The 72,089-nt window shown below is 46.1% G+C and overlaps 1 protein-coding gene across 3 annotated transcripts; it reads right to left on the bottom strand.

Annotated features, from left to right (window-relative positions):
- Nucleotides 1-59,917: 59,917 nt before the first annotated feature.
- Nucleotides 59,918-67,606, bottom strand: LOC123127493 (zinc finger transcription factor YY1). Of its 3 annotated transcripts, none has more exons than XM_044547220.1 (6): nt 67,262-67,606; nt 67,114-67,172; nt 63,105-63,304; nt 62,912-62,941; nt 60,688-60,831; nt 59,918-60,620 (listed from the first exon to the last, which is right to left on the bottom strand). In XM_044547220.1, the coding sequence occupies exons 1-6, from the start codon at nt 67,300-67,302 to the stop codon at nt 60,120-60,122; spliced, it is 975 nt and encodes a 324-aa protein (XP_044403155.1). In that variant the 5' UTR covers nt 67,303-67,606; the 3' UTR covers nt 59,918-60,119. The 3 variants fall into 3 exon arrangements, with proteins under 3 accessions (XP_044403155.1, XP_044403153.1, XP_044403154.1); XM_044547218.1 differs by having other exon boundaries at nt 62,901-62,990; nt 67,262-67,603; XM_044547219.1 differs by having other exon boundaries at nt 59,918-60,608; nt 62,901-62,990; nt 67,262-67,601.
- Between the last annotated feature and the right edge of the window lie 4,483 nt (nt 67,607-72,089).

Raw genomic sequence — 72,089 nt, 5'->3', positions numbered from 1 at the left:
TTTCCAAACCATGCATGTATGACACGAATTGAAAAATACTCCTTCTGTTCCTAAATATTTATCTTTTAGAGATTTAAACAAGTGACTACATACGGAGCAAAATGAGTGAATCTACACTCTAAAATATGTCTATATACATCCGTATGTGGTAGTCCATTTGAAATCTCTAAAAATACTAATGTTTAGGAATGAAGGGAGTAAAATGTAAGACATGCATGGTCCTCAATTCAATATTAAAAATGAACAGGAAACTAAAACATGAACATTAAGTCTAGTACTACATACATGCAAATGTTGTGTTTAGGCGGAGCTATGTAGATTGTCGGGGGTTAACCCCTCGACCTTAGATAAAATTGTGAAGCTCTATTTAGGATTGTTTAGATTGTATTATTTGAACATTATACTTCTTCCCACCCTCCCAAACACCGATTGGTTGTGCACCCCCCCCACCCCTCCCCGAGATAATATCATGTGCCGCCACTGAGGGAGTCCTGGATTAGGGGGTCCTCGGACAGCCAGACTATATACTTTGGCCAGACTATTGGACTAAGAAGATACAAGATTGAAGACTTCGTCCCGTGTCCGGGTGGGACTCTCCTTTGCGTGGAAGGCAAGCTTGGCAATTCGGATATGTAGATCTCCTCCCTTGTAACCGGCTCTGTGTAACCCTATCCCCCTCCGATGTCTATATAAACCGAAGGGTTTAGTCCGTAGGACAACAACAATCGTAACCATAGGCTAGCTTCTAGGGTTTAGCCTCTACGATCTCGTGGTAGATCAACTCTTGTAATACTCATATCATCAAGATCAATCAAGCAGGAAGTAGGGTATTACCTCCATCGAGAGGGCCCGAACCTGGGTACATTGTGTCCCCCGCCTCCTGTTACCATCAGCCTTAGACGCACAGTTTGGGACCCCTACCCGAGATCCGCCGGTTTTGACACCGACACCCACACCATAGATGCTATATGCTGATATGAGTTGCTTGGAGCTTGTAGATCTGAGATTGTCGGTGCAACAGACCCTGGGTCTGTCGCCCAGAATGTGCACAAGCATGGGAACAAGAATGAAACACCAGCCCAAAGTCAAATATTGAGAAACTAAGAGATTTGAAGAACCAACATACAGCTCAGAGGGACCAAGATCGAGCCAGAGGAGCAAGATATCGGCAAGAGAAGGGCCTCCCTTGCTGGGCAGGCGAGCCCGGCAAGGGGCGAGGCCACCACCATAAGCAGGCAACCCAGGCACCCCGGCAAGGTCTGCCGGGGCTCGTGGGGACAGAACCAACCCACCAACCACTCCAACATGACCCATGTCATCAATTAGTGCGGTGTCAAGCCGCAAGTTGTTTAAGTGGCAGCCATTCACCACATGGTAGCAATTTCCTACAGAAGAAACCCATAGATGACACATGTCCTGTGACGTGTCAAGAGAACAGGCGTGGAGCAGGCAAGATAGCCCGGCAAGCCTTGCCGGGCAACCAGTGATGTGACACTAAGTGGTGCATTTAATGCACCCTGTCAGCCCGCAGAGTTAGGTATGATAGCACTGTTTGCTATCATATCAGTGGATAATGAGTACTTTGCCATTGTGGCGACCCCTTAATCTATAAAAGGAGGCCCATGGCACCCTTAGGAGAGGTTAGAAGGTTAGAGGGTTGGAAAGCTGACAAACCCACACCATCACGCGTGCGTAGTCACTATGGCCCTACGGAAAACCCTGTCGTGCAAGTGTACTACGTTCCACCATCCTCATTCCACCATCAATCCACCAAAGATGGAGTAGGGTCTTATGCCTCGCGGTGGCCCGAAACTGCGTAAATTGCGTGTGTGCTCTCTCTCGTGTTGTCGTGCGCTGGTCTGCTCTTTGTGCAACACGACGCCCCCCTGCTGAACCAGCAAGGGGCCTCCTGGTCCCATAGGTGGCCGTGGATATCCCGTGACAGAGATATAGCAGCTCACAGGATATCTTAATATTTTTACAGGAAACCTTAATGAGTTTGAGAATTGCACACAATTTGTACAAAAACTACTCGAATGCCCTTGGATCCCATATCCAATGAACTCGAAGCTCGTATCACCGTAGCATCTAAGATGAGGGAGGACCTCATATTCTCCTATTTGTAAGAATATCATGTGCTACCACACCTTAGATGCTTTGGTGATACAAGCTCTTCGAAGCCGTTGGATTTGTGATCCAACAACTCCTCGGTGGTTCGAATGTTTTTTGCAGAAAAGCTCCCAAAGAGTTTGGCCACTACTTACAAGCACAAAGACTGCTCAGATGCCATTGGATCTCAGATCGAACGGCCTCGAAGCTCGTATCACCGTACCATCCAAGTTGCTGGAGCATCTGATGTTTTCTCGCACGGGGGAATATGAGGTGCTCTCGCACCATAGATTCTGTGGTGATACGAGTTCTCGGAGATCTAACGGCTCACATTAGGAGGTTTGAATGTTTTTGCAATATACGCCTGAGAGAGTTGAAAGTACAAGTACTACGCATGTGGCATCTGATCACAGATCATACGACCTAGATGCTCGTATCACCGTAGCGGCTAATTAAGCTACGGGGAGCACCTAATATGAGCAATGGGGAGCAGTTGGATCCAAGATGCAGCGGCACACACGAGGCCTGAATGTTTTGTTTGCAAAAAACCTTGGAGAGTTTGAAAATTGCGCATAATTACAAAGACTACTCCCAAGCCATTGGATCTCAGTTCCAACGACGTAAAAACTCATATCACCATAGCATCTAAGCTGCGGGGTGGATGTGATATTCTATGTTGCTGCCATTTTTGTTCCTAAACTTGCAAAATACGTGTAACTCATGTCGTTACTTGTCTAACCGTGCAAAGTGTTTGTTCAAAAAAACCATCCTACACAGAAATATCGGAACAACACACAGGGGTCCCACTTGTCATTCATCAAATTTGGACCTAAAACTAACAAATCTAAAAGAAGAGATTCGAACTGGCAACCTAGACTACAAAGCATAAGTCGATAGCCTGAAACAACAATGGTTGTTGGCTTTGTCCCATAACTTGATTTTATACAGTATTATGTTGAGTAGAGTAGAGGGAGTGGCTCGTCAACACGTGCATGACCGTTGACTCACTTACTGGTGGGTCATGGGTGTGCGATCTCTCTCTCCTCTCCATCGCCTAACCTTTAGATGCACGGGCACACACAAAGAGCGGCACTAGCTTACGTGGTGTTATTATAACTAAAAAAGCTTGGAAAATAGAAGAATCACCTAGAACAAGAGACGTTGTGGCTGGTCGAGACGGAGCTAACCACACCTATCGTCTATGCCACGTTAGCATGATGAAGTTGTGTGGCTAGTGGGGTGTTTTCGACCGACTGGCTGGGTCCCAAGGTCGAACCATAGGTAGTACGTCTGATACAGCATATTTTTACACACATATTTTTCCTCTGTTCCAAGACGTGGCACACCCTACCGCGCGGTTTCAGGGTCCTCCCGGGTGGTGCACGCATATATTCTTCCTTGCCGAGACATATGATGCCCTACTGCGCGTTTTCTGGGTCCTCCTCAGTCATAGCGCCGAAGCAAGTAAATGAGTCATCAAATCACGAAAGACCACCTTTCTCACCAAGTACATCAGTGAAGCACGGTGGCTAGCTAGTTGGGCTAGTGCGACCGATTAGCTAGGTCGCCGCCACATTTGATTTTTCACCCCTTTTTTATCTCCTTGCCGGTAGGTAAATTTAAATATCCACCGCCGCGTTGCTCTGGTCTTTGGGTGTGGCAGGTGTGGCGGGATTTTTAATTTTTTGATTGATGGGAGCAGGTGCAGTAGCTATTAGTCACGATAACTACGCATGTAAAACCTACTGCTCCCTGATGTGAAAAGTCGCCGACTGGTGTTTTCCCATTGTAACGACCTGACCTTAAACGGCCAAGTCTCTGTGCTTCAGTGTCATCCCTGGATTGGTAATGCTGACACACACAGTACTCGAGGATTTATAACAGAGTAGCAATCACACACTTATTACATTGAAGTCTCAAAAGAGAACTTATTACAGTAAATATGGCTTAAGGCCATCTAATACGATAACAGCGGAAGGCTTGGAAGATAAAGTGAGTTCATCAACTCCAACGGCATAGCTGAGCTGCACGGCAATGACCTAACGAACATTACTCCTCGTCTTAAAAGTCTGCAACATAATACGTTGCAGCCCAAAAACGGGTCAAGACATGGAATATGCTGGCAAGATAACACAGTTGAGCAAGAACAGAATAATGCTATCACTACATGCATATTTGGCTGGTGGTCATAGTTTTTGCGAAAAGCCAATTTTTTCCTACAACAAAGGAATAGATTTTATTTAACTATCATGGTAGTTGAAACATCATTGAGAAGGTTCCTCCAACTCAATCCCAATTAAAGTAATTAACAACCCAACAATATTAGGTTAGAGTGATGAGATACTTAGGATACTACAAGTACTAGATACTCAAGATGTCCATAACCGGGGACACGGCTAACCATGATTAGTTTATACACTCTGCAGAGGTTTGCGCACTTTTCCCCACAATACCTAATCTCCTCCGTTGGATTTCTCGCACTACAAGGTGTTTGAGAAACGGATGACCGAGACACAGTCTTTCAGAAGCATTAACTCCTTACTCCGGGCAGATCATACCAAACCTACATCCCACTACCTGCTGATCCACCTCTTCGGGAGCTTCATGCAACTTACTCAACTATGCTAGAGCCCATAATAGCTTGTGGCTGCACACGGAAGTTTCTAGCATGAAAATATCTTAGTTCCCTTTGAGCCTGGGTGGCGGACCATAGGATTATCACACGGGTACTCCGGGATATCCTAGGACAACACTGGATTCTCCAGGTGCCCAACAAACAATCCACCCAGATGTCTATTCAAGTTGCCACGTTAAGTTGAACCATTAATTAACAATCTCACATCTGTAATGGATTTGAGTCACCCAAACCACGTCTACGAGCATAGCATAGCAATATAAGCAATACATAGAAGTAACTCCCGAGGGTTTGAATATAACAGAGCAATAGGTTCGACCTCATCAACTACTTCCCAACCCACATATTAATCACATCCTAACCATGCAATGTTTCAGGATTGGAGCTAATGCATAAAAACTGGGTGATAAAGGGGTATGATCAAAGTGTTACTTGCCTTGCTGATGATCCGCAAAACCTAGGGACTCGTAGCAGCACGCTTCGCACTCCGGGTGTTCTATCACAAACAAACAAAAGCATACATAAGAAATCAAGCAAAGAAACACGGGTAAATCTCAAATAATAAGATCTAACCAGAAATTTCAACTTAAGAACTCCGGTTTGCGAAAAGAATCAAATCAAACGGAGCAACGAAACTCAAACGGTGAAAGAAACAAGATCCATTTACTAATCTGGACTAAGGTCAAATTTTACAGTAGCAAAAGCTCGTTCAAGTTGGTTAAACGGAAAGAGGGTCTCGAGACAAAGATCTAGGCGCTTGAATTGCCTGATTCCGATAAATGAGCGAAAAGATAAACTAAAATGAAAATCGGATCAGAAATCGTGATTGAAATAAATCGCGGAAAATCCGAGAAAAAGAAAACTGACGAACAGGCTAACGAATGAGCGTTCGTTATCTATTACTAACGAGTAAACTCCGTTCGCTAATACGAACGTACGGATGAACGTCCGCAAAGTAACTAAACCGAGAAACCGGTGAACCGATCTAAAAAATGAACTAGGGTTTCTAAAAAAACCGGATTGGTTTTAAAAAAAACGGCGGCGGCAACTCCGGCGAGGCAGGGCTACGGCGGCGGGGCCACGGCGGCGCGGCGCGGCGAGGGGCGGCGGCGGCGGCGCTGCAGCGGTGGCGGCGCGGCGCGGCGAGGGAGGCAGCGGCGGCTGCGGTCGGGCGGCGGGGTTGGTGGTGGTGGCAGGGGTCTCCGGGGTATTTAAAGAGGGGAGGGGCGGCTTGGAGGAGGGGGCAAGGCGGCGCGGTGGAGGAGTCCGGCTCGGACTCCGGTCCGAGTCGGCGGCGGCGCGCGGTCTCCATGAGGGAGACGGCGGCGCGGGGAAGGTGGGCCGGCAGCTGGGCTTCGGCCCAGCTAGCCACTGCGCGTTTTTTTTAAATTCCACCGAAACTAAAAAAAATCTTGGAAAATAAAATAAAATTCTAAAAATACCAAAACAAATTTTCACTCTCTAAATAAAATATTTAGAACAAGGTGAACATTTTCTTGGCCCTAAAATGCAATTTTGAAAAACGTGCAATTTTTCTAATTCGGATAAAATAGCAATAAACTCCGGATAGAAATCAAATATTTGATTTTAATATTTTTCCTCCAATATTTTCTTTATTTTGGAGAAGTCATATTATCTCCTCTCATGTATTTTGATGTGAAATATTTTCGGAGAGAAAAAATAATTAAAACCAAAATCCTCGTTTCAATATTTGATAAAACTCAAATATGAAAAGTGGGAAATCCCCAACTCTCTTCGAGGGTCCTTGAGTTGCTTACGATTTCAAGGATCACAAAACAAAATGCAATAAAATATGATATGCATGAATGATCTATGTATAACATTCCAAATTGAAAATTTGGGATGTTACAAACCTACCCCCCTTAAGATGAATCTCACCCTCGAGATTCGGGTTGGCTAGAGAATAGGTGTGGGTGGTCTTTGCGAAGATCATCCTCTCATTCCCAGGTTGCTTCTTCCTAGGTATGGTGGCTCCACTGAACTTTGCAAAACTTGATAACCTTGCTGCGGGTGACTTGGCTGGCAAATTCGAGAATCCTGACTGGCTTCTCCTCATATGTCAAATCACTATCCAACTGAATCGCATCCAAGGGTACTGTATCTCTTAACGGTATATCAGCCATCTCAGCATGACACTTCTTCAGCTATGAAACATGAAATACATCATAAACTCCTGACAGTCCTTCAGGTAACTCCAACTTGTAGGCAACTTCTGCCATTCGTTACAAAATTCGATATGGCCCTACAAATCTCGGGGCTAACTTTCCCTTAACTCCAAAACGTTTCACTCCTCGCAGGGGTGACACTCGCAGATATGCTCTGTCTCCAATTTCATAGGTTATTTCCTTGCATTTCGAATCTGCATAACTCTTCTGCCTGTCGGTCTCCGACTTCATCCCACATCAATGGTGTTCTGCACCTTCGTCCGTACAGGGCTTCGAACGGTGCCATATTCAAACTGGCTTGGTAGCTGTTGTTGTATGAGAACTCCGCGTAGGGCAAATTGGCATCCCAACTAGATCCATAATCTAGCACACAGGCTCTCAACATATCCTCCAGAATCTGGTTGACTCTCTCGGTCTGTCCATCTGTCTGCGGGTGAAAGCTGTACTGAATTCCAGCCTTGTTCCCAAAGTTTGGTGCAACTGATGCCAAAACTTTGAAGTAAACTGTGTTCCTCTATCTGATACAATTGTCCTCGGAACTCCATGCAGACATACGATCCTGGTCATGTATATCTTGGCTAACTTCGCACTTGTATAGGTGGTTTTCACTGGGATAAAGTGAGCTACTTTGGTCAAGCGATCAACTACTACCCATATAGAATCATATCCTGATTTCGTCCTGGGTAATCCAGTGATAAAATCCATGCCAAGTTTATCCCACTTCCATTTGGGTATCGGCATAGGCTGTAACAATCCTGCTGGCTTTTGATGCTCAGCCTTCACTCTCTGACATACATCACATACGGCTACATACTCGGCAATATACTTTTTCATACTAGTCCACCAGAAACGTTCCTTCAAATCCAAATACATCTTGGTGTTTCCGGGGTTTATCGAGTATGGTGAGTCATGAGCCTCCTGAAGTATTAACTTCCTAATCTCTGTGTTATTGGGCACATAAACACGGTCCTCAAACCATAAGGTCTCGTGCTCATCCTCACGAAAACCTTTGGCCTTTCCTTTGCCCATTCTCTCCTTTATCTCAGCAATCTCTTTTTCATCCTTCTGAGCTTCTTGAATCTTTCCTAACAATGTCGACTAAAATTCCATTGTTGCAACAAAACATCTAGGAACAATCTCCAATCGAAGTTCCCTGAGATCATCTGCTAACTCTTTCGGCAATCCCGTGCTTACTAGGGTATTAGCATAACTCTTCCGACTCAAAGCGTCGGCTACGTCGTTGGCCTTGCCTGGATGATAGTGAAGCTTCATGTCATAATCCTTTATAAACCCCAACCATCTCCTCTGCCTAAGGTTCAGCTCTTTCTGTGTAAAAATGTACTTCAAACTCTTATGATCCGTGTACACATCACAAAGATTTCCAATAAGGTAGTGCCTCCAGGTCTTTAAGGCATGCACTACGGCAGCCAACTCCAAATCATGCATGGCATAATTCAACTTGTGTGGTTTCAGCTGTCGCGAGGCATACGAAACAACTCTTCCGTCCTGCATAAGCACACTTCCAAGTCCTAGGCGAGAGGCATCGCAATATACTTGGAACTCCTTACATATATCCGACAGAATCAGCAGTGGGGATGTAGTCAAACGTTTCTTTAACTCCTAAAAACTTGCTTCACGTTCTTCCGTCCATTTAAATTTGGTATCCTTCTTCAATAACTCCGTCATTGGCTTCGCAATTTTGGAAAAATTCTCAATGAATCTCCGATAGTATCCTGCGAGTCCAAGAAAACTGCGGATCTCGCTAACTGAAGTGGGTGCCAACCATTCAGTGACTGACTGAACCTTGGTAGGATCTACTGCTACACCTTCTCCTGATATAACATGTCCAAGGAATCCAACTTCCTTCAGCCAAAACTCGCATTTGCTGAACTTGGCATACAACTGATGTTCCCTGAGTTTCTCGAGAACTAAGCGCAAATGCTCTTCGTGCTCCTCCTCGTTCTTCGAGTATACCATTATATCATCAATGAACACCACAACAAACTTATCCAAATATTCCATGAATACTTTGTTCATTATGCTCATGAAGTAGGCAGGGGCTTTAGTCAGTCCAAACGACATGACCGTATATTCATACAACCCGTACCGTGTGGTGAATGCTGTCTTTGATATGTCCTTCTCTCGTATCTTCGGCTGGTGATATCCAGATCGCAGGTCGATCTTTGAAAACATCTTAGCTCCTTGCAGCTGGTCGAACAAATCATTGATCATCGGTAGTGGGTATTTGTTCTTGATCGTCACCTCATTTAACGCGCGATAATCAACAACCATTCTTAGAGACTTATCCTTCTTCTCGACCAAAAGCACTGGGGCTCCCCATGGTGATGAGCTCCGTTGAATGTATCCTTTCTCCGATAACTCCTTGATCTGTTTCTTAATCTCCTCCAGATCATTTGCGGGCATCCGGTATGGTCGCTTCGATATAGGTCTGGTGCCTGGCAATAGCTCTATCAAAAACTCAATGTCTCGATCCGGTGGCATGCCTGGTAACTCTTCTGGAAAAACATCCGGGTAATCATTCACTACAGGCACTTCCTCCCGAACAACTCCTGTGAGGGTATTCACTTGGCTACTTCTTGGCGCATGCCTAGATACATACTTGATCCTTTTTCCCTCAGGGGTGGTGAGACAAATTGACTTACTAACACAGTCAATGCTTCCTCCATACTTTGACATCCAGTCCATGCCTAATATCACATCCAATCCTTGTGACTCCAAGATTATTAGGTCGGACGGAAAAACATGGCTACCAATGGTTAGGGGTATCTGGTCACACCATCGACTAGCCATATACTCTGTTCCAGGTGAACTTACTAACAGATGGGTCCAAAGGGTTTGGGTCGATAGTTTAAACTTATCCATGAATTCCCTTGATATGTATGAATGTGATGCACCAGTATCAAAAAGAACAAGGGCGGTAAAGGACTTAACGAAAGACTTACCAATAACCGCGTCTGGCTGCTCTTCAACCTCCTCCACATTGATGCAGTTCACTTGTCCTTTGTTGAATGGATTGGGCTTCTTTCCAGTGCTCCCATTGTCGTTTCCATTCTTCGCTTCAGGGCACTCCGTGGCATAGTGTCCAGTCTTCCCGCACTTGAAACAAGTAACGTGGCTTAGATCTCTCTTAGCGGGTGTGGCTGGATTGGAACGGTTCTGATTTTTGCTTGCTCCATTCCCATTCCCATACCTTGGGCCTGTAAGATTATGGTTACTTCCTCCATTGTGGGTGTGGCCTCCATGGTTATGAACAAGTCCTCCCGAGTTCGGGGTTAGGCGAGGCTTCTGCTGAGTTCCTGAATTGTACCTTCCATGTCCATACTTCCTCTTACGGTCTCAATCTGTTGCTGCTTCCCTTCAATCATAAGAGCCTTATCTACCAACTCCTGGTAGTTGTTGAATGTTGCCACCATCAACTGCATGCTCATCTCATCATTCAGCCCTTCCATAAACTTCTCCTGCTTTGCGGCATCTGTGGCCACATCATCAGGGGCATAGCGATATAACTTGCTAAACTCATCTGTGTACTGAGCCACGGTACGGTTCCCCTGGCGTAAGTTGCGAAACTCACGCTTCTTCATACTCATAGCTCAAGTTGAGACATGGGCTGTACGGAAAGCTTGCTGAAACTGATCCCATGTCACCGTGGCTATAGGGTAGGTGACAATGTAATTCTCCCACCATGAGGCTGCTGGTCCATCCAACTGATATGCGGCAAAACGCACCTTCTTAGCATCAGTACATCCTACAGTGATTACCTCCCTTCCAATCCTGCAGAGCCAATCATCTGCTACTATGGGCTCGGTGCTACTGGAAAACACCGGCGGTTGCAACCTTCGAAAGCGGGCTAAATTATCAACTGGTGGTGGTGGCGGCGGATTGTTGTTGTTGTTATTGTTGTTGCCTTGGTTCTGAACTAACAACTGCATCAGGGTATTCTACTACTGGATTAACTGAGTGAGCTCCGGTGGGAAGGTAAATCCGGGGTCACGTCTTGGAGGCATCTGATGGGTTTAGAGGGGAGAGATTAGAATAGAATGAGGTCTAATGAGAAAAACACTACCCATATGCACATGAGACAAACACAAACATTTCACTCAATCAATCAAGCAAGGGCATACAATCGATCTAACTATCGTTACAAAAGTGCTCGGACTATACTATTTACATGGTGGAATACTACTACTGATGTGGTGGTCTACTAAAAATATTCTTTGGTTGAAGAGTCCATGATGTCTGCTCCAGCTTCATCTTCATAGTCATCATCGCTATTGTCGGGGTCTGAGTCGGTGTCATCGATGATAATGTAGTCCTCCGGGCAAATCTCCTTGGGTTCTTCGTCTTCTCCTCCTGGTGCGGGGTCTCCCAGGAATACTCCTAGCTTCCTTTCTAGATCATCATTCTTCTCCACTAGTATGACGATTTCCTCCTCATAATCTTCACGAGTAGCCTTGAGTTCTTCCTCCAGTTCCGTGATCCTAGTCATTGCCTTCTTCGGATCTATCATTCATGCGCACATCTGGTTCTCCTGGCGACGAATATGTTGGTTTAACTCCTGGATGAAAGCTGCAATTGATCTATCCTTCTTGGTGCTGATCATCTCCCATTGCTCATCTCGGTGCCCACAAATCTGATAGATAGTATCCTTAAGCTCCTTATGATAAACTTCTCCAATGTGTCCCATGGTGATGTGAGCTGCCATACTCTTTCCTAGACTCCAGGTTGGTGCATCGAAGGAAAACTCTATGGGCTTAGTGACTGGCGTGAATGACCTTCCTGGAACTTGATTTTGAATCATCCATCGCTCCTCTTCTGGTAATGTGACGTTGTAAGTCCCGGTGAAGCTTGGTATTCCAATGTTCAGGTACCTAGTGACTTCCTTCAAGTGTCGTCCAAAAGGTGCGTCTTCATCCGGTTGTGCAAACTTGTTCCTTGCGTCCGCCATCCTAAAGAGTAGAAAATGGAGAGGAGTCGGAAATGAGAAGAGAACAGTGATCTAGGGCTTTAGCTTAGTGGTCATGTCCTACACTCAGTGTGTGCTCTGATACCATCTTGTAGCGACCCGACCTCAAACGGCCAAGTCTCTATGCTTCAGTGTCATCCCTGGATCGGTAATGCTGACACACACAGTACTCGAGTATTTATAACAGAGTAGCAATCACACACTTATTACAACGAATGTCTCAAAAGAGAAGTTATTACAGTAAATATGGCTTAAGGCCATCTAATATGATAACAACGGAAGGCTTGGAAGATAAAGTGAGTCCATCAACTCCAATGGCATAGCTGAGTTGCACGGCAATGACCTAATGAACCTTACTCTTCGTCTGAAAAGTCTGCAACATAATACGTTGCAACCCAAAAACGGGTCAGCACATGGAATACGCTTGCAAGATAACACAGTTGAGCAAGAACAGAATAATGCTATCACTACATGCATATTTGGCTGGCGGAAAGCTCTATGGTTATAGTTTTTGCAAAAAGCCAATTTTTCCCTACAACAAAGGAATAGATTTTACTTAACTATCATGGTAGTTGAAACATCATTGAGAAGGTTCCTCCAACTCAATCCCAATTAAAGTAATTAACAACCCAACAATATTAGTTTAGAGTGATGAGATACTTAGGATACTCCAAGTACTAGATACTCAAGATGTCCATAACCGGGGACACGGCTAACCATGATTAGTTTATACACTCTGCAGAGGTTTGCGCACTTTTCCCCACAAGACCCGATCTCCTCCGTTGGATTTCTCGCACTACAGGTGTTTGAGAAACGGATGACCGAGACACAGTCTTTCAGAAGCATTAACGCCTTACTCCGGGCAGACCATACCAAACCTGCATCCCACTACCTGCTGATCCACCTCTTCGGGAGCTTCATGCAACTTACTCAACTATGCTAGAGCCCATAATAGCTCATGGCTGCACACGGAAGTTTCTAGCATGAAAATATCTTAGTTCCCTTTGAGCCTGGGTGGCGGACCATAGGATTATCACACGGGTACTCCAGGATATCCTAGGACAACATTGGATTCTCCAGGTGCCCAACAAACAATCCACCCAGATGTGTATTCAAGTTGCCACCTTAAGTTGAACCATTAATTAACAATCTCACATCTGTAATGGATTTCACTCACCCAAACCACGTCTACGAGCATAGCATAGCAATATAAGCAATACGTAGAAGTAACTCCCGAGGGTTTGAATATAACAGGGCAATAGGTTCTACCTCATCAACTACTTCCCAACCCACATATTAATCACATCCTAACCATGCAATGTTTGAGGATTGGAGCTAATGCATAAAAACTGGGTGATAAAGGGGTGTGATCAAAGTGTTACTTGCCTTGCTGATGATCCGCAAAACCTAGGGACTCGTAGTAGAACGCTTCGCACTCCGGGTGTTCTATCGCAAACAAACAAAAGCATACATAAGCAATCAAGCAAAGAAACATGGGTAAATCTCAAATAAGAAGATCTAACCAGAAAGTTCAACTTAAGAACTCCGGTTTGCAAAAAGAATCAAATCAAACGGAGCAAAGAAACTCAAACGGAGAAAGAAACAAGTTCCGTTTACTAATCTGGACTAAGGTCAAATTTTAAAGTAGCAAAAGTTCGTTCAAGTTGGTTAAACGGAAAGAGGGTCTCGAGACGAAGATCTAGGCGCTTGAATCACCTGATTCTGATAAACAAGCGAAAAGATAAACTAAAACGAAAATCGGATCAGAAATCGCGATGGAAAATAATCGCGGAAAATCCGAGAAAAAGAAAACTGACGAACAGGCTAACGACCGAGCGTTCGTTGTCTGTTACTAACGAGTAAACTCCATTCGCTAAAACGAACGTACGGACGAACGTCCGCAAAGTAACTAAACCGAGAAAAACCGGTGAACCGATCTAAAAAATGAACTAGGGTTTCTAAAAAAACGGCGGCGGCAATGGCGGCGTTACCTCCGGCGAGGCGGGGCTGCGGCGGCGGGGCGACGGCGGGCCGCGGTGGTGGGGCAACGGCGGCGCGACACGGCGAGGGGCGGCGGCGCGGCGCTGCGAGGGAGGCGGCGGCGGCTGCGGTCGAGCGGCGGGGTTGGTGGTGGTGGCGGGGGGTCCGGGGTATTTAAAAAGGGGAGTGGCGGCTTGGAGGAGGGGGCAAGGCGGCGGGGTGGAGGAGTCCGGCTCGGACTCCGGTCGGAGTCGGCGGCGGTGCGCGGTATCCATGAGGGAGACGGTGGCGCGGGGAAGGTGGGCCGGCGGCTGGGCTTCGGCCCAGCTAGCCACTGCGCATTTTTTTAATAATTCTGCCGAAACTAAAAAAGAAATCCTAGAAAATAAAATAAAATTCTAAAAATACCAAAACAAATTTTCACCGTCTAAATAAAATATTTAGAACAAGGTGAACATTTTCTTGGCCCTAAAATGCAATTTTGAAAAACCTGCAATTTTTCTAATTTGAATAAAATAGCAATAAACTCCGGATAAAAATCAAATATTTGATTTTAATCCTTTTCCTCCAATATTTCCTTTATTTTCGAGAAGTCATATTATCTCCTCTCATCTATTTTAGTGTGAAATATTTTCGGAGAGAAAAAATAATTAAAACCAAAATCCTCGTTTCAATATTTGATAAAACTCAAATATGAAAACTGGGAAATCCCCAACTCTCCCCGAGGGTCCTTGAGTTGCTTAGGATTTCGAGGATCGCAAAACAAAATGCAATAAAATATGATATGCATGAATGATCTATGTATAACATTCCAAATTGAAAATTTGGGATGTTACACCCATGGTGAAAACCAAAAGATTCACCCCGCTCCTCGGCTGGCTCCCTCCGCCTTCCCGTAGATTGCATTGCCTTTCAGCCATTTTTCTCCCTTTGCTTCCTCTCCCCATTGCTTCTACCTGGTTCCATGTCGGCACAAGAGATCACGGAGTCTGAGGTGAGGCGCCTGACACAGGAGATCCAGGCCAAGGATGCGGAGCTCACGGCCAAGGACGCGGAGCTCCGTGAGCTCAAGGAGGAGAGAAGTGCCATGCTCCTCCTTTATGTGTGGGAGTTCACGGAGCTTCAAAAGTGGCAGGCGTCCACCACAAAGATGCTCGAGGCCTCGGCGGCATTGCTGCAGAAAGCGGGAGATACGATAGGCCATCACGCGAGTCGGCTGGAGCGTGAGCGAGCCGATCGTGACGAGGTCTATGATCGCCTCAGCCACTTGGTGGACCATGTTGCCACGTACATGTTGCGGCTGCGCGATGCTTACCATCATGCCAGCGCGACCATGTGGGGTGTCGGGCTAAACCCGTTCGGCCATCCCGTCGACTTCAACAAGCTGCAGCTTCCTGACCTGGTCTCCTTCACCTATATCTCTGAGGAGCTGAGCCGTCTCCGCGCGATGGTAGGGGCAGAGCCGGACAAAGAGGGGTTGCGGGCTGACGTCACCGTTGTCAGGTGAATCCTCTCGGTGCTCCGTCACCGGAATCCATTCGTGCCATTGGACACCGTCTTTGACGAGCTGGCTCCCGTCGACCGAGAGCGGGCTCTGCGGGTGGTGGCACCCTACATCACCAACGTCGTGCACCTCGAGAAGCAGAGGGACTTCGGTGGTCTTTAGGCGTCCTCTGCATGGGCATGTCCAAGCCTCGGTGCAACATGACCGTTGGATCAAACTCAGAGTGCAGATCAATCACTGTAGCACAAAGCGTGCGGGTGTGTTTGGTTGCATTCTCATCTCAATATAGGTGTTCCCTCTTCGTTCATGCTCATCTCAGCACCCCTCTTCATGCATGCTTCTAGTGTATTTGTGTTAACCTACTAGTGTGGACTCATGCACTCTGCCAAACACCCAAAAGTGGGTCGAGAAGGAAACTTTTGCTCCCATCCCATGCACCCTTCATACACCCTACCTAACACTGATTTGTGCTTCATATGGTTCATGTTTCATGGAGTACTATAGCACCGTACTCTCCATGTGCTATAGACCTAGTTCTATTAACATTGATCTCATCGTTCATTCTCGACCAGATAGTCAAAAAAGGGGTATTATGTTACATTATTGTTCATATAGTTGACATGCGCACAACATCATTTGTTATCATCATATCTTACTACACTAGCAACAAGATTATGTAGTACTTACATATGAACCACTGCACATGCCTAGTAGTAGGAGCACTGTGTAAGTTCAAGTGGCTGCCGTGTTTCGCACTCCTCCGTCGTAAGAGTGGAAACGCTTGCTGTAATCATTTTTTTCTTCAGAAAAATAGTGGACACGCTCTACCGTGTGGATCCTCCTCGATGGTCGTCGGGAACCTTGCTACTCACTTTCGCCGACGTGTGGGACAGCCAGCATCGGGGTCCACTAGACATGCACTAAATTACTCCATACTAGAATGCCCAACTGCACGGTAGATGTAGGATCGAAGGTATGTATAGGGGGTGATTAGACTACTTGACCAAATAAAAATCTAGCCTTTCCCAATTTTAAGTCTTGGTAGATTTTACCAACTTAGCACAAGTCAAGCAATCAACCTACACATGCAAGTCTAAGAGTATAGCAGCGGAATGTAAAACATTTGCATATGAAGGTAAAGGGAGGAGTTTGGAGGGAGCAAACGCAATGTAGACACGGAGATTTTTGGTGTGGTTCCGATAGGTGGTGCTATCATACATCCACGTTGATGGAGACTTCAACCCACGAAGGGTAACGGTTGCGCGAGTCCATGAAGGGTCCACAAAGAAGTAACCTTGTCTATCCCACCATGGCCATCGCCCACGAAGGACTTGCCTCACTAGGATAGATCTTCACGAATTAGGCGATCTCCTTGCCCGTACAAACTCCTTGGTTCAACTCCACAATATTGTCGGAGGCTCCCAAGCGCACACATCGCCGGCCCACTGTCTCCTAAATCGTTAACGCCGACGTTCGAGGCCTCGCCGACGTCCTCCGCGTGCTTTGGTGCGCTCGCCATGGCGCCGCACTCTTGCATTGTAAACATGGTCGACAAACAATAGGAATCGGGAGAGGACTGTACGTGGAGAGGATGACAGTAGGGGCCCACCATGTCCATGGCCGTACGTAAGGAAGTTCCTCGTTTTTTATATATACTCCATTGTCAGCGTATAGAGAAAGAAAATGCTTCCTCCTAGTGGTTTCCTGACATCTGGGCCCATGACATTGTCAGCGTATATAGTCAATAGACAAGAGAACAGCATAAGATCGGCTGACACCTCGGACGTAGCTCTTCGAGCAGTTTTTTTATTGTCGAGGTGGAGCAGGGTTTCAACTGGGTTGTGGCCCATCTAGCCCAAGCTTATTTTTTACGTTCACCACATGACCAGTCCAGCTATTTTTTCTTTGTGAAAATGAGCCCAATTTATTTTTTTCTGAAGAATACCCAATCCAGGCCTACTTATTTTCAAAGCACTTTAAATCAGGCTCGACATTTCGGTATTAAAAATAGTTTGAAACCCACAGAAATATGCAAAATTTCGTTTAAATTTTTAACCCTGACCCTGGCCAACAAAAAAATGAACTGCAATAGATTGCATAAGAAGTTGCAATGAGCTGTAAATTATTTAAAAAATAGAGAATCGTCTTACTTGTGGGTCTATTAAGTTGACGCGTATGCAAGAATTTTTTACTTGTTATATATGTCAACAAACGGTTCTAGTAGATGTAACCATTGGATGTCAATCCAACGTCCATTGTGCTTCTTCAATCTCTAATCTTCTTGCTCCAGCCGCCAAATCCAGCGCCGGCGGGACCGTCTGCTCCCGCCTCTCGTGGTCGACTGTGCTGCCGCGCAGGCCTCATCGCCCCCTACTACTCCCACCATTGGTCAGGCCATCCCTCTACTCACCCACATCCCTCCACTATTGTGGCTTCGCCGCCTCAGGGTCATTCCCTTCTTGGGTCTCGCCGTCGTCCATCGCGCTGGTGTTCTTGGCACGGCGTGGTCAATGTTGTCAACAAACGACAACATCGGAAGAGGGATGTACATGAAGGGGCTGACAGTTGGGACCCACGTGGTCCATGGCCGCACGCAAGAAAGTACCTCCTTATTACGCCAAAAAGAATGAATACTCCCAATGACAGCTTGGACCCACCCTCTATATCTTCGCACGCAAGGTAGTGCCTCCTTATTTCGCACAAAAAATGAATACTCCCCCTACTAGCTAGGACCCACCATAGTGAGAGGCTGACTTGTGGGCCTACTAAGTTGACACAGACGGATGGCTTTGTCTACTTAGTCAACAAACGATTCTATCACAAGTGACTATTGGATTGTTAACATCCAACGGTTGTCCTGCTTCTTCCACATCTGATTTTCTTGCTCCAGCCATTCAAACCACCGCGTGCTCCTGCCTCCTGTGGCCGACTATGCTGCCGCAGAGGCCTCACTACCCCCTACTACTCCCACCGCTGGCCAGGCCATCCCTCTACTTACCTACACCCCATGTTATTCTGCGGCGACGGTAGCCTCACACCGCTGCCGAACCAGTCAACCCTCGTACTCATCTCCGCGTGGGCATCCACTGTCGCGTCTTCCCCGGCTCCGCGTCGTCCCTTCCTAGGCCTCGCCTGTAACACACTCGATGCGACTATAGCTCCCACGTGTCGAGGCACGACTTAGAGACATAATCGCATTGAAGGCATATGTCGCAAGTTAGGCAATCTTCACAACATCCCATGTAATATGATAATAAAAGGGGAGATAACATAGTTGGCTTACACTCGCCACGTCAATCAAGTACATAAATAACATTACATCATCCAAACACTCATGGCCCGACTGCGGCGCCAAAATAAAAGATAACCCAACATGCGACACAGTCCCAATCACCACCAACTGGGCACCACTACTCATCATCAGGAAAGGAAACATAGTAACGTTGAGAGTCCTCATCGAACTCCCACTTGAGCTCAAGTGCATCTCCTGGAGCGGAATCATCAGGCCCTGCATCTGGTGTAATAGTAATCTGTGAGCCACAGGGACTCAGCAATCTCGCACCCTCGCGATCAAGACTATTTAAGCTTATAGGTAAGGCAAGGTAAATATGTGGAGCTGCAGCAAGTGACTAGCAAATATGGTGGCTAACTTATTTGCAAAAGAGAGCGAGAAGAGGAGGCGAAGCGCGAGCGAGAAACTAGAGGACAACCTGCGCAAACATTACTCAAACACCGTGTCCACTTCTCGGACTCCGCCGAGAAGAGGCCATCACGGTAACACACTCAGTTGATTCATTTTAATTAAGTTAAGGTTCAAGTTATCTACAACCGGACATTAACAAATTCCCATCTGCCCATAACCGCGGGCACGGCTTTCGAAAGTTCAAATCCCTACAGGGGAGTCCCAACTTAGCCCATGACAAGCTCTCACGGTCAACGAAGGAATAGACCTCCTCCCAAGACGTTCCGATCAGACTCGGTATCTCGGTTCTTCAAGACACTTCGACAGGTTAAAACAAGACCAGCAAACGAAGTCCAAATGGTACGAAACTTGACAGGTGGTCTAACGGTAGTAAACCAAGGCCGCTTGGCAAGTCTCGGTCCAATCCGGAAATGTTTAATCCCCACACACGAAAGAAAGGTAGAAATGACCACCGAAGGAGAACGAAGCGCCGGAATGCAAAACGGACAACGGGGAAAAAGCTCGAATGCATGAGACGAACACGTATGCAAATGCAATGCACATGATGACATGATATAAGATGCATAACAACGACAACAACACACGGAGAGAAAGACCCGAACCCGAGGAAATAAATTAACTTAACGCCGGAAACGGCAAGAGTTGGAGTACAAATTGGGAAAGTTATATCCGGGGTGTTACAACACTCCACCACTACGAAAGGATCTCGTCTCGAGATCTAGGACTGAAAGAACACCGGGTACTCAGAACGGAGGTGATCCTCGCGTTCCCAGGTAGCTTCACGGTCGGAATGGTGTGACCACTTGACTTTGAGAAATTTGATTGACTTGTTGCGAGTCTTGCGTTCAGTCTCTTCAAGAATAGCAACTGGGTGCTCACAATAAGAGAGATCTTCTTGGAGCTCAATGTCCTCGAAGTTGACGGTGCGGTCAGGAGTCTTGAAGCACTTTCGGAGCTGAGAGACATGGAACACGTCATGAACATTTGCAAAGTTTGACGGAAGCTCGAGTTGATAGGCGAGGTCGCCTCTCTTGCTGACAATCTTGAAAGGCCCCACGTATCTGGGGGCAAGCTTCCCTTTGATACCGAAGCGACGAGTACCTTTCATAGGAGAGACGCGGAGGTAAACATGATCTCCGATCTCGAAAGCCAAATCACGGTGCTTACTATCATAGTAGCTCTTCTGACGGGATTGGGCTGCTTTGAGGTTATCTCGAATGACTTTGCAAATTTCTTCTGCCTCTGTGATTAAGTCATTGCCCAAAAGCTGACATTCACCGGTTTCAGACCAGTTGAGAGGGGTACGGCAATTCCTGCCATACAGAATTTCAAATGGGGCCTTGCCCGAACTTGCTTGAAAACTATTGTTGTAGGAGAATTCAGCATAAGGAAGACAATCCTCCCATTCATGCCGAAGGAGATCACACAAGCCCTGAGCATATCTTCAAGAATCTGGTTGACACGCTCGACTTGACCGCTAGTTTGAGGATGGAAAGTTGTGCTGAAGCGGATGTTGGTGCCCATGGCCTTCTGAAAAGAATCCCAAAATTTGGATGTAAAGATGCTGCCACAGTCTAAAGAGATCACTTGTGGAATACCGTGCAGAGAGACAATATGAGAGGTATAGAGTTCCGCCAATTGAGCTGTAGTGATCGACTCTTTGATAGGCAGAAAGTGAGCCACTTTGGTGAGTTTGTCGATGACAACGAATATAGCATCATTGCCACGCTTGGACTTTGGAAACCCAGTCACGAAGTCCATTTCAATGTGGTCAAACTTCCATTCTGGAATGGCAAGAGGTTGGAGGAGACCAGCTAGCCTTTGGTGTTCTGCCTTCACTCTTCTGCAGACATCACATTCATTCACAAATTGAGCGATCTTGCGCTTCATTCGAGTCCACCAATAAGCTTGCTTAAGGTCCTGATACATCTTCGTGCTCCCAGGGTGGATGGAGAGGAGAGAATTGTGAGCCTCGTTCATGATCACTTTACGGAGGTCACCTTTGGGTACAACAATACGATCCTCGAAGAAGAGAGTGTTGGGGAACATAGTAATTTCAAAAAAAAATCCTACGCACAAGCAAGATCATGGTGATGCATAGCAACGAGAGGGGAGAGTGTGATCTATGTACCCTTGTATACCGACGGCGGAAGCATTGTGACAACGCGGTTGATGTAGTCGTACGTCTTCACGATCCGACCGATCCAAGCATCGTTACTCCGGCACCTCCAAGTTCTTGGCACACGTTCAGCTCGATGACGATCCCCGGGCTCCGATCTAGCAAAGCGTCGGGGAGGAGTTCCGTCAGCACGACGGCATGGTGACGATTTTGATGTTCTACCGTCGCAGGGTTTCGCCTAAGCACCGCTACAATATGACCGAGGTGGAATATGGTGGAGGGGGGCACCGCACACCTCTAAGGAACGATCACGAAGATCAACTTGTGTTCATGGGGTGCCCCTTGCCTCAGTATATAAAGGATGGAGGAGGAGGAGGCCGGCCAAGGCAATTGGTGCGGCCAGGATGTGGAGTCCTACTAGGACTCCAAGTCCTAGTAGGAGTCCACCAAGAGGGGAGGAAGGGAGAAGGAAGTGGAGGAGAAGGAAAGGTGGCCGGCCCCCTTTTCCCTAGTCCAATTCGGACCAGAGGGGAGGGGGCGCAGCTGCCCCTTGGCCCTTTCTCCTCTTCCCACTAAAGCCCATCAAGGCCCATTGCTTCTCCCGTAACTACCCGGTACTTCGAAAAATACCCGAATCACTCGGAACCTTTCCGATGTCCGAATATAGTTGTTCAATATATCGATCTTTATGTCTCGACCATTTCGAGACTCCTCGTCATGTCCCCGATCACATCCGGGACTCCGAACTCCTTCGGTACATCAAAACTCATAAACTCATAATATAACTGTCATCGAAACCTTAAGCGTGCGGACCCTATGGTTCGAGAACAATGTAGACATGACCGAGACATGTCTCCGGTCAATAACCAATAGCGGAACCTGGATGCTCATATTGACTCCTACATATTCTACGAAGATCTTTATCGGTCAGACCGCATAACAACATACGTTGTTCCCTTTGTCATCGGTATGTTACTTGCCCGAGATTCGATCGTCGATATCTCAATACCTAGTTCAATCTCGTTACCGGCAAGTCTCTTTACTCGTTCCGTAATACATCATCTCGCAACTAACTCATTAGTTGCAATGCTTGCCAGGCTTCAGTGATGTGCATTACCGAGAGGGCCCACAGATACCTCTCCGACAATCGGAGTGACAAATCCTAATCTCGAAATACACCAACCCAACATGTACCTTTGGAGACACCTGTAGAGCTCCTTTATAATCACCCAGTTACGTTGTGACGTTTGGTAGCACACAAAGTGTTCCTCCGGCAAACGGGAGTTGCATAATCTCATAGTCATAGGAACATGTATAAGTCATGAAGAAAGCAATAGCAACATACTAAACGATCGGGTGCTAAGCTAATGGAATGGGTCATGTCAATCAGATCATTCAACTAATGATGTGATCCCGTTAATCAAATGACAACTCTTTGTCCATGGTTAGGAAACATAACCATCTTTGATTAACGAGCTAGTCAAGTAGAGGCATACTAGTGACACTCTGTTTGTCTATGTATTCACACATGTATTATGTTTCCGGTTTATACAATTCTAGCATGAATAATAAACATTTATCATGATATAAGGAAATAATAACTTTTATTATTGCCTCTAGGGCATATTTCCTTCAGTCTCCCACTTGCACTAGAGTCAATAATCTAGTTCACATCGCCATGTGATTTAATAGCAATAGTTCACATCACCATGTGATTAACACCCATAGTCCACATCGATATGTGACCAACACCCAAAGGGTTTACTAGAGTCAGTAATCTAGTTCACATCGCTATGTGATTAACACCCAAAGAGTACTAAGGTGTGATCATGTTTTGCTTGTGAGATAATTTTAGTCACTGGGTCTGTTATATTCAGATCCGTAAGTATTTTGCAAATATTTATGTCAACAATGCTCTGCACGGAGCTACTCTAGCTAATTGCTCCCACTTTCAATACGTATCTAGATTGAGACTTAGATTCATCTAGATTAGTGTCAAAACTTGCATCGGCGTAACCCTTTATGTCAAACCTTTTTTCACTTCCATAATAGAGAAACATATCCTTATTCCACTAAGGATATTTTTGACCGCTGTCCAGTGATCTACTCCTAGATCACTATTGTACTCCCTTGCCAAACTCAGTGTTAGGGTATACAATAGATCTGGTACACAGCATGGCATACTTTATAGAACCTATGACCAAGGCATAGGGAATGACATTCATTCTCTTTCTATCTTCTGTCGTGGTCGGGCTTTGAGTCTTACTCAATTTCACACCTTGTAACATAGGCAAGAAACTCTTTCTTTGACTGTTCCATTTTGAACTACTTCAAAATCTTGTCAAGGTATGTATTTATTGAAAAACCTTATCAAGCGTCTTGATCTATCTCTATAGATCTTGATTCTCAATATGTAAGCAACTTCACCGAGGTCTTTCTTTGGAAAATTCCTTTCAAACACTCCTTTATGCTTTGCAGAATAATTCTACATTATTTCTGATTAACAATATGTCATACACATATACTTATCAGAAATGTTGTAGTGCTCCCACTCACTTTCTTGTAAATACAGGCTTCACCGCAAGTCTGTATAAAACTATATGCTTTGATCAACTTATCAAAGCGTATATTCCAACTCCGAGATGCTTGCACCAGTCCATAGATGGATCGCTGGAGCTTGCATATTTTGTTAGCACCTTTAGGATTGAGAAAACCTTCTGGTTGCATCATATACAACTGTTCTTTAAATCCATTAAGGAATGTAGTTTTGTTTATCCATTTGCCAGATTTCATAAAAATGCGGCAATTGCTAACATGATTTGGACAGACTTAAGCATCGCTACGAGTGAGAAAATTTCATCGTAGTCAACACCTTGAACACTGTCAAAAACCTTTTTCGACAAGTCTAGCTTTGTAGATAGTAACACTACTATCAGCGTCCGTCTTCCTCTTGAAGATCCATTTAATTTCAATGGCTTGCTGAACAACGGGCAAGTCAACCAAAGTCCATACTTTGTTCTCATACATGGATCCTATCTCAGATTTCATGGTCTCAAGCCATTTTGCGGAATCTGGGCTCATCATCGCTTCCTCATAGTTCGCAAGTTCGTCATGGTCTAGTAACATGACTTCCAGAATAGGATTACCGTACCACTCTGGTGTGGATCTCACTCTGGTTTACCTACGAGATTCTGTAGTAACTTGATCTGAAGTTACATGATCATCATCATTGGCTTCCTCACTAATTGTAGTAGTCACAAGAACAGATTTCTGTGATGAACTATTTTCCAATAAGGGAGAAGGTACAATTACCTTATCAAGTTTTCTACTTTCCTCCCACTCACTTCTTTCGAGAGAAACTCCTTCTCTAGAAAGGATCCATTCTCAGCAATGAATAACTTGCCTTCGGATCTGTGATAGAAGGTGTACCCAACATTTTCTTTTGGGTAACCTATGAAGATTTACTTCTCCAATTTGGGTTTGAGCTTATCATGTTGAAACTTTTTCACATAAGCATCGCAGTTCCAAACTTTAAGAAACGACGGCTTAGGTTTCTTGCCAAACCATAGTTCATACGGTGTTGTTTCAACGGATTTAGATGGTGCCCTATTTAACGTGAATGTAGTTGTCTCTAATGCATAACCCCAAAACGATAGTGGTAGATCGGTAACAGACATCATAGATCGCACCATATCTAATAAAGTACAGTTATGACGTTCGGACACACCATTACATTGTGGTGCTCCGGGTAGCGTGAGTAGTGAAACTATTTCACATTGTTTTTAACTGAAGGCCAAACTCGTAACTCAAATGCTCTTCTCTACGATCAGATCGTAGAAACTTTATTTTCTTGTTACGATGATTTTTCACTTCACTCTGAAATTCTTTGAACTTTTCAAATGTTTCAGACTTATGTTTCATCAAGTAGATATACTCATATCTGCTCAAATCATCTGTGAAGATCAGAAAATAATGATACTTGTCGCGAGCCTCAATATTCATCGGATCACATACATCAGTATGTATTATTTCCAATAAGTCAGTTGCTCGCTCCATTGTTCTGGAGAACGGAGTCTTAGTCATCTTGCCCATAAGGCATGGTTCGCAAGCATCAAGTGATTCATAATCAAGTGATTCCCAAAATCCCATCAGCATGGAGTTTCTTCATGTGCTTTACACCAATATGACCTAAACGGCAGTGCTACAAATAAGTTGCACTATCATTATTAACTTTGCATATTTTGGTTTCAATATTATGATTATGTGTATCACTACGATCGAGATCCAATGAACTATTTTCATTGGGTGTGTAACCATATAAGGTTTTATTCATGTAAACAGAACAACAATTTATTCTATTACTTAAATGAATAACCGTATCACAATAAACATGATCAAATCATATTCATGCTCAACGCAAACACCAAATAACACTTATTCAGGTTCAACACTAATCCCGAAAGTATAGGGAGTGTGCAATGATGATCATATCAATCTTGGAACCACTTCCAACACACATCGTCACTTCACCCTTAACTAGTATCTGTTTATTCTGCAACTCCCGTTTCGAGTTACTAATCTTAGCAACTGAACTAGTATCAAATACTGAGGGGTTGCTATAAACACTAGTAAAGTACACATCAATAACATGTATATCAAATATACTTATGTTCACTTTGCCATCCTTCTTATCTGCCAATCACTTGGGGTAGTTCCGCTTCCAGTGACCAGTCCCTTTGCAGTAGAAACACTTAGTCCCAGGCTTAGGACCAGACTTGGGCTTCTTCACTTGAGCAGCAACTTGCTTGCTGTTCTTCTTGAAGTTCCCCTTCTTCCCTCTGCCCTTTTCTTGAAACTAGTGGTCTTGTCTACCATCAACACTTGATGTTTTTCTCGATTTCTACCTTCATCAATTTCCGCATTATGAAGAGCTTGGGAATCGTTTCCGTTATCCCTTGCATATCATAGTTCATCACGAAGTTCTACTAACTTGGTGATGGTGACTAGAGAATTCTGTCAATCACTATCTTATCTGGAAGATTAACTCCCACTTGATTCAAGCGATTGTAGTACTCAGACAATCTGAGCACATGCTCACTAGTTGAGCGATTCTCCTCCATGTTTTAGCTATAGAACTTGTTGGAGACTTCATATCTCTCAACTCAGGTATTTGCTTGAAATATTAACTTCAACTCCTGGAATATCTCATATGCTCCATGACGTTCAAAACGTCTGCATCTGCTCCTGCAATAGGCCGTCACCTAGCGGTGCATCAAGGACATAATTCTTCTGTGCAGCAATGAGGATAAACCTCAGATCACGGATCCAATCCGCATCATTCTTACTAACATCTTTCAACACAATTTTCTCTAGGAACATATCAAAATAAACACAGGGAAGCAACAATGCGAGCGATTGATCTACAACATAATTCGCAAAATACTACCAGGACTAAGTTCATGATAAATTTAAGTTCAATTAATCATATTACTTGAGAACTCCCACTTAGATAGACATCCCTCTAATCCTCTAAGTGATTATGTGATCCAAATCAACTAAACCATGTCCGATCATCACGTGAGATGGAGTAGTTTCATTGGTGAACATCGCTATGTTGATCATATATGCTTATATGATTAACGCTCGACCTTTCGGTCTCCGTGTTCCGAGGCCATATCTGTATATGCTTGGACCGTCAAGTATAACCTGACTATTCTGCGTGTGCAACTGTTTTGCACCTGTTGTATTTGAACATAGAGCCTATCACACCTGATCATCACGTGGTGTCTCAGCACGAAGAACTTTCGCAACGGTGCATACTCAGGGAGAACACTTCTTGATAATTAGTGAGAGATCATCTTATAATGCTACTGTCAATCAAAGCAAGATAAGATGCATAAAAGATAAACATCACATGCAATCAATATAAGTGATATGATATGGCCACCATCATCTTGTGCTTGTGATCTCCATCTTCGAAGCACCGTCATGATCACCATCATCACCGGCGTGACACCTTGATCTCCATCGTAGCATCGTTGTCATCTCGCCAATCTTATGCTTCCACCACTATCGCTACCGCTTAGTGATAAAGTAAAGCATTACAGTGCGATTGCATTGCATACAATAAAGCGACAACCATATGGCTCCTGCCAGTTGCCAATAACTCGATTACAAAACATGATCATCTCATACAATAAAATTTAGCATCATGTCTTGACCATATCACATCACAACATGCCCTGCAAAAACAAGTTAGACGTCCTCTACTTTGTTGTTGCAAGTTTTACGTGGCTGCTACGGGCTTAAGCAAGAACCAATCTTACCTACGCATCAAAACCACAATGATAATTTGTCAAGTTGGTGCTATTTTAACCTTCGCAAGGACCGGGCGTAGCCACACTCGGTTCAACTAAAGTTGGAGAAACTGTCACCCGCTAGCCACCTTTGTGCAAAGCACGTCGGGAGAACCGGTCTCGCGTAAGCGTACGCGTCATGTCGGCTCGGGCCGCTTCGTCCCACAATACGGCCGAACCAAAGTATGACATGCTGGTAAGCAGTATGACTTATATCGCCCACAACTCACTTGTGTTCTACTCGTGCATATAACATCAACATATAAAACCTAGGCTCGGATGCCACTGTTGGGGAACGTAGTAATTTCAAAAAAAAATCCTACGCACACGCAAGATCATGGTGATGCATAGCAACGAGAGGGGAGAGTGTGATCTACGTACCCTTGTAGACCGACAGCGGAAGCGTTGTGACAACGCGGTTGATGTAGTCGTACGTCTTCACGATCCGACCGATCCAAGCACCGTTACTCCGGCACCTCCGAGTTCTTGGCACACGTTCAGATCGATGACGATCCCCGGGCTCCGATCCAGCAAAGCGTTGGGGAGGAGTTCTGTCAGCACGATGGCGTGGTGACGATTTTGATGTTCTACCGTCGCAGGGCTTCGCCTAAGCACCGCTACAATATGACCGAGGTGGAATATGGTGGAGGGGGGCACCGCACACTGCTAAGGAACGATCACGAAGATCAACTTGTGTTCATGGGGTGCCCCTTGCCTCAGTATATAAAGGATGGAGCAGGAGGAGGCCGGCCAAGGCAATTGGTGCGGCCAGGATGTGGAGTCCTACTAGGACTCCAAGTCCTAGTAGGAGTCCACCAAGAGGGGAGGAAGTGAGAAGGAAGTGGAGGAGAAGGAAAGGTGGCCGGCCCCCTTTCCCTAGTCCAATTCGGACTAGAGGGGAGGGGGGGCGCAGCTGCCCCTTGGCCCTTTCTCCTCTTCCCACTAAAGCCCATCAAGGGCCATTGCTTCTCCCGTAACTACCCGGTACTCCGAAAAATACCCGAATCACTCGGAACCTTTCCGATGTCCGAATATAGTCGTCCAATATATCGATCTTTACATCTCGACCATTTCGAGACTCCTCGTCATGTCCCCGATCTCATCCGGGACTCCGAACTCCTTCGGTACATCAAAACTCATAAACTCATAATATAACTGTCATCGAAACCTTAAGCGTGCGGACCCTACGGTTCGAGAACAATGTAGACATGACCGAGACATGTCTCCGGTCAATAACCAATAGCGGAACCTGGATGCTCATATTGGCTCCTACATATTCTACGAAGATCTTTATCGGTCAGACCGCATAACAACATATGTTGTTCCCTTTGTCATCGGTATGTTACTTGCCCGAGATTCGATCGTCGGTATCTCAATACCTAGTTCAATGTCGTTAATGGCAAGTCTCTTTACTCGTTCCATAATACATCATCTCGCAACTAACTCATTAGTTGCAATGCTTGCAAGGCTTCAGTGATGTGCATTACCGAGAGGGCCCGGAGATACCTCTCCGACAATCGGAGTGACAAATCCTAATCTCGAAATACACCAACCCAACATGTACCTTTGGAGACACCAGTAGAGCTCCTTTATAATCACCCAGTTAGGTTGTGACGTTTGGTAGCACACAAAGTGTTCCTCCGGCAAACGGGAGTTGCATAATCTCATAGTCATAGGAACATGTATAAGTCATGAAGAAAGCAATAGCAACATACTAAACGATCGGGTGCTAAGCTAATGGAATGGGTCATGTCAATCAGATCATTCAACTAATGATGTGATCCCATTAATCAAATGACAACTCTTTATCCATGGTTAGGAAACATAACCATCTTTGATTAACGAGCTAGTCAAGTAGAGGCATACTAGTGACACTCTGTTTGTCTATGTATTCACACATGTATTATGTTTCCGGTTAATACAATTCTAGCATGAATAATAAACATTTATCATGATATAAGGAAATAATAACTTCTATTATTGCCTCTACGACATATTTCCTTTAGAGAGTGTCCTTGTCATCAAGGCGGTAGCACTTGTACTTGGGTTGACTCTTGGCAATCCCAATCTTCAACTTTTTCACCATAGCATCAAGAAGCTGGGCTTGGTGAATCTGGTCTTCCAAGGTAGGAGAGACTTGAAGGTTGGCGAGGAAACCTTGAGGAACAACCTGCAGATTAAGTTTGCGGAAAGCTTCACAAAGCTCGGGTTGATAAGGCTTGAGAATTAGGCTGTTGCAATAAGCTTTCCTACTCAATGCGTCAGCGATCACATTGGCCTTGCCTGGAGTATACTCGATACTCAGATTATACTCTTGAATCATTTCGACCCATCGAGTTTGCTTGAGGTTGAGATTAGGCTGAGTGAAAATGTACTTGAGACTCTTGTGATCATTGAAAATGTCCACTTTTCTTCCCAATAGAAGATGTCTCCAAGTCAAAAGAGCATGCACAACTGCCGCCAACTCGAGATCATGAGTGGGGAAGTTCTTCTCATTAGGCTTCAATTGGCGAGAGGTATAAGCAACAACTTTCTTCTCTTGCATCAAAATTGCGCCAAGACCTTGGAGAGAGGCATCACAAAAGACCTCGTACGGTTTGGATTCATCAGGCGGAGTGAGAACTGGAGCAGTGATCAATTTCTCTTTCAAAGTGTTGAAAGCAATGTCACACTTCGGAGACCAAACGTACTTGACGTGCTTCTGGAGAAGATTAGAGAGAGGCTTCACGGTCTTAGAAAAGTTTTCAACGAATCTTCGGCAATAGCTTGCGAGACCGAGGAAGCTACGGAGTTGATTCACGTTCTGAGGAGGTTTCCAATTCACAATTGCAGACACCTTCTCAAGATTCATGGGAATACCCTTGGCAGAGATGATATGACCAAGATAAAGAACCTCATCGAGCCAAAATTCACACTTGGAGAACTTGGCGTAGAACTGATTTTCCCTGAGCTTATCGAGTACCAAATGCAAGTGCTTGGCATGATCTTCCTTGTTCTTGGAGAAAACCAAAATATCGTCGAGATAGACCAAAACGAAGTCATTGGTGTAGGCATTGAAGATGAAGTTCATCATGTGAGAGAACGTCAGAGGAGCATTGACAAGACCAAAAGACATGGCAGTGTATTCATATGAACCATAGCTTGTCCTGAAAGCCGTCTTGGGAATATCTTGCTCACGGATTCGAATCTGATGATAGCCCATCCGGAGATCAAGCTTGGAGAATACTTGGGCACCTTTGAGTTGTTCGAACAGCTCGTTGATGTTGGGAAGTGGGTATTTGTTCTTGATGGTCTTCTTGTTCAATGGACGGTAATCAACACAAAGTCGGTCCGTGCCATCCTTCTTCTTCACAAAAAGAACACCACAACCCCACGGAGAAGAACTAGGCCGGATGAGACCCATTTTCTCTTGAATATTGAGTTGCTTCTTCAACTCCTTCAACTCTTCTGGTCCGATCTTGTAAGGACGTTTGCACACAGGTTCCGTGCCAGGCTCAAGATCAATAACGAATTCAACTGGCCGGTGCGGAGGCATTCCTGGAAGCTCTTCTGGAAAGACGTCTTGATATTCGCAAACGACTGGAATTTGCAAAATAGCATCGAGTTCACCCTTCTCATTGAGAGAAAACAGACGGATGGTATCATCACGAGCGGCAAAGACAATTACATCCTCATACGAATGAGTCAATTGAATCTGCCTGGCAGCACAATCAAGATGTGCCTTGTGCTTAGAAAGCCAATCCATTCCGAGAATAAGATCAATATCCGAGTTACCAAGAACCACCGGAGAAGAGAGAAACTTGTAGTCACCCAACGTGATAGTAACATCCGGAGCAATAGCGCTTGCATTCATGAATTTACCCAGAGAAACAACAGATAACTGTGTAGGCAAATCTTGTAGAGGCAACTCATGCTTAGAAACAAATGGTCTCGAGATGAAACAATGCGATGCACCCGTGTCAAAAAGAACTTTAGCAGGAATATCATTAACAGGAAGGTTACCCATGATGACATCTGATGAGTCCTCTGCCTGAGCTGCATTCATCAAGTTGACCTTGGCGGACTTGGGGTTATGCTTGACCACAGCTGTACTTGCCGATCTGACAGGAGGAGGAGGAGGAAGACGCCTCTGGTTGAAACACTTGTTGGCATAGTGACCCTTCTGTTGGCACTTGTTGCACGTGACCTCTGAAAGCGGACGGTGATACGGAGCACTCGATCTTGGAGCTTGAGACGAAGTCTTGTTCTGAAAGCCAAGGTTGGGTGGGTGGGAAGAACCACTGCCACCTTTGCTCTTCTGCTGATACGGCTGACGGAACAGAGGAGGAGGAAGCCAATACTTCTGCTGCTTGGCCAATTGAGTAGAGGAAGAAGGAGTAACATCTCTGACTCGCTTCTTGGAAGCATCACACCTCAACTAAGCAGCCTCTTGCTTCAGTGCCATGTTGTAGAACTCATCGTACCTCAAGGGCTCGAAGAGAACAAGAGCGAGCTGGATTTCTTCTCTGAGACCACCCCTGAACTGATATATCATGCTCTTCTCATCAGGGACGTCCTGCTTAGCAAAGCGGGCCAGCTTCTGGAACAACTTGTTGTAGTCATAGACAGACAAAGAGCCTTGCTTCAGGTTGCGGAATTCCTCACGCTTGCTTTCAACCACGCTCTGAGGAATATGATGAGCTCGGAAATCTCGACGGAAATCATCCCAAGTGATAACACGTCCACCTCTGGAGTCCTTGTACTGCTGGAACCATTCTGCAGCTTGATCTTTGAGTTGGACGGAAGCAAACTTAACAAAGTCCTCAGGCCTGACGTTACTGCACTCGAAATGCTTGCACAGATCCACAAGCCAATCGTCAGCATCGGTTGCCTCAACACAATTTCTGAAAGTCTTTGGCCCGTTAGCAAGGAACTGGTTGAGTGTAGCAAAGTGATTCTAATTGTTGCCTTGATTCCCTTGGTTGCCTTGATTGCGCTCTTGGAGAATTTTCATGATCAACTGTGTGTTTGCATTGGTTGCGGCCATCATAGCTTGCCATGCCTCCGGAGGAGGTGGAGGTGGTGGCGGATCAGGATTCGGAGTCGTACGCGTTGGAGGAGCCATCCTGAAGAGGTTGACCACCATTAGCACATTGATAGACAAATATTGAAGCTGAATCCAACGGAATGAAAATTGCAACATATAGTCTTCATATCCGAATAAAATGAATGAATGCATTCCTCTTGAAATGGTCACGTATCCATAAATTGAGAAGCCACGTAGAATTAAGGTAGAGAAATAAATCAACAAGGTACGGCTCAAGAACGAATAATCGGTAAGAAATCCCAATCTCAGACCAATATCCGTGGAAGAAGAACTAGAGCTACAAGAATTCCCACCTATGAAACTCCCAAACCTTTCCGGTTATGCAATCAGGTGTTGGGGATACAGGGGAAGCATAATATCTCACCCAAACTAGCAAATCCTACATCCAGCTGTATCCATCCTTCAACACATAACCAAGAAACCTTCGGAAACCATCTACCTCAACCTTTGAAAAGCATCCGTCATACAAGTTATGGCGATACTCCCGAACTCCCGCCCCAGTACTGGGTGGCGTCGAGGTTATCTCACCAACGAACTGCATAAAAGAGATTTTCGATGTCGGCGTACTAAACTCAGGTATTCCAGAACTGCAACGATAAAATTATGATGACAACACCTCAGAGCTCAACTCCCCGGGACACTTCCACTAAACCCCTGACAGGAGGCACCAAGACAATGTTCTCATCATAAAACCATCGGAACGATTCCAAGATACCCGCGTGATCCTAAAAATTTTTTTACTGAAATTTGAGAAGAGAAGAGTCAAAACTCTACGTCAGGATGCCTTACCAGAGCGATGAGGAGACTGGGAAGTAAAAAGAATTCCTAAACTCTCCGATATATAATTACTAAATGACTCAAAACATTTTTCTAGACACAACTCGGCTGCTAAAAACGATCAAGCAATGGGGCTCCTAAGGTCGGGGAAGGCTCTGATTACCAACTTGTAACACCCTCGATGCGACTATAGCTCCCACGTGTCGAGGCACGACTTAGAGACATAATCGCATTGAAGGCATATGTCGCAAGTTAGGCAATCTTCACAACATCCCATGTAATATGATAATAATAGGGGAGATAACATAGTTGGCTTACACTCGCCACGTCAATCAAGTACATAAATAACATTACATCATTCAAACACTCATGGCCCGACTACGGCGCCAAAATAAAAGATAACCCAACATGCGACACGGTCCCAATCACCCCCAACTGGGCACCACTACTCATCATCAGGAAAGGAAACATAGTAACGTTGAGAGTCCTCGTCGAACTCCCACTTGAGCTCAAGTGCGTCTCCTGGAGCGGAATCATCAGGCCCTGCATCTGGTGTAATAGTAATCTGTGAGCCACAGGGACTCAGCAATCTCGCACCCTCGCGATCAAGACTATTTAAGCTTATAGGTAAGGCAAGGTAAATATGTGGAGCTGCAGCAAGCGACTAGCAAATATGGTGGCTAACTTATTCGCAAAAGAGAGCGAGAAGAGGAGGCGAAGCACGAGCGAGAAACTAGAGGACAACCTGCGCAAACATTACTCCAACACCGTGTCCACTTCCTGGACTCCGCCGAGAAGAGGCCATCACGGTAACACACTCATTTGATTCATTTTACTTAAGTTAAGGTTCAAGTTATCTACAACCTGACATTAATAAATTCCCATCTGCCCATAACCGCGGGCACGGCTTTCGAAAGTTCAAATCCCTGCAGGGGAGTCCCAACTTAGCCCATGACAAGCTCTCACGGTCAACGAAGGAATAGACCTCCTCCCAAGACGTTCCGATCAGACTCGGTATCTCGGTTCTTCAAGACACTTCGACAGGTTAAAACAAGACCAACAACACCGCCCGAATGTGCCGACAAATCCCGATAGGAGCTGCACATATCTCGTTCTTAGGGCACACTCAGATGAGCCAGACGTCGGGTAGGCCAGCCCAGAGTTGCCCCTGGTAGCCCCGGACATCGCTCGGTGGGACCAACACTCAGAGTAGCACTGGCCCAGGGGGGTTAAAATAAGATGACCCTTGAGTCTGCAGAACCCAAGGGAAAGAAAAGGCTAGGTGGCAAATGGTAAAACCAAGGTTGGGCATTGCTGGAAAAGCTTTAATCAAGGCGAACTATCAAGGGGTTCCCATTATAACCCAACCGCGTAAGGAACGCAAAATCCAGGAACATAACACCGATATGACGAAAACTAGGGCGGCAAGAGTGGAACAAAACACTAGGCGAGAGGCCGAGCCTTCCACCCTTTACCAAGTATATAGATGCATTAAGATAACATAGCAATATAATGATATCCCAACAAGTAAATAAATGTTCCAACAAGGAACAGCCTCCAATCTTCACCTGCAACTAGCAACGCTATAAGAGGGGCTGAGCAAAGCGGTAACATAGCCAATCAACGGTTTGCTAGGACATGGTGGGTTAGAGGTTTGACATGGCAATTTGGGAGGCTTGAAAGCAAGTGGTAGGCATCGTAGCATCTGCATAACAAAAGAGCGAGCAAACTAGCATAGCAAAGATAGTAGTGATTTCGAGGGTATGATCATCTTGCTTGCACAGTTGTCAGAGTTGACTGGATCCTCGAAAGCAAACTCAACGGGCTCCTCATTAGCGAACTCGTCTCCCGGTTCTACCCAAACAAGACAAACAAGCAACAAGGACACAATCAACCACGTGCAAAGAACAAACAAAATGATGCAAAGATGATATGCTATGCGGGATGCGATGCGGGATGCAAAATGCAAGATATGATAGGAAATGCATGAACCTGGCCTCAACTTGGGAATCCAAGTGTGCCACTAGAAATATGAGATGAAATCGCTTGAAAATGATATAAAGAACGCCGGAATCGGAGTTACGGTTTGGAAATGGCAAGCGATTCAAATATGACACCGGTCTGCGATTTATAGCAAGTAGCCATCTAAATGCAATGAGATGAAAATGCTACAGCAACCAAACATGACAACAAAATACATGGCAGGGATGCATACAAGATGCTTAACAAAAGTCTAGCACTGAGCTACGGCCAATTCATCCATTAACAGGTTCAAACAAGCATGGCAAAAATGCATATGACAAACAGATCTTAGACTTAGTGAAATTAACACTTGTCTGGAATTTCAGATCAGGTAGCACTCTTCGGAGCAGCAAAACTACATGCTACAGGACCTTAACATGGCAAAGTAAAGCATGGCATGGAGCTACTCAAAGAGCTTAACAAAAGTCCCTTAGTGACCTTGAGCCAAAACGGATCAGAAAATACAATTGCAAGCATGCGAACATAGCAAAAACATAATCAGTTTTCAGACTTAGTGAAAACTGGCACATGCTGAAATATAACTCAAGTAGACATGTTTACGAGCTCGGTGCACTCACTACGGCGCAAGTCATGGCAAGACAAGCATACATCCATCAAGAAGGCACAAAATGCAAGCTAGGCATGGAAAGAACAATAGCATAGCATGCACGGATCAACCACAATATCATTGGCAAAATTGCAAACAAGTTGACAATCGGCCCAGATTCACAAAGTAGCAAAAGTAGAGCTCGATTGACTCAAGCTAGGGTGCTCCATAATTGCAAACAAAGACATGGATGGATAGAGCACTACAATATTAACAAAACATCCTTACTGATTCCTCAAAAGAGGCACGGATCACTAGGAAACAACATGAACATATGGGCATATGAGATAAACAGATCAAGGACTTAGTGGAAATACTAAGTCCCTGAAAACAGAATTACCAAGTGCACCACTTTGCAAGCTTGCACTAGTCACCCCACACATCACGAAAATACATGGGTTGCACCTCTGGAAAGATGACAAAACCCTTAACAAAACACATGTAGAGCATCAGGGCATAGCATGCACACAATAATCATGGCAAAAATGACAAAATCCTAAATGGAGTAGCAGATCTGACAATTAACTCAAGTAGCCCTCTTCTAACAGCATTTCGGGCATCAAGATGAACTCAAATGAAAATGATGCAATGGAATGAAATGATGCACTCTCTGAGATGAACATTTTGATATGCTATATGCATGAATCGGAGCTACAGATGCAAAGTTACGGGGCCGAGAACAGGAGCATATGGATCTGTGATTTTGGGACTTAGACGAAAAAATCACGCCGAGCTCTAGGGTTTGACCCGGCGCGGAAATCGAGGCAGGGTCGGGGCACTGTTCACCGGCGGTCACCGGTCGGCGATGGAGAAGCCGGAGCTGGGGAGGGGCGCCGGCAATGAGGCGCGGGCCTGGAAAAGCGGCGAGCGGCGTGGAGGCGGCGGCCGGTGTCGGCGGGCGAGGCGGAGGAGGCGGCGGAGGCGGCGTCGGCGGGCGGCCAGCGCCGGGCGGCGGGGCGAGCGGCTGCGGCGGCCGGGAGGATGGAGAAGGGTGGCGGCAGCGGCGCGCGGGCCGGGGGGGGCCCCGCGCGGGCCTGCCGGCCGGCGGCGCGGCGATGTGAACCGGGACGGCGGGCGAGTCGCGTCGCGACACGTGGCGACGGGGGGAGCAGGTCGGACGTGTCCGTCGGTGGCAATTTTGTCCAGCGGCGCGTGGAGACGAAGAAGGCTAGGGTTTCGTCCGGATTTGGAATGGGGGAGGTATAAATAGGCATAGAGGGAGCTAGGAGAGTCCAAATGGGGTGCGGTTTTCGGCCACGCGATCGTGATCGAACGATCTAGATGATGGAGCAGGTTTAGGTGGGTTTTGAGCCTAATTGGAGGGGTGTTGGGCTGCAAGACACACGAGGCCTTTTCGGTCCCTGGGTTAACCGTTGGAGTATCAAACGAAGTCCAAATGGTACGAAACTTGACAGGCGGTCTAACAGTAGTAAACCAAGGCCTCTTGGCAAGTCTCGGTCCAATCCGGAAATGTTTAATCCCCACACACGAAAGAAAGGTAGAAATGACCACCGGAGGAGAACGAAGCGCCGGAATGCAAAATGGACAACAGGGAAAAAGCTCGAATGCATGAGACGGACACATATGCAAATGCAATGCACATGATGACATGATATGAGATGCATAACAACGACAACAACACACGGAGACAAAGACCCAAACCCGAGGAAATAAATTAACTTAGCGCCGGAAACAGCAAGAGTTGGAGTACAAATTGGGAAAGTTACATCCGGGGTGTTACATCGCCGTCGTCCACCGCCTTGGTGCTCTCGGTGTGGAGTGGTCAATGTGGTCAAGGAACGACTCCCATCGGAAGAGTACTATACATGGAGAGGCTGACAGCTGGGTCCATGGCTGCAGCAAGGAAGTGCAACCTTATTACGCACAAAATAATGATTCCTCCACCTGACAGCAGGGACCCACCGAACGGGCCACCGTATTTCACGAAAAAACGTTTCACCCCTGACCACTGGGACCCATCAGCTACATCTTCGACCGCAAAGAAGTGCGTCCATATTACGGGCAAAAACATGACTCTCCCCCTGACAGTTGGGACCCACCTGCAATAACTTCGCATGCAAGAAATTGCCTCCTTATCCTCCCTGACAGTCAGGACCCACCTAGTCGAAGTGTACGCAGCGTTGTTATTCTGGTCGCGAATGTGTACATACATACTGGTCGATCGGTCTGTCTGTAGGCTGCAGCGATGAACCGTGGCCGTGTAAGGAAGGACACGTGTCGTATTAGAGGTGCGGACGTAGCATGGCACGCAGTCCCGTCAATATCATGTACACGTATGTACAGCCAGGGTGCAAGAAACTAAATACGGCCACGTACGTACATACGGGGGGTGTCTCGAACACCTACTCACGCATACGTACGATCAGGGCTCGTGTACATGGAGAGGCAGCGACGGCATCCTGTTCATCGACAGCCTACCGGCTGGGTCGCAATGGAGGAAACAGCGTTGTGTTCACCGGGAGCCAAGTGATTGGGTCGGAACGCATCTTGTTCATCGGGAGGCAACAGACTAGGTTGAAATGGGTCGTGTTCAATGGGATCCTATTGGCTTGGATGGAACAGCCGGGACGGGGTCTAGCGTACCGCAAAACGGAGGAAAACGGCCTTATGTTCGACCGCGTATGGTCGGAACAGGTTCCTGTTCATCGGGAAGGGTCTGGCATACCTTAAAACAAAGGAAAAGAACTTGTGTTCGAGCTCCTACGGTCAAAACGGGGTGTTGTTGATCTAGAGCGGTGTGGCGTACCGCAAAATGAAGGAAATGGACTTGTGTTGGAGCGCCTATGGTCGAAACGGGGGTCTTGTTCATCGAGAGGGTGTGACGTACCGCAGAACAGGACTCCACGGGCTACTGTTCATCCACCCTCTACTGCCTCACTCCAGCCTCCACGGGCTACTGTTTATCCACCGTCGACGTCCTCCAGCCTCCACCTGCAACTGTTCATCCACGGCGTCTCCCTCCTGCCTCCACCAGCTACTATTCATCCCCGGGCTCCTGTTCATCCAGCCTCCACCGCTACTCCACCGGCTATTGTTCATCCAGCCCTCTCCACGGGGTCCTATTCAACCACCCCTCCACGGGCTACTGTTGATCCAGCCCTCCACCGGCTACTGTTCAACCAGCCCTTCACGGGGGTCCTGTTCATCCAGCCCTCCACAAGGTCTTGTTCATCCACCCCCAACCGGCTCGATCGGGGTCCTGTTCATCCAGCGACAACGGCCTCTATTACCATGGGGTCCTGTTCATCAAAACCCCACTAGGAACTGTTCATCCAAACCCCAACAATGCTCACTGTTCATCAAGAGGCAGCAGGTTTGATCGGCTTCAGCTAGCAGTAGTAGCGAAGGAATCGCTCGATCGGATTCAGTTAATAGCTAGGGATCGATCGATCGCTCGGGTTCAGTAACGCGTAGCCTGCAGTGCAATCACTCGGGTTCAGTAGGCGAATGCCTCGCTTGGGTTCACTTAGAGCCCAACGTCTCGCGCCCACACGCGTACGTGTACGAGAGAAACGCGTATCGCTCGGCCCCGACCACCCACCGTAATAGGGAACTCCCCGATATTTTCCTCACCCTCGCTTCTACCATGGTTTTTTCCGTCATGGACGGCCCAAAGAATGTCATGCAGCCGCGTCTCCAGCCCGCCCAAGACGAAAAGCCCATTTTATGTCATGATTTTTTGTCATATAAGTAGGAGCCCACCACATCTATGATGATACAGGGTTTTGTCATAATTATCGTCATAGAAGTGTCATAAGCATGACAGGAAAAAATTCGTTCGGCCCAAAATGTCACAGATGTCTTCTTTTTGTAGTGAAGACTTGCACCCGAAGGAACATGATAAGATTGTTTAACTGCATCTTTACCTTCGGCGCATCCTTTAAGATAGGAAGTGGTGTCTTTACCTAGTTAGACCTCTTTTTTCACCACTGATATAGGGTAGCAAGTTCTTCCACGATATCAACATAAGGTGGAGACCCGCATTGTTCCACCTTGATGCTCCTCTTCTCCTTAGCTAATAGTGTTCCATCTGGCTTTTTGCCACTTGGCTTACGATAAGCTTACTTTTGGTTCTCAGGTGGAGTGGTCTTTTTCACTATTTCTTCTACCATGTGGAAGGCTTTAGACTCCCTGTTGTGTTTCAAGTACTTCTTCTCTGGCAAATTCAGGAACTTAGAAAAGTTTTTCAAAACATGCAGCATGGGGTCAGTTCCAATATTTAGCTCACTACAGAAGTCTTTTACCTTTGTAGTTCTAAGAAAGACTTAATAATATCATAAACAGGATCAACCTTACTCTTTTCCTTTGAACAAAGCTGCTAATCTTCCTTCTTATCCTGTATAATTTCCCTTGAGGATAATAATGAGCATAGAATCCAGCCAATAATTTTGGCCAGTTTCTCAAGACATTCATAGACTAGCGTTCTAACCATCTGGCAGCTCCTCCATCTAATGAATAAGGAAATATTTTTTCCATTATCTCTTCATTAGTCAAATCCTGCAACTGAAAAGTACCACACGCAATGTTAATTTTGTTAATATGCATATATGGGCATTCAATTGCATCACCTCGAAATATATTCCCTTTTAGCATATCAATTAACCGAGGGTTTATCTCATATGCTTTGCCAAGTAGGTCGGGACCAAATGATATAACATTCTCTCTTCTAGACGGTCCTGCCACCAATTCCACTCCTACCTGACAAATTTGTTCTTAAAGGACCATGTCTACTTTATATCTGCAAAGACCATTAGGACACAAAATAATTCAAAACTTAAGACTGGCAGGTAAATACTTCAAAATGTCCTGCAAGTGCATAGGCTTTAGTTGTAGCCTTTTCGAAGTAAAAGTATTGATCCCACAGGGGACACAGGAATCAGCCTTTTGCCTCTTGTAGAGAATTATGTATTTTTGTGCCTATAGATAATTGTATACTTAAAGCAGAGTGAGGGTGGATATAAATGATAATTGAGTAGTGGAGTGACTTATAACAAAATAACATAAAAATAAATAAAGAGAAAGAATTGTAGTGACGGATGAAACAACAGAATGGAAAGGTGTTCTCAAGGAGTCCGGAATCCTCATTGGTATGTTTCTAGTGCACCTATGCATATGCAATTTTCGAATTTGGTACTGTTCTGCCTAAAACATAATTTTATTCTTGTTAAACCGCGAAAGTAAATGTGCCATGTTATTCTATGCGTTTTTGTAGTCCATTTACATATATTATTTATTTAATTCAGAGCTACAGTTTAAAAGTTATGTAATAAACCACTTAAGCATGTTATTTATATAGATTTAACACAAACAACAATTTAAATGTTTTTAGCATGTGACAGAGTTGCATATTATGAATCTATAGGAAAATCTAAACATTTTACATATGATAATCATTTTAATTCGATGCACGGTTTGTGAGTTATTATATGTATGACCCTACACACTATATGTGACTTATGGGCAGATTTGGAACATTTATGGAGAAAGTAAAACTGCAACTCAATCTTACTAAAAGGCCTTAAAAGGAAGATTATGAAGTTGAGTTGGTTAGAAAGGAAAGTTGAAGAATAGTGCACATGTGTTATGGGTGATTCCAAGTTAATGAAATGTTGTTTTAGCTCCCTACTAATATTGGGAGGATATATGTTTTAAAGAGAAATCACCATGTGAATTTCCCTCAATTTGAATGGATTGAAGATCTATACAATTTATTTATATGAGGAACATTTAGGTTTGTAAATTTAATGCATTATCACATGATGCAATGCAAAAATGGAATAGAGCAAAAAATTAAACAACAACAATAATAGAAGGAATTGGTCTGCGATTATCAAATATGACACCGGTCTGCGATTTACAGCAAGTAGCCATCTAATGCAATGAGATGAACATGCTACAGCAACCAAACATGACAAAAAAAATACATGGCAGGGATGCATACAAGATGCTTAACAAAAGTCTAGCACTGAGCTACGGCCAATTCATCCATTAGCAGGTTCAAACAAGCATGGCAAAAATGCATATGACAAAGAGATCTGAGACTTAGTGAAATTAACACTTGTTTGGAACTTCAGATTAGGTAGCACTCTTCGGAGCAGCAAAACTACATGCTACAGGACCTTAACATGGCAAAGTAAAGCATGGCATGGAGCTACTCAAAGAGCTTAACAAAAGTCCCTTATTGACCTTGAGCCAAAAGGGATCAGAAAATACAATTGCAAGCATGTGAACATAGCAAAAACATAATCAGTTTTCAGACTAGGTGAAAACTGGCACATGCTGAAATATAACTCAAGTAGGCATGTTTACTAGCTCGGTGCACTCACTACGCTGCAAGTCATGGCAAGACAAGCATACATCCATCAAGAAGGCACAAAATGCAAGCTAGACATGGCAAGAACAATAGTATAGCATGCACGGATCAACCACAACATCATTGGCAAAATTGCAAACAAGTTGACAATCGGCCCAGATTCACAAAGTAGCAAAAGTAGAGCTAGATTGGCTCAAGATAGGGTGCTCCATAATTGCACACAAAGACATGGATGGATAGAGCACTACAATATTAACAAAACATCCTTACTGATCATCCTCAAAAGAGGCACGGATCACTAGGAAACAACATGAACATATGGGCATATGAGATAAACAGATCAAGGACTTAGTGGAAATGCTAAGTCCCTGAAAACAGAATTACCAAGTGCACCACTTTGCAAGCTTGCACTAGTCACCCCACACATCAAAAAAATACATGGGTTGCACCTCTGGAAAGATGAAAAAACCCTTAACAAAACACATGTAGAGCATCAGGGCATAGCATGCACACAATAATCATGGCAAAAATGACAAAATTCTAAATGGAGTAGCAGATCTGACAATTAACTCAAGTAGCCCTCTTCTAACAGCATTTCGGGCATCAAGATGAACTCAAATGAAAACGATGCAATGGAATGAAATGATTTACTCTCTGAAACATTTTGATATGCTATATGCATGAATCGGAGCTACGGATGCAAAGTTACGGGACCGAGAACAGGAGCATAGGGATCTATGATTTCAGGACTTAGACGAAAAAATCACCCCGAGATCTAGGGTTTGACCCGGCGCGGAAATCGAGGCGGGGTCGGGGCACTGTTCACCGGCGGTCACCGGCCGGCGATTGTTGAAGCCGGAGCTGGGGAGGGGCGCCGGCGACGAGGCGCGGGCCCGGAGAGGCGGCAAAAGGAGTGGAGGCGGCGGCCGGCGTCGGCGGGCGAGGCGGAGGAGGCGGCGTCGGCGGGCGGCGAGCGCCGGGCGGCGGGGCGAGCGGCTGCGGCGGCCGGGAGGATGGAGAAGGGTGGCGGCGGCGGCGCGCGGGCCGGGAAGGGCCCCGCACGGGCCTACGGGCCGGCGGCGCGGCGATGTGGACCGGGACGGCGGGCGAGTCGCGTCGCGACACGTGGCGACGGGGGGAGCAGGTCGGATGTGTCCGTCGGTGGCAATTTTGTCCGGTGGCGCGTGGAGACGAAGAAGGCTAGGGTTTCGTCCAGATTTGGAATGGGGGAGGTATAAATAGGCATAGAGGGAGCTAGGAGAGTCCAAATGGGGTGCGGTTTTCGGCCACGCGATCGTGATCGAACAATCTAGATGATGGAGCAGGTTTAGGTGGGTTTTGGGCCAAATTGGAGGGGTGTTGGGCTGCAAGACACACAAGGCCTTTTCGGTCCCTCAGTTAACCGTTGGAGTATCAAACGAAGTCCAAATGGTACGAAACTTGACAGGCGGTCTAACGGTAGTAAACCAAGGCCTCTTGGCAAGTCTCGGTCCAATCCGGAAATGTTTAATCCCCACACACGAAAGAAAGGTAGAAATGACCACCGGAGGAGAACGAAGCGCCGGAATGCAAAACAGACAACGGGGAAAAAGCTCGAATGCATGAGACGAACACATATGCAAATGCAATGCACATGATGACATGATATGAGATGCATAACAACGACAACAACACATAGAGACAAAGACCCAAACCCGAGGAAATAAATTAACTTAGCGCCGGAAACGGCAAGAGTTGGAGTACAAATTGGGAAGGTTACATCTGGGGTGTTACAACACTCCACCACTATGAAAGGATCTCATCCCGAGATCTAGGACTGAAAGAACGCCAGGTACTCAGAACGGCGGTGATCCTCGCGTTCCTTGGTAGCTTCACGGTCGAAATGGTTTGACCACTTGACTTTGAGAAATTTGATTGACTTGTTGCGAGTCTTGCGTTCAGTCTCTTCAAGAATAGCAACTGGGTGCTCACGATAAGAGAGATCTTCTTGGAGCTCAATGTCCTCGAAGTTGACGGTGCGACCAGGAGTCTTGAAGCACTTTCAGAGCTGAGAGACATGGAACACGTCATGAACATTTGCAAAGTTTGACGGAAGCTCGAGTTGATAGGCAAGGTCGCCTCTCTTGCTGACTATCTTGAATGGCCCCACGTATCTGGGGGCAAGCTTCCCTTTGATACCGAAGCGACGAGTACCTTTCATAGGAGAGACGCGGAGGTAAACATGATCTCCGATCTCGAAAGCCAAATCACGGTGCTTACTATCATAGTAGCTCTTCTGACGGGATTGGGCTGCTTTGAGGTTATCTCGAATGACTTTGCACATTTCTTCTGCCTCTGTGAGTCATTGCCCAAAAGCTGACGTTCACCAGTTTCAGACTAGTTGAGAGGGGTATGGCACTTCCTGCCATACAGAATTTAAAATGGGGCCTTACCCGAACTTGCTTGAAAACTGTTGTTGTAGGGAATTCAGCATAAGGAAGACAATCGTCCCATTTCATGCCGAAGGAGATCACACAAGCCCTGAGCATATCTTCAAGAATCTGGTTGACACGCTCGACTTGACCGCCAGTTTGAGGATGGAAAGTTGTGCTGAAGCGGATGTTGGTGCCCATGGCCTTCTGAAAAGAATCCCAAAATTTGGATGTAAAGATGCTGCCACGGTCTGAAGAGATCACTTGTGGAATACCGTGCAGAGAGACAATACGAGAGGTATAGAGTTCCGCCAATTGAGCTGCAGTGATCGACTCTTTGATAGGCAGAAAGTGAGCCACTTTGGTGAGTTTGTCGATGACAACGAATATAGCATCATTGCCACGCTTGGACTTCGGAAACCCAGTCACGAAGTCCATTTCAATGTAGTCAAACTTCTATTCTGGAATGGCAAGAGGTTGGAGGAGACCAGCTGGCCTTTGGTGTTCTGCCTTCACTCTTCTGCAGACATCACATTCATTCACGAATTGAGCGATCTCGCGCTTCATTCGAGTCCACCAATAAGCTTGCTTAAGGTCTTGATACTTCTTCGTGCTCCCAGGGTGGATGGAGAGGAGAGAATTGTGAGCCTCGTTCATAATCACTTTAAGGAGGTCACCTTTGGGTACAACAATACGATCCTCGAAGAAGAGAGTGTTGGGGAACGTAGTAATTTCAAAAAAAAATCCTACGCACACGCAAGATCATGGTGATGCATAGCAACGACAGGGGAGAGTGTGATCTACGTACCATTGTAGACCGACAGCAGAAGCGTTGTGACAACGCGGTTGATGTAGTCGTACGTCTTCACGATCCGACCGATCCAAGCACCGTTACTCCAGCACCTCCGAGTTCTTGGCACACGTTCAGCTCGATGCCGATCCCGGGCTCCGATCCAGCAAAGCGTCGGGGAGGAGTTCCATCAGCACGACGGCGTGGTGACGATTTTGATGTTCTACCGTCGCAGGGCTTTGCCTAAGCACCGCTACAATATGACCGAGGTGGAATATGGTGGAGGGGGGCACCGCACACCGCTAAGGAACGATCACGAAGATCAACTTGTGTTCATGGGGTGCCCCTTGCCTCAGTATATCAAGGATGGAGGAGGAGGAGGCCGGCCAAGGCAATTGGTGCGGCCAGGATGTGGAGTCCTACTAGGACTCCAAGTCCTAGTAGGAGTCCACCAAGAGGGGAGGAAGGGAGAAGGAAGTGGAGGAGAAGGAAAGGTGGCCGGCCCCCTTTTCCCTAGTCCAATTCGGACCAGAGGGGAGGGGGTGCGCAGCTGCCCCTTGTCCCTTTCTCCTCTTCCCACTAAAGCCCATCAAGGCCCATTGCTTCTCCCGTAACTACCCGGTACTCCGAAAAATATCCGAATCACTCGAAATCTTTCCGATGTCCGAATATAGTCATCCAATATATCGATATTTACGTCTCGACCATTTCGAGACTCCTCGTCATGTCCCCAATCTCATCCGGGACTCCGAACTCCTTGGGTACATCAAAACTCATAAACTCATAATATAACTGTCATCGAAACCTCAAGCATGCGGACCCTACGGTTCGAGAACAATGTAGACATGACCGAGACATGTCTCCGGTCAATAACCAATAGCAGAACCTGGATGCTCATATTGGCTCCTACATATTCTACGAAGATCTTTATCGGTGAGACCACATAACAACATACGTTGTTCCCTTTGTCATCGGTATGTTACTTGCCCGAGATTCGATCGTCGATATCTCAATACCTAGTTCAATCTCATTACCGGCAAGTCTCTTTACTCGTTCCGTAATACATCATCTCGCAACTAACTCATTAGTTTCAATGCTTGCAAGGCTTCAGTGATGTGCATTACCGAGAGGGCCCAGAGATACCTCTCCAACAATCGGAGTGACAAATCCTAATCTCGAAATACACCAACCCAACATGTACCTTTGGAGACACCTGTAGAGCTCCTTTATAATCACCCAGTTACGTTGTGACATTTGGTAGCACACAAAGTGTTCCTCCGGCAAACGGGAGTTGCATAATCTCATAGTCATAGGAACATGTATAAGTCATGAAGAAAGCAATAGCAACATACTAAACGATCGGGTGCTAAGCTAATGGAATGGGTCATGTCAATCAGATCATTCAACTAATGATGTGATCCCGTTAATCAAATGACAACTCTTTGTCCATGGTTAGGAAACATAACCATCTTTGATTAACGAGCTAGTCAAGTAGAGGCATACTAGTGACACTCTGTTTGTCTATGTATTCACACATGTATTATGTTTCCGGTTAATACAATTCTAGCATGAATAATAAACATTTATCATGATATAAGGAAATAATAACTTTTATTATTGCCTCTAGGGCATATTTCCTTCAGAGAGTGTCCTTGTCATCAAGGCGGTAGCACTTGTACTTGGGTTGACTCTTGGCAATCCCAATCTTCACCTTTTTCACCATACCATCAAGAAGCTGGGCTTGGCGAATCTGGTCTTCCAAGGTAGGAGAGACTTGAAGGTTGGCGAGCTTGAGGAACAACTTGCAGATTAAGTTTGCGGAAAGCTTCACAAAGCTCGGGTTGATAAGGCTTGAGAATTAGGCTGTTGCAATAAGCTTTCCTGCTCAATGCGTTAGCGGTCACATTGGCCTTGCCTGGAGTATACTCGATACTCGGATTATACTCTTGAATCATTTCGACCCATCGAGTTTGCCTGAGGTTGAGATTAGGCTGAGTGAAAATGTACTTGAGACTCTTGTGATCAGTGAAAATGTCCACTTTTCTTCCCAATAGAAGATGTATCCAAGTCAAAAGAGCATGCACAACTGCCGCCAACTCGAGATCATGAGTGGGGTAGTTCTCATTAGGCTTCAATTGGCGAGAGGTATAAGCAACAACTTTCTTCTCTTGCATCAAAATTGCGCCAAGACCTTGGAGAGAGGCATCACAAAAGACCTCGTACGGTTTGGATTCATCAGGCGGAGTGAGAACTGGAGCAGTGATCAATTTCTCTTTCAAAGTGTTGAAAGCAATGTCACACTCCGGAGACCAAATGTACTTGACGTGCTTCTGGAGAAGATTAGAGAGAGGCTTCGCGATCTTAGAAAAGTTGTCAACGAATCTTCGGCAATAGCTTGCGAGACAGAGGAAGCTACAGAGTTGATTCACGTTCTGAGGAGGTTCCCAATTCACAATTGCAGACACCTTCTCAGGATTCACGGCAATACCCTTGGCAGAGATGATATGACCAAGATAAAGAACCTCATCGAGCCAAAATTCACACTTGGAGAACTTGGCGTAGAACTGATGTTCCCTGAGCGTATCGAGTACCAAACGCAAGTGCTTGGCATGATCTTCCTTGTTCTTGGAGAAAACCAGAATGTCGTCGAGATAGACCAAAACGAAGTCATTGGTGTAGGCGTTGAAGATGAAGTTCATCATGCAAGAGAACGTCGGAGGAGCGTTGACGAGACCAAAAGACATGACAGTGTATTCATATGAACCATAGCTTGTCCTGAAAGCCGTCTTGGGAATATCTTGCTCACGGATTCGAATCTGATGATAGCCCATTCGGAGATCAAGCTTGGAGAATACTTGGGCACCTTTGAGTTATTCGAACAGCTCGTTGATGTTGGGAAGTGGGTATTTGTTCTTGATGGTCTTCTTGTTCAATGGACGGTAATCAACACAAAGTCGGTCCGTGCCATCCTTCTTCTTCACAAAAAGAACACCACAACCCCACGGAGAAGAACTAGGCCGGATGAGACCCATTTTATCTTGAATATCGAGTTGCTTCTTCAGCTCCTTCAACTCTTCTGGTCCGAGCTTGTAAGGACGTTTGCACACAGGTTCCGTGCCAGGCTCAAGATCAATAATGAATTCAACTGGCCGGTGCGGAGGCATTCCTGGAAGCTCTTCTGGAAAGACATCTTGATATTCGCAAACGACTGGAATTTGCGAAATAGCATCGAGTTCACCCTTCTCATTGAGAGAAAACAGACGGATGGTATCATCACGAGCGGCAAAGACAATTACATCCTCAGACGAATGAGTCAATTGAATCTTCCTGGCAGCACAATCAAGATGTGCCTTGTGCTTAGAAAGCCAATCCATTCCGAGAATAAGATCAATATCCGAGTTACCAAGAACCACCGGAGAAGAGAGAAACTTGTAGTCACCCAACGTGATAGTAACATCCGGAGCAATAGCGCTTGCATTCATGAATTTACCCGGAGAAACAACAGATAACTGTCTAGGCAAATCTTGTAGAGGCAACTCATGCTTAGAAACAAATGGTCTCGAGATGAAACAATGCGATGCACCCGTGTCAAAAAGAACTTTAGCAGGAATATCATTAACAGGAAGGTTACCCATGATGACATCTGATGAGTCCTCTGCCTGAGTTGCATTCATCAAGTTGACCTTGGCGGACTTGGGGTTATGCTTGACCACAGTTGTACTTGCCGATCTGACAGGAGGAGGAGGAGGAAGACGCCTCTGGTTGAAACACTTGTTGGCATAGTGACCCTTCTGTTGGCACTTGTTGCACGTGACCTCTGAAAGCAGACAGTGATACGGAGCACTCGATCTTGGAGCTTGAGGCGAAGTCTTGTTCTGAAAGCCAGGGTTGGGTGGGTGGGAAGAACCACTGCCACCTTTGCTCTTCTGCTGATACGGCTGACGGAACAGAGAGGAGGAAGCCAATACTTCTGCTGCTTGGCCACTTGAGTAGAGGAAGAAGGAGTAACATCTCTGACTCGCTTCTTGGAAGCATCACACCTCAACTGCGCAGCCTCTTGCTTCAGTGCCATGTTGTAGAACTCATCGTACCTCAAGGGCTCGAAGAGAACAAGAGCGAGCTGGATTTCTTCTCTGAGACCACCCCTGAACTGATATATCATGCTCTTCTCATCAGGGACGTCCTGCTTAGCAAAGCGGGCGAGCTTCTGGAACAACTTGTTGTAGTCATAGACAGACAAAGAGCCTTGCTTCAGGTTGCGGAATTCCTCACGCTTGCTTTCAACCACGCTCTGAGGAATATGATGAGCTCGGAAATCTTGACGGAAATCATCCCAAGTGATAACACGTCCACCTCTGGAGTCCTTGTACTGCTGGAACCATTCTGCAGCTTGATCTTTGAGTTGGAAGGAAGCGAACTTAACAAAGTCCTCAGGCCTGACGTTACTGCACTCGAAATGCTTGCACAGATCCACAAGCCAATCGTCAGCATCGGTTGCCTCAACACAATTGTTGAAAGTCTTTGGCCCGTTAGCAAGGAACTGGTTGAGTGTAGCAAAGTGATTCTGATTGTTGCCTTGATTCCCTTGGTTGCCTTGATTGCGCTCTTGGAGAATTTGCATGATCAACTGTGTGTTTGCATTGGTTGCGGCCATCACAACTTGCCATGCCTTCGGAGGAGGTGGAGGTGGTGGCAGATCAGGATTCGGAGTCGTGCGCGTTGGAGGAGCCATCCTGAAGAGGTTGACCACCATTAGCACATTGATAGACAAATATTGAAGCTGAATCCAACGGAATGAAAATTGCAACATATAGTCTTCATATCCGAACAAAATGAACGAATGCATTCCTCTTGAAATGGTCACATATCCATAAATTGAGAAGCCACGTAGAATTAAGGTAGAGAAATAAATCAACAAGGTACGGCTCAAGAACGAATAGTCGGTAAGAAATCCCAATCTCAAACCAATATCCGTGGAAGAAGAACTAGAGCTACAAGAATTCCCACCTATGAAACTCCCGAACCTTTTCGGTTATGCAATCAGGTGTTGGGGATACAGGGGAAGCATAATATCTCACCCAAACTAGCAAATCCTACATCCAGCTGTATCCATCCTTCAACACATAACCAAGAAACCTTCGGAAACCATCTACCTCAACCTTCGAAAAGCATCCGTTATACAAGTTATGCCGATACTCCCGAACTCCCGCCCCAGTACTGGGTGGCATCGAGGTTATCTCACCAACGAACTGCATAAAAGAGATTTTCGATGTCGGCGTACTAAACTCAGGTATTCCAAAACTGCAATGATAAAATTATGATGACAACACCTCAGAGCTCAACTCCCCGGGACACTTCCACTAAACCCCTGACAGGAGGCACCAAGACAATGTTCTCATCATAAAACCATCGGAACGATTCCAAGATACCCGCGTGATCCTAAAAAAAACTTAGTGAAATTTGAGAAGAGAAGAGTCAAAACTCTACGTCAGGATGCCTTACCAGAGCGATGAGGAGACTGGGAAGTAAAAAGAATTCCTAAACTCTCCGATATATAATTCCTAAATGACTCAAAACATTTTTCTAGACACAACTCGGCTGCTAAAAACGATCAAGCAATGGGGCTCCTAAGGTCGGGGAAGGCTCTGATTACCAACTTGTAACACCCTCGATGCGACTATAGCTCCCACGTGTTGAGGCACGACTTAGAGACATAATCGCATTGAAGGCATATGTCGCAAGTTAGGCAATCTTCACAACATCCCATGTAATATGATAATAAAAGGGGAGATAACATAGTTGGCTTACACTCGCCACGTCAATCAAGTACATAAATAACATTACATCATCCAAACAATCATGGCCTGACTACGGCGCCAAAATAAAAGATAACCCAACATGCGACACGGTCCCAATCACCCCCAACTGGGCACCACTACTCATCATCAGGAAAGGAAACATATTAACGTTGAGAGTCCTCGTCGAACTCCCACTTGAGCTCAAGTGCGTCTCCTGGAGCGGAATCATCAGGCCCTGCATCTGGTGTAATAGTAATCTGTGAGCCACAGGGACTCAGCAATCTCGCACCCTCGCGATCAAGACTATTTAAGCTTATAGGTAAGGCAAGGTAAATATGTGGAGCTGCAGCAAGCGACTAGCAAATATGGTGGCTAACTTATTCGCAAAAGAGAGCGAGAAGAGGAGGCGAAGCGCGAGCGAGAAACTAGAGGACAACCTGCGCAAACATTACTCCAACACCGTGTCCACTTCCTGGACTCCACCGAGAAGAGGCCATCACGGTAACACGCTCAGTTGATTCATTTTAATTAAGTTAAGGTTCAAGTTATCTACAACCGGACATTAACAAATTCCCATCTACCCATAACCGCGGGCACGGCTTTTGAAAGTTCAAATCCCTGCAGGGGAGTCCCAACTTAGCCCATGACAAGCTCTCACGGTCAACGAAGGAATAGACCTCCTCCCAAGACATTCCGATCAGACTCGGTATCTCGGTTCTTCAAGACACTTCGACAGGTTAAAACAAGACCAGCAACACCGCCCGAATGTGCCGACAAATCCCGATAGGAGCTGCACATATCTCGTTCTCAGGGCACACTTAGATGAGCCAGACATCGGGTAGGCCAGCCCAGAGTTGCCCCTGGTAGCCCCGGACATCGCTCGGTGGGACCAACACTCAGAGGAGCACTGGCCCAGGGGGGTTAAAATAAGATGACCCTTGAGTCTGCAGAACCCAAGGGAAAGAAAAGGCTAGGTGGAAAATGGTAAAACCAAGGTTGGGCATTGCTGGAAAAGCTTTAATCAAGGCGAACTATCAAGGGGTTCCCATTATAACCCAACCACGTAAGGAACGCAAAATCCGGGAACATAACACCGATATGACGGAAACTAGGGCAGCAAGAGTGGAACAAAACACTAGGCGAGAGGCCGAGCCTTCCACCCTTTACCAAGTATATAGATGCATTAAGATAACATAGCAATATAATGATATCCCAACAAGTAAATAAATGTTCCAACAAGGAATAGCCTCCAATCTTCACCTACAACTAGCAACGCTATAAGAGGGGCTGAGCAAAGCGGTAACATAGCCAATCAACGGTTTGCTAGGACATGGTGGGTTAGAGGTTTGACATGGCAATTTGGGAGGCTTGAAAGCAAGTGGTAGGCATCGTAGCATCGGCATAACAAAAGAGCGAGCAAACTAGCATAGCAAAGATAGTAGTGATTTCGAGGGTATGATCATCTTGCCTGCACAGTTGTCAGAGTTGACTGGATCCTCGAAACCAAAATCAACGGGCTCCTTGTTAGCGAACTCGTCTCCCGGTTCTACCCAAACAAGACAAACAAGCAACAAGGACACAATCAACCACGTGCAAGGAACAAACAACATGATGCAAAGATGATATGCTATGCGGGATGCGATGCGGGATGTAAAATGCAAGATATGACAGGAAATGCATGAACCTGGCCTCAACTTGGGAATCCAAGTGTGCCACTGGAAATATGAGATGAAATTGCTTAAAAAAATTATATAAAGAACGCCGGAATCGGAGTTACGGTTTGGAAATGGCAAGTGATTCAAATATGACACCGGTCTGCGATTTACAGCAAGTAGCCATCTAAATGCAATGAGATGAAAATGCTACAGCAACCAAACATGACAACAAAATACATGGCAGGGATGCATACAAGATGCTTAACAAAAGTCTAGCACTGAGCTACGGCCAATTCATCCATTAACAGGTTCAAACAAGCATGGCAAAAATGCATATGACAAACAGATCTCAGACTTAGTGAAATTAACACTTGTCTGGAATTTCAGATCAGGTAGCACTCTTCGGAGCAGCAAAACTACATGCTACAGGACCTTAACATGGCAAAGTAAAGCATGTCATGGAGCTACTCAAAGAGCTTAACAAAAGTCCCTTAGTGACCTTGAGCCAAAAGGGATCAGAAAATACAATTGCAAGCATGCGAACATAGCAAAAACATAATCAGTTTTCAGACTTAGTGAAAACTGGCACATGCTGAAATATAACTCAAGTAGACATGTTTACGAGCTCGGTGCACTCACTACGGTGCAAACCCTTAACAAAACACATGTAGAGCATCAGGGCATAGCATGCACACAATAATCATGGCAAAAATGACAAAATCCTAAATGGAGTAGCAGATCTGACAATTAACTCAAGTATCCCTCTTCTAACAGCATTTCGGGCATCAAGATGAACTCAAATGAAAATGATGCAATGGAATGAAATGACGTACTCTCTGAGATGAACATTTTGATATGCTATATGCATGAATCGGGGCTACAGATACAAAGTTACGGGGCCGAGAACAGGAGCATATGGATCTGTGATTTCGGGACTTAGACGAAAAAATCACCCCGAGATCTAGGGTTTGACCCAGCGCAGAAATCGAGGCAGGGTCGGGGCACTGTTCACCGGCGGTTACCGGCCGGCGATGGAGAAGCCGGAGCTGGGGAGGGGCGCCGGTGACGAGGCGCGGGCCCGGAGAGGCGGCGAGCGGCGCGGAGGCGGCGGCAGGCGTCGGTGGGTGAGGCGGAGGAGGCGGCGGAGGCGGGCGGCGAGCGCCGGGCGGCGGGGCGAGCGGCTGCGGCGGCCGGGAGGATGGAGAAAGGCGGCGGCGGCGGCGCGCGGGCCGGGGAGGGCCCCGCGTGGGCCTACGGGCCGGCGGCGCGGCGATGTGGACTGGGACGGCGGGCGAGTCGCGTCGCGACACGTGGCGACGGGGGGAGCAGGTCGGACGTGTCCGTCGGTGGCAATTTTGTCCGGCGGCGCGTGGAGACGAAGAAGGCTAGGGTTTCGTCCGGATTTGGAATGGGGGAGGTATAAATAGGCATAGAGGGAGCTAGGAGTCCAAATGGGGTGCGGTTTTCGGCCACGCGATCGTGATTGAACGATCTAGATGATGAAGCAGGTTTAGGTGGGTTTTGGGCCAAATTGGAGGGGTGTTGGACTGCAACACACACGAGGCCTTTTCGGTCCCTCGGTTAACCGTTGGAGTATCAAACGAAGTCCAAATGGTACGAAACTTGATAGGCGGTCTAACAGTAGTAAACCAAGGCCTCTTGACAAGTCTCGGTCCAATCCGGAAATGTTTAATCCTCACACACGAAAGAAAGGTAGAAATGACCACCGGAGGAGAACGAAGCGCCGGAATGCAAAACGGACAACGGGGAAAAAGCTCGAATGCATGAGACGAACACATATGCAAATGCAATGCACATGATGACATGATATGAGATGCATAACAACGACAACAACACACGGAGACAAATACCCGAACCCGAGGAAATAAATTAACTTAGCGCCGAAAACGGCAAGAGTTGGAGTACAAATTAGGAAAGTTACATCCGGGGTGTTACATCGCCGTCGTCCACCGCCTTGGTGCTCTCGGTGTGGCGTGGTCAATGTGGTCAAGGAACGACTCCCATCGGAAGAGTACTGTACGTGGAGAGGCTGACAGCTGGGTCCATGGCTGCAACAAGGAAGTGCAACCTTATTACGCACAAAAGAATGATTCCTCCACCTGACAGCAGGGACCCACCGAACGGGCCACCGTATTTCATGAAAAAAAAACGTTTCACCCCTGACTATTGGGACCCATCAGCTACATCTTCGACCGCAAAGAAGTGCGTCCATATTACGGGCAAAAACATGATTCTCCCCCTGACAGTTGGGACCCACCAGCAATAACTTCGCATGCAAGAAAGTGCCTCCTTATCCTCCCTGACAGTCAGGACCCACCTAGTCGAAGTGTGCGCAGCGTTGTTATTCTGGTCGCGAATGTGTACGTACATACTGGTCGATCGGTCTGTCTGCAGGCTGCAGCGATGAACCGTGGCCGAGTAAGGAAGGGCACGTGTCGTATTAGAGGTGCGGACGTAGCATGGCACGCAGTCCCGTCAATATCATGTACACGTATGTACAGCCAGGGTGCAAGAAACTAAATACGGCCACGTACGTACATACGGGGGGTGTCTCGAACACCTACTCACGCATACGTACGATCAGGGCTCGTGTACATGGAGAGGCAGCGACGGCGTCCTGTTCATCGACAGCCTACCGGCTGGGTCGCAATGGAGGAAACAGCGTTGTGTTCACCGGGAGCCAAGTGATTGGGTCGGAACGCATCTTGTTCATCGGGAGGCAACAGACTAGGTTGAAATGGGTCGTGTTCAATGGGATCCTATTGGCTTGGATGGAACAGCCGGGACGGGGTCTAGCGTACCGCAAAACGGAGGAAAACGGCCTTATGTTCGACCGCGTATGGTCGGAACAGGTTCCTGTTCATCGGGAAGGGTCTGGCGTACCTTAAAACAAAGGAAACGAACTTGTGTTCGAGCTCCTACGGTCGAAATGGGGTGTTGTTGATCTGGAGGGGTGTGGCGTACCGCAAAACGAAGGAAACGGACTTGTGTTGGAGCGCCTACGGTCGAAACGGGGGTCTTGTTCATCGAGAGGGTGTGGCGTACCGCAAAACAGGACTCCACGGGCTACTGTTCATCCACCCTCTACTGCCTCACTCCAGCCTCCACGGGCTACTGTTTATCCACCGTCGACGTCCTCCAGCCTCCACCTGCAACTGTTCATCCACGACGTCTCCCTCCTGCCTCCACCAGCTACTATTCATCCCCGGGCTCCTGTTCATCCAGCCTCCACCGCTACTCCACCGGCTACTGTTCAACCAGCCCTCTCCACGGGGTCCTGTTCAACCACCCCTCCATGGGCTACTGTTGATCCAGCCCTCCACCGGCTACTGTTCAACCAGCCCTTCACGGGGTCCTATTCATCCAGCCCTCCACGAGGTCTTGTTCATCCACCCCCAACCGGCTCGATCGGGGTCCTGTTCATCCAGCGACAACGGCCTCAATTACCACGGGGTCCTATTCATCAAACCCCCACCAGGAACTGTTCATCCAAACCCCAACAACGCTCACTGTTCATCAAGAGGCAGCAGGTTCGATCGGCTTCAGCTAGCAGTAGTAGCGAAGGAATCGCTCGATCGAATTCAGTTAATAGCTAGGGATCGATCGATCGCTCGGGTTCAGTAATGCGTAGCCTGCAGTGCAATCACTCGGGTTCAGTAGGCGAATGCCTCGCTTGGGTTCACTTAGAGCCCAACGTCTCGCGCCCACACGCGTACGTGTACGAGAGAAACACGTATCGCTCGGCCCCGACCACCCACCGTAATAGGGAACTCCCCGATATTTTCCTCACCCTCGCTTCTACCATGGTTTTTTCCGTCATGGACGGCCCAAAGAATGTCATGCAGCCGCGTCTCCAGCCCGCCCAAGACGAAAAGCCCATTTTATGTCATGATTTTTTGTCATATAAGTAGGAGCCCACCACATCTATGATGATACAGGGTTTTGTCATAATTATCGCCATAGAAGTGTCATAAGCATGACAGGAAAAAAATTTGTTCGGCCCAAAATGTCACAGATGTCTTCTTTTTGTAGTGAAGACTTGCACCCGAAGGAACATGATAAGATTGTTTACCTGCATCTTTACCTTCGGCGCATCCTTTAAGATAGGAAGTGGTGTCTTTACCTAGTTAGACCTCTTTTTTCACCACTGATATAGGGTAGCAAGTTCTTCCACGATATCAACATAAGGTGGAGACCCGCATTGTTCCACCTTGATGCTCCTCTTCCCCTTAGCTAATAGTGTTCCATCTGGCTTTTTGCCACTTGGCTTACGATAAGCTTACTTTTGGTTCTCAGGTGGAGTGGTCTTTTCCACTATTTCTTCTACCATGTGGAAGGCTTTAGACTCCCTGTTGTGTTTCAAGTACTTCTTCTCTGGCAAATTCGGGAACTTAGAAAAGTTTTTCAAAACATGCAGCATGGGGTCAGTTCCAATATTTAGCTCACTACGGAAGTCGTTTACCTTTGTAGTTCTAAAAAAGACTTAATAATATCATAAACAGGATCAACCTTACTCTTTTCCTTTGAACAAAGCTGCTAATCTTCCTTCTTATCCTGTATAATTTCCCTTGAGGATAATAATGAGCATAGAATGCAGCCAATAATTTTGGCCAGTTTCTCAAGACATTCACAGACTAGCGTTCTAACCATCTGGCAGCTCCTCCATCTAATGAATAAGGAAATATTTTTTCCATTATCTCTTCATTAGTCAAGTCCTGCAATTGAAAAGTACCACACACAATGTTAATTTTGTTAATATGCATATATGGGCATTCAATTGCATCACCTTGAAATATATTCCCTTTCAGCATATCAATTAACCGAGGGTTTATCTCATATGCTTTGCCAAGTAGGTCGGGACCAAATGATATAGCATTCTCTCTTCTAGACGGTCCTGCCACCAATTCCACTCCTACCTGACAAATTTGTTCTTAAAGGACCATGGCTACTTTATATCTGCAAAGACCATTAGGACACAAAATAATTCAAAACTTAAGACCGGCGGGTAATTACTTCAAAATGGCCTGCAAGTGCATAGGCTTTAGTTGTAGCCTTTTCGAAGTAAAAGTATCGATCCCACAGGGGACACAGGAATCAGCCTTTTGCCTCTTGTAGAGAATTATGTATTTTTATGCCTGTAGATAATTGTAGACTTAAAGCAGAGTGAGGGTGGATATAAATGATAATTGAGTAGTGGAGTGACTTATAACAAAATAACATAAAAATAAATAAAGAGAAAGAATTGTAGTGACGGATGAAACAACAGAATGGAAAGGTGTTCTCAAGGAGTCCGGAATCCTCATTGGTATGTTTCTAGTGCACCTATGCATATGCAATTTTCGAATTTAGTACTGTTCTGCCTAAAACATAATTTTATTCTTGTTAAACCGCAAAAGTAAATGTGCCATGTTATTCTATGCGTTTTTGTAGTCCATTTACATATATTATTTATTTAATTCAGAGCTACAGTTTAAAAGTTATGTAATAAACCACTTAAGCATGTTATTTATATAGATTTAACACAAACAACAATTTAAATGTTTTTAGCATGTGACAGAGTTGCATATTATGAATCTACAGGAAAATCTAAACATTTTACATATGATAATCATTTTAATCCGATGCACGGTTTGTGAGTTATTATATGTATGACCCTACACACTATATGTGACTTATGGGCAGATTTGGAACATTTATGGAGAAAGTAAAACTGCAACTCAATCTTACTAAAAGGCCTTAAAAGGAAGATTAGGAAGTTGAGTTGGTTAGAAAGGAAAGTTGAAGAATAGTGCACATGTGTTATGGGTGATTCCAAGTTAATGAAATGTTGTTTTAGCTCCCTAATAATATTGGGAGGATATATGTTTTAAAGAGAAATCACCATATGAATTTCCCTCAATTTGAATGGATTGAAGATCCATACAATTTATTTATATGAGGAACATTTAGGTTTGTAAATTTAATGCATTATCACATGATGCAATGCAAAAATGGAATAGAGCAAAAAATAAAACAACAACAATAATAGAAGGAATTGGTCTCTGGTTGTTACACACCAACTTTGTTCGAATTTGTTGGAAGGCAACGAGAAGTGAAAATCGGGGAGCCCTTCCAAAAGTGAAAATTGGAGTACTCATCTATGGAGATGAACAGCAGTGAAGAAGATGACAGTGATGGTGAGAAAAGGGTGCCTAGTGATGGTGAGAAAAGGGTGCCTAGAAGTCCCACAGTGGCGTCTAGCATGGGACGTCCCGACAGGAGGGCCGAAGGAGATGCTCAAGAGATAAGGAGGTAGAGGCGATTAAAAAAAACGACGACTTAGTGAGATCAAGGAGGTACTCAGAGAAGAAGAAACAACAAAGTTGGAGATGGAGGAGAAGAAGATCCCAGAGAAGAGATGGGATTTCATGCAAAGCAAAAGGACTCATGAAGAGATGGGGGCATATAGAATCCAGGTTGAGGAGGCATGGATCCAATGGCAAGAGCATTTTGAGAGGAGACGGGGATCGTGACCATACATCCTGGGGCTGCAAACGCATGAGAGGACGGCACAGACGCCAGCAACATGTGTACACGTCGGTTTAATACTATAAGTTGACGCAACTTGCTAAAAATATGCGCGTGATTGTTTAAAAATTATGTGAATAATTGTTTGATGTCACAAACTTGGATTTTAATGGCGATTAAAGTATTTAAATTTGAATGAGGAAAACAAAAAGAGATGAAGTTGAGACGTGGGACTAAGTTTGCACGTCACCTGGCCAGCCTCCAAAACATTATGCAATGCAGCGCACCCTATGAGAGTACCTCTGATAGCCGCATTATAACACTTGAGAGGCATCAACAGTTAGCTTCTCAGCATGGAAGCGTGACGATCTATTACCCTTCTTGATAAGTTAATTAATAGCCTTAAATTGAGACACCTACATGCAGCCCACAAGTTTCTGCCTAACTAGCCACCCTTAATATGTATTGTTACATGTATGCAAAACTATAATCCAGTCCGGTGCTCATAAACTATGTGCACAGCAACCCATAGCGCTCATTCTTCTTCCTCCGTCTCCTCATCGTCATCGCCACCGCTAGCAGCTCTGTATCTCAATCCCACCTCCTCGAGGTTATCTCCCTCTTCCTCGGTCTCCTCACTATCATCTTCGTACAACACTTTCCTTGGCCACTGATGCTCCTCAGGGATACTGACAGCTGGAGATGGCACCGTATAACCACTGCGCTTAGGGATCTTGGCGAGTGGCATGCTGGTTGTGAGATTTGGCTTGCTTCTACGGGAATTCTTCAATATTGTGCCCCTCGACGGACCAGCTTGAGCACCAGCATCCGAATAGTGGTTGGGGTGCTCTTTCTTCAAATGGAGGTTAAGTTTGTACTCATGAATGTATGCCTTGGCACACCCATCGTAAGGGCAGACATACGGACGATCAGCTGATGGAACTGGTGGTGTTACCAGAGATTTCGCTGTGTTATGAGGGTGATCTCCTAGTGCATTGCGGTTTATTACAGGCCCACCTGGATTCTGTAAACCAGACTGTCTAGTCTTGTGAGTATAGGTTATGCGACAAGTTGCAACTGACAAATATCTCTATACATCTTACCTTCTCATGTTGTGCCCTGAAATGAGCCCTTAGTTTAGATTCCTGTGTAAATCTTCGACCACATTCTGGGTATGGACACATATGATAGTTATCCGCAAAATGGGTTTTCATGTGTGCCTTCAAATTAAAATCCAATGAGAAAGCCTGCAATGACCAGGAATAAAAGCAGATTAAATCCATGAGTTCCCAAATCCACAACTATGATGAGGGAATACCAATTTGCTGCGCTGCACTTATTCCATCAGTTACAAAGTAAAGCCCACCCGGTGCATCCTACTAAGCTAACATAATTTCTCAAAAATACGTGAAGAAGTCTCTTGCTGGTAACTGCCACTCCAGAATGAGCATGTTAACATTTGTGTACACCATTATTTGAATTTTTTTAAACTATAATCCCTTGACATGGATTCTTGGATTGCAGACAATACTGCAGCGGGTTCATGTCCAGGTTGTTGTTGCCGTGGCCTTCCTCTTCCTCTCGCTTGCTGCACCTCCCTCTCACTCTCTCTCTAACACAACAAAGAAGAAAGAGGAAGAAAGAAGACAGTGGACACAGGAGGATTTTTTCCGGCGCTCGAACGCCGCTTCCACGAGCACGAACTCGTAAGCCTCAGCAATTACACAGGGGCCGGGGGGAGACCTTATACACGCGCGCGCACGCGTGCCACGCCGCACCTATGGTGTGCCTGCTCGCCCCACTCCCCACGCTCCGCGCTCCACGGCTCCCGCGCCCGCCGCGCACACACAGCGCTGGATGCGACCGGGTCCAGCGCCCAGCGCGGTCGCCCTCGCGCGTTCCTCGCTAACCACACAACGCGGCCACGCACACACGCGCTGACTCGCACACACACGCACTAACTACCACTACGACTCACACGGCCACTCAGCTGGTCCACTCGCCACGGCCGCATGCATGCCATGCACTAACAGCCCACAAGCACCGGATCAGCTTAGCCACGTCCTGCAAGTCAAGATTAAGGCTAACACTGTTCCCCCTAATCTTGACTTGTTCATCGTCATAGTCGTTGTAGCTCTCGTCGTCGTGGTCGTCATCGTCACGACCGTCGTGCCGCGCCGCTGCGGCCTCCACCGCGCAGCACCCCACGTCCCGCGCTCCCAGGCTCGTGTACACGACGCGCACGCACGCAGTCGCCACGGCCCGAGTCCAGCGCCCCGACGCGGTCACTCCTCCGCTGCATTCGCCACGCCACGCACTCCCCGGCCGGCGCACCCGTCGCGCTCCCGCGGTCCCGATGCGCCCGACGCGTCCAGTGCGCACCCATAACACGCACCGGTCGCGCCCGGCTCGCCGCCGCGGCTTATTGCCCTGCACCGCTGCGCCGTCAACCGCAGCGCAGCGCCTCCACGATCGTCGCACCGAGCAGCCGCGGCCTCTGCGACACCACGCAGGTCCTCCGCAACCTCCTCGTCTCCGCGACCGCCGTTGTTCGTCGTGCGCACACGGCATCACGCCACACCGCCGTGGACTCGCCGCGCGTTGCCGACGCCACGCGCTCGCCGCGCGTCCGGCATCACGCCACACCGCCGTGGACTCGCCGCGCATTGCCGACGCCATGCGCTCGTCGCGCGCCGTTGCCAAGACCTTCATGTCCGTCGCGCACCGCGCGCGCCGCGGACGCGGCCGCACGCTCCGCAACCGCCCCTCGAACTTGGCTCTGTATACCAATTGTTGTTGTCGTGGCCTTCCTCTTCCTCTCGCTTGCTGCACCTCCCTCTCACTCTCTCTCTAACACAACAAAGAAGAAAGAGGAAGGAAGAAGACAGTGGACACAGGAGGATTTTTTCCGGCGCTCGAACGCCACTTCCACGAGCACGAACTCGTAAGCCTCAGCAATTACACAGGGGCCGGGGGGAGACCTTATGCACGCGCGCACGCGTGCCACGCCGCACCTATGGTGCGCCTGCTCGCCCCACTCCCCACGCTCCACGCTCCACGGCTCCCGCACCCGCCGCGCACACACAACGCCGGATGCGACCAACAGAATGATTGAAATGCCAAGCCCTAGGATAAGAAATAGAACTAAAACAGAAACCAATGATGGAGCTTTTCTATATTTAATTAACATAAATAACATTTCTCCGTAATTAAATATTTCTGGTAACTTGTTCAAATGTACAAATTATATATGATTAAAAACCAAAATTCTGTACAGAAAAGCATAACAAGTACATGGAGAAAGCATGGTAATAACCTTGCCACAACCTTCATGAGGGCAGACGAAGTTCTTCTCGCCTGTATGAATAAGAAAATGCCTCTTCAACTTAGAGCTATCTAAAAATTTCTACAAAACGGATTCAGCAGAAAAAATTAGATAAGCAGCTCAGTATAAAAAATGTCACTGCCATACGGAAATGGCTTTGCGATGTAGGCAAGACAGATATGGATGACACAATACCTTCCCACATCCCTCGTAGTGACAGACATACTGCCTCTCCCCATGCACGTGGGCATGTTTCCTAAGAGCACCTGCATCAACAAAAGTTTTCCCACAGCCATCATAGCTGCATAAGAAAAGAACCTCAGTGGCAGGGTCAGGCTTTGCAGTGCATGCCCCTTCTTCCTTGTCCTTGGACTTAAGAGCAGCCAACCTATCCTCTATCAGGGAATGAAGATAAAAATATTAGCTGAATGAGAATGCTAAACTAAAACGCAAACATGTCAAGAAGAAAATCCAACTAGTTTGTCCTTATTGCTACATTGCACCTGATTTCTAAATTGGTCTGAAGTTGTACACAAAGAAGAGGTGTAAAAAGAATGCAATACTTTTGTTGTGGACATGGGTCCACAGTACCAACATAAAGCAAGCATGGGAGGAGTCCATGACAGAAAAGTACTTCTTCCGCCCGGGATTGAAGGACCTGTGAGCCACGGTAAGCCGTTTGAATTTAAAAGGCCGCAGTAATTATAATGGAAGTATTTCGACTCGATTCCCCTCCAGTTTGCTGTGTTAATTACGACTGGCAGCATGCAGTCACTAAAAGCGCTCCTCCAGTCAATATGCCCAACCAAGCATGCAACCTATTACAGCTAACGGCATGCCTGCAGCCAATTAAATTGCCACAATTAATTAAGCCGAGACGTGTGCATGCAGTTCACTACAGCTGCACCTTGGTCTTGCCGTTTTGGCCCCTGAGACCTATAAAGTATAAACCCGGACGGAGGAAGTAGAGTCCATTGGGAGAGCATAGGGGCAGGAAAGAGTGCAATTGCATAAGGAAAGATCTATGTCTAATCGTGTTAGGAGAGGTCAAAGGCTTGATCATCCGTTATATAAGGATGACACATATCCATGTTTGAGGCAAGCAAGAACAATCAATCTAATATCTCCCAGTTATTCTCTTGTCTCAACCTATGTCTACCCAATCCCTCCTCACAGCCACACCGTCTGGCTATCTTCAGCACGGTAGTTATCCCGTTGCAAATCAAGGTTGACATCATTTGGTATCAGAGACAGCCACCATGGCTTTCAATGCAGACTCTTTCATGGAAGAGTTCAACGCCTCAACCCAATCTATCTTCGACAAATTCAAGATTTGTATATGCTTGATATCAAGGCAGCAAAGTAAAGGAGGGCAGCAATGGCTTCAGCGACAAACATGGCAAGCATGGCAGCAATATCATCACTGCAGCCTGAAGTCGGCGTAGCAGCGGCGGTTTGCAAGAAGCTGTAGAGGCGCACGAAGAAGCAGCAAGCAGCAGTTACGAGACATCCGGATGCAGAAGCTACAGATGCAGATAGAGGAGCGACATAGGAGCGACCAGGCACAGCAGCATTGCTAGCGACAGTGGCGACACAACCATGCATAACAGCATCAACAAAATCATCTTCAATGGAACGGTTGAGGCAGGCTAGAAAAGGGTCGATTGCTGAGCATGGACCTAGCATTGGAGTTGTCCACGAAATTGATCTGGGCCATCCAAAATCATCTTCAGTGGAACGGTTGAGGCAGGCTAGAAAAGGGTCAATTGCTGAGCATGGACCTAGCATTGGAGTTGTCCACGAAATTGATCTGGGCCATCATTCATGTGTGGACGTTGGTTCAAGCAAATGTTTAGTTGTGTGTGCATGTGTACATACAGGAAGAGATAATTTGGTGCATAGAATATGTAGAAGTTATATTTCAGATTGGAAAGAAAAGCACGAGAATTATTATGCATGCATGAGAACAAATCAAATGGGATCCGTATTGGCTCCAGCTGTTGCATTTTCCATAAAACAGAAAATAGCCTTGGTTGGTTTGTATAGCGTCCACCAGAAGAACGTGACCAAGGGGGTGTCAAAGGAATATGTGACCAACAGGACATGGAAAGAATTCTATTGCCAACTGAATGTCAGCGACATAACAAGGGACATTCCAAATTTCCTGGAGAGGATCTCAGACAGAAGTATCAGGGTGACCTAGAGATATACAAGTTGTACCTGAGAGAATTAGGCAAGAGGTCTGGCAAAACGTAGAGCTGCAGTCACAGTATCACTATCACATTGATGCGGGGCTATGAAGGAATTCAGCCCTGGCCACCAACAAGCTGCTTGTCCAGGAGGGGTGTAATGTTGCGGAAAAAAGGTTCACAGTATCAAGGCAAGAGTACCAGCGTGGAAGGAGTCCATGAGAGTGAAGTATCCTAAGAGTACACTAGGAAAGTATAGGATTAGGAAAGAGTTCAATCGTATAAGGAAAATTTTAAGCCTTATTAGGAGAGGTCAAGGACCTGAGCATCCGTTATATAAGGATGGCATGCATCCACGTTTGAGGCAAGGAAGAACAACCGATCTAATCTCTACGAATTATTATCTTGTCTCAACCTATTACCCAATCCCGCGACGTCTGGCTATCTTCAGCACGGTAGTTAACCCCTTGTGAATCAAGGTTCACAACAATTGCCGACACCAAACACTTGAAATTTAACATATATCCTTTGACATGTTCATCGCAATCTCCATCTGACATCTCAACTTCTGCTATTTGCTTTGAGAACGCATCACTAGACTAATGGTTTATTGGTACATTGCATGTAACTCCTAAATTGTTCGGAAGTTGTAAACAAAGAACAAGTGTAAAAGAGTGCAACATTGTCCACACCAAACACTTGAAATTTAACATAAATCTTTTGACATGTTGATCACAGTCTACATATGTAATCTGAAATTCTGCTATTTGCTTTGCGAGAATTCATCACTAGACTAATGGCTTTATTGGTTCTCAAGTCTGTACAGATTAAACAGAAACTTCACAATCCCCATGCCAATCTCCAATTGTAGAATGTTTGCAGTAGACTAAATCAGAAAAAGAGCAGACTACTACTTGATGCAATCGGTACAACATATGCTTGTCGTAATGATATTTCAATAATGTAGAGAATTACAAGGTTAGAGTTGTGGAGAGAGACATTGGAAACTAATGTTTTTAGGCTTAGTAGAACTAAAACCAAGTACATGAGGTGCGGTTTCAGTACTACTAGGCACGAGGAGCCTTGCTGGGCAGCTGGTACCTCAGAAGGACACTTTTCAATATTTGGGGTCAATGCTGCAGAAGGATGATGATATCGATGAAGATATGAGCCATCGAATCAAAGCTTGATAGATGAAGTGGCACCAAGCTTCTGGCGTTCTCTGTGACAAGAGTGCCACAAAAGTTAAAAGGCAGGTCTATAGAACGGCGATTCGACCTGCGATGTTGTATGGCACTGAATGTTGGCCAACTAAAGGGTAACATGTCCAAAGTTAGGTGTAGCAGAGATGCACATGTTGAGATGGATATGTGGCCACACAAGAAAGGATCGGGTCAGTGCAACGTGTGGCAGTACAACATGCAGGGCATCGACATTAGTCGATGAGTGGCCGTCTTTTCAGCACGGGCAGGGCATCCTGTGTGCTCTTGTTAGGCCTCCAGGGCTAACTTCTCATTGTGTGGGACACGCCGGATCTGGCCTACACAGAGGGGGAAGCAATGCCCCAGTGCTGCAAGGATGGCTTCAACAGTGGTGTGTGGCCGCACCATTGTTGGGCCGTGTTCACGAATCATGACAAACATTTCCACTGGTCAGCCACGTGTCGGAAGATGATAAGCATTTTTAGGCCAGTTGCATTTCTAGTAGTGTGTATGTTATACTTGCCTCTAGCGGTCGTTAGTTGCTATCTTGCTGGAGTGGTGTTAGGTTGTAATGGCCCAACCTTAAGCTTTCTCGAAAGTTAGGCTAGCTTGCACCTGTGACTAATGAAACCAAAGCCTCTATCTAATAAACACCCGGTGGAATTTACGCAACGGAAACCACAATAACAACCAAAGAAAGATCATGTCACGCAGCAATTGCAGGCACGATGACACTAAGCAACAAGTGATGGAGCCGTGACACAACAGTAAGTCAAAGTAAGAATTTACAGCAGCAAGAAGAAGGCGACGTACCTCGCACCCACTTGTAAAGCGCGCACGGGCCGCCGGCGATGACAAGGTCCTGCGGAACCCTAGGAGAAGGACGCGGCGCAAATAGTTCAGATCCAAACCACACGAAGCGGAGTGGAATTCGAGGGGTGGTAGGGGTTGGGAGACAAACCACTCCTTGATCCATCGGTAGCGGCGGTGGAGTCCCTGCATCGCGTCTCCCCGCGGCCGCAGGGCGGAAGGCGATGACGGCGTTACGGATGATTGTTGCAAGGGAAGATTCGGATTTGGTCTTGGGGCTGGGGCTGGCGGCGACTTATGTTTACCGGGCTACGGGTGGGTACAGACAGGGAGGGAGGCTCGGAGTCGGATGGCATGGTGGATGAGGAGCAGCATGTCGTGCTGCGAGGAAATCTATGGCTACGCCTCGCGGCCGCGGCTGCTCCGTTCCCGTCATCATCTCATCGCAAGACCAAAGGCAAATGAAACAGGTCCCTTGCGTTGTTTCCGGTTGTGGGGGCGTCTAGATGGCCAAATGGGTGCCGGGAAGGGAGAGATTAACACGTGTGTACTATAAATTTATAAGTTTTTAGAGATTCCAATGCGAATTACATATAAAGCAAAATGAGTGAATTACCCTCTAAAATATGTACATATACATTCATATATAAGATTCAATTCTGAGCCCGGATACATCTGCACCCGGTCAAAAAACAATTCATAAAATTTTTTTAAATCCAACTTTTTCATGGAAGGTAGATAATTTGGTGTATGAGGTGCGCTCCAAATTTCAGAGCATTTGGACATTTGAGCAGCTCTCAGCAAAAAAGACAAATTGGATCAGAACAGTATATAAACAACACACTATTTAACAGATCCCAAATTTGTCTTTTTTGTCGAGAGCTACTCAGATGTCCAAATGATTTGAAATTTGGGGCGGACAACAAACACCAGATTATCTACCATGCCAAAAAAATTGAAATTTTTTAAATTTTTTAGTATTTGTTTTGACTTTTTTACTCAGCAAAGGTGTAGATGATCCTGGAAGCCAAAACGCCTCACTCCGTATATAGTCTTTATTGAAATCACTGAAAAGACTTATATTTAGGAACGGAGGGATTATATTTAGGTTTTTATTATTTATGATCACTACTCGGTTTTACCATTTAGATATATTAAAATTGTGAAACTTTCCAACCCTCTCAGGCCGTTGCTCCGGTAACAATTTCTGCCTTCTGGTGTTAAATTGGGCCTAAGGGGCTCCTTCCACTCGCTATGCGTGCAGCTTCAAAGAAATCTACACATGACCGTTCTGATGCGGGATGGCCGAAATCACTAATTAAGGAGTACTTGTTGCAAAGATCACTCCAATTCCCTTAGTTGCAACAAGTGGTGCACATGCAGCGCGCCACTTGTCGCCACCTGGGACTTTTTTCTTTTTTTGTAGATCCGTTTATTCAAAACATTTTATCTCTCAAACCGTGCATCCAAATCTCGAACCGCTTTCACCGTTGGATTCCTCGCGTCGAGATCTTTAAAATTAGATCTCATGTTGATAGGTTTTGACGAACTTTTTTTTCACGAAAAAAATCAGACAAAAAAGCCGAACCGGGAGCACGGATTTTTTTCCTTTCCGAAAGAGGCACGGACGTGCCTTTCACGAAATCACAACCGTGCCTCTCACGGAAGCAAAACAGTGACTCTCGCGGAAAAAAAGAAAACGCGTTTTTTTCGTTTCCGAGGAGGCACGGCCGTGACGCTCGCGAAAGTATAACCGTGACTCTTGTGGAAGCAAAATTGTGACTCTCGCGAAAGGAAAAAAATAGAAAACACGTTTTTTCCTTTCCGAGAGGCACGGCCGTGACTCTCGCAAAAGCACAATCATGCTTCTTGCGGAAGCAAAACCGTGACTCTCGCGAAATAAAAAAACAGAAAACGCGTTTTTTTCGTTTTCAAGAGGCACGGCTGTAACTCTCGCGAAAGCACATCCGTACTTCTCGCGGAAGCAAAACCGTGACTCTCGCGAAAGAAAAAAATAGAAAATGTGTTATTTTTCCGTTTTCGAGATGCACTGCCGTGACTCTCGCGAAAGCAAAACCGTGCCTCTCGCGGAAGCAAAACCGTGACTATCATGAAAGGAAAAAAAGAAAACGCGTTTTTTCTTTCCAACCCTCTCAGGCTATTAGCGTTCACAGCCATCGGATTGCCAGTTTTTGGTGCTTTCTGATGTCAGATTTGCTCTTAATCCAGTGTTGGCTCGCTTCGTGCGCTACAACCGAGCACTAAACATGATGGGCCGTTGCTCCGGTGACAATTTCTGTCTTCTGGTGTTAACTTGGGCCTAACGGGCTCCTTCCACTCGCTGTGCGTGCAGCCTCAAAGAAACCTACACATGACCGTCCTGATGCAGGATGGCCGAAATCACTAATTAAGGATTACTCGTTGCAAAGATCACTCCAATTCCCTTTTTTCGTAGATCCGTTTATTCAAAATGTTTTATCTCTCAAACCGTGCGTCCAAATCTCGAACCGCTTTCACCGTTGGATTCCTCGCATCGAGATCTTCAAAACTAGATCCGATGTTGATAGGTTTTGACGAATTTTTTTCACGAAAAAATCGGACGAAAAAACGGAACTGGGAGCATGGTTTTTTTCCTTTTCGAAAGAGGCACGCCCGTGTTTCTCACGAAATCACAACCGTGCCTCTCATGGAAGCAAAACCTTGACTCTCACGGAAGAAAAAAAGAGAGAAAACATATTTTTTTCGTTTCCGGGGAGGCACGGCCGTGACTCTCGCGAAAGCACAACCGTGACTCTTGCGGAAGCAAAACCGTGACTCTCGCAAGGAAAAAAAATAGAAAACACGTTTTTTTCTTTCCGAGAGGCATGGCCGCGACTCTCGCAAAAGCACGCCATGCTTCTCGCGGAAGCAAAACCGTGACTCTCGCGAAAGAAAAAAAACAAAAAACGCGTTTTTTCGTTTCCGAGAGGCACGGCCGTAACTCTTGCAAAAGCATACCCGTGCCTCTCGCGGAAGCAATACCGTGACTCTCGCAAAAGAAAAAAAATAGAAAACGCGTTTTTTTCGTTTTCGAGATGCACGGCCGTGACTCTCGCGAAAGCAAAACCGTGACTCTCATGAAAGAAAAAACGCATTTTTTTCATGCAAAATAATTTTTTCCCAATTTTTTGATTGAAAAGCTAAGGAAAACTGATGGAAAACCAAAACGTCAAAAAAACCGAAAAAATGTTTAAAAAGCCAAGAACGCGTGCGGAAAAATAATAATAATAAATCCCGAAGGAGCGTCCAGAGCACGACACGTGACGAATGGCTAAGAGCGCGCCAACTGACGCTGATCGTTGTGAGGCTTCCGAAGGAGCGCTCATTAACTAGTTACAAGTTACAACGGCTCAAAAATGTCATCGTTCTGGGAGATGCTTGCTAAAAAATGTCATTAGATATCTAAAAAATGCCATAATTCTATGAGATGATTGCTCAAAAATGACATTAAACATCGTTATTATCAAGTCAAACCCGTTGACCATGTTATATGACAAAAATACCCCTAGTCCCACATGTTATCTCTCTCTATCTCACAATGGTAAGTGTAGCTCCACTTGTCAGGAGTAAGCAAGCAAATAATTTTAGAGGAAAATAAGAAGACTGTTGGGATCAAGTAGGACCCATACTTTATTGTAGTGAGATAGAGGGAGAGCTTACATGTTAGTTCATAGGAATTTTAGTCATTATAACACGGTAAACAAGATTTAAGGTGACAGTAATGGTGTCAAGTGTCATTTAAGAGCATGCGCCTAATGAAGCGATGTCACTTTTGAGCAGTTTAAATTCCTACTGGCAAAACTGAGTAGCAGGACATAATGAGTGACATAAATGATAAAACCTCTTTTTTAACATAGTATAGATGCCCACATACACACCCATACACTCGTCTTTTTAAACGCACGCGCGCCCTACATTTATGAGCACCTCTGAGATACCGAGCTGGCACAACATCTTAAGATCGAGGAAGCCACCATAATTCCTATTATCAACCTCCATTGAACGAATATTGCCGAAAAGTCTGAACTAAACCCAAGAAAATGTGATCACCAATGTCAGGTCTAGGATGAACCCCGGTGAGCTGGTTCCACCACAAGGAACCTAACCATCGTGTGTATTGGATTATAATTTAGTTATCTTAGGTAAACGTTGCGGGTCGGATGACCGACCATGTTCTCCATGGGTCGCATGTGAGGCCTTCAATCGTTACATGTTGTCTGACGCATGAGTGCCACGCAGGCTGATGGGGGCACGCGCGCCGCTCAAGCGCCCACCTTATCTTTTCATGCATACGCCTCTTCTCCACTCATCTTCTCATGTGTGGGACACAGTCCTCTTCCATCCTCTTTCTTCCCCAATCAGCAGAAGGAGTCATGGTTGCATCGCCCGACTCACGGTCCCACCGCCGTTGTGAGCCATTGTGAGCTTGCTAATCCACCACCGCCTGCACCCCCTTCCTCCACCTCCTACCTGGTGCCCAACCTTTATCCCCATCTGGTTCCAGCAATCTGCCAGTTGCAGCACCACCATTTTTGCCGATCGCAGCAAAATCCATCGTTGGCACCTTACATAGGATGGGGATACTGCTGACAGCACTCTGCCCCTCGCCAACAGAGTTCCATGGAGTCATACCAAGGAAGAAGGAAGAACCCCTGGGGCAGATCACACTGTCATTTTTGGTGCCCTACTGTCAGGGCTCCGCAGACCCAAGAAAGGTTCGGACTCTAGGGCGTGTGCAAAGAACTCAACCTCTCCAGCCAACCAGTTTGTCACCCCCACACCCTAGCTATATGAATAAGAAAGGAAAGGGACACGGTTGTTTACTCGGGTTTGGGCGACCTTGCGGTGTAAGACCTACTCCTGCTTTGTGGTGGATTAGCCTCGCCAGGGGCTGAGGATGAACTAGTACAAGGGAAGAACAACCTCATGAGGTCTGTTCT

The sequence above is a fragment of the Triticum aestivum genome, chromosome 6A (genome assembly GCF_018294505.1).
Source record: "Triticum aestivum cultivar Chinese Spring chromosome 6A, IWGSC CS RefSeq v2.1, whole genome shotgun sequence".
Taxonomy (NCBI): Eukaryota; Viridiplantae; Streptophyta; class Magnoliopsida; order Poales; family Poaceae; genus Triticum; species Triticum aestivum.
The sequence above is the reverse complement of the archived record's forward strand: the minus strand, read 5'-3'. Positions and strand labels throughout refer to the sequence as shown.

Bases quoted from the DNA above. Each gene is read 5' to 3' on its own strand.
- LOC123127493 (XM_044547218.1), bottom strand. From the start codon at position 67,302: ATGCAGGGACTCCACCGCCGCTACCGATGGATCAAGGAGTG. The intron at 67,173-67,261 runs GTTTGTCTCCCA...TCCTTCTCCTAG, and splicing joins TACCGATGGATCAAGGAGTG to GGTTCCGCAGGACCTTGTCA. The intron at 62,991-63,104 runs GTATTGTGTCAT...TCCGTTTTGTAG, and splicing joins ACTACGAGGGATGTGGGAAG to AAATTTTTAGATAGCTCTAA.